This window comes from Buteo buteo, chromosome 2 (assembly GCF_964188355.1).
Source record: "Buteo buteo chromosome 2, bButBut1.hap1.1, whole genome shotgun sequence".
Taxonomy (NCBI): domain Eukaryota; kingdom Metazoa; phylum Chordata; class Aves; order Accipitriformes; family Accipitridae; genus Buteo; species Buteo buteo.
The window spans coordinates 36,713,307-36,785,395 of record NC_134172.1 but is presented as its reverse complement, the minus strand read 5'-3'; the positions used below and the strand labels follow the sequence as shown (position 1 = coordinate 36,785,395).

The following is a 72,089-nucleotide window of genomic DNA, read 5'->3' as shown; positions in this document are numbered from 1 at the left end:
GATTTAGTGTTTAATGAAATGAATGAGAAAGGAGCGATATGGAGCTCAACTGGGAAGAATTGTACAGAGATAATATACAAAATTACACAAAATGAGATGGTACCCTACAATTATGACAATTACTAACAAAGGTAGAGAGAAAAAGTGAGATACACTTTCACTCAAGCAGATGCTGGAAACTGGCACTTTAAAACATAGACATAATGAACATTCGTTATTTGAATTCATCTTTCAAAAGGTCTAAAACATTGCCTTTCTGCGAAGGAAGGCATGTAAAGACAATCTAAAATTCACCCTTCTTTTAAATATCTGGAAGTACAAGGCTTTGAATAAAATCTTATCTGAAGCATCAATACTATTTGCTATGCAATTACACAGTGCTGCACAGAGCCAGTGAGAAGAAGCCCTCCCAAGACGTTTCTGCTTCAAAGCTGCATAACAGGAGTCCTAATCAGAGTCAGCCTGGGGGTTAAATGCCCCATAAGTGATAGCCATTATTTACAGTGCACTGTAGGATGTGAAAACAAAGTCTTAATGTTCATATATGGCTAAGAAACAAATGCCATCCCCAGAGTTCAGAACCAAAAAGACAAAATATTTATCATTTCTGGTTTTTAAATTAAGCCATGATTAAATAAGGCTGTAGCAGATCAAACTGGACTTTGAATCCCCCAGCCCAAGCTCCATGACTTAGCAGCACATCCATCCTTTCACGGGAATGAAAAAGGCGCCCAGCTGGGGAAATACAGGGGATGTGCAGAGATTTAGCTCCAATCTGGCAGCATTTTTCAGAGCGTGATTAACATTAAGAGGTTTGCTTGATGGGGAATACAGTGCTCAGCACTTTCTAAGTTCCAGTCTGTAACTACTACTTTGAAGAAACAAAAAACTAAGGAAGGAAGAAGATTAACAAGTTGTAGGGCTTAACAATTTACAAGCTGAGTTAACAGATGAAACTTTCCATGAAAAGATTTGAGTGTGTTTCAAGGAAAATTTTGGTAATGCCCTGAGAAAATCATCTTCTTGTCTGTGGTTACAGCTCCAAAGCAAACAACCTACCTTGGTGTGCTCAGCCGAGTTCACTCTGTAAAAGTCCCTCAGAGTGAAGGGCTAAAATGCTTGTGTTTGAACAACTCAGTTAAGCTACTAAATCCGTGTTTTGTGACCTTAAGCATGTGTAAGTGTGCCTTAAGTTTCCATGCAATACAGCAGGATTTCTAAAGAAAAGGTCATTAAATGCCATTTTATGCATCTAATTATAAGATAAATAGGCAAGCTTGCAAATTATTACCTTCAGGAGTTTACATAGCATAAGCACAGTCAAGGCAGTGAAAAGCATAAGCCTTGGCATGTGTGTCAAGATTGGTTCTGGTCAAGGAGCTTGTTGTAAGTGGTTGCAGGAGAATCAAGAAAGAATAAGGGCTTAAGTTAATCAAAACTGAGCAAATATCTGAACCATAAATTTTAAAGAAAAATCTGCATTAGCAGGATAAAGATGGCACTGAAGACTTTCATGAATTCTCCTCACTGAATAAAAAAGGCCAAAATATTACACATTGTATTAATTTCAGTTCATTGCTTTGATTAAAAATACCATAAAACATTGGAAAAAGTCTCAATATTTCACAATAATTATTTATATAACAGCGTTTTTATTCAAGGATTGGTATCCTGGCTTCTCTCTTTAAATACAAAGTCATATGTGTGAACAGTGCTTACTGTCAACACAGAAGGAGCCAGTAGTTCTTAGATCAAACATTCAGAGTAAGTATTTTCTTATTTTGTCTAGTGCTTAAGCTTGGCACACATGAAATTTCCAATAGGCTACAAACTCAGTAAGATACCTCTGGAGCCACATGTTACAGGATTGGAACAACAGCGTGATTAATTTTGCAGAGTACTTATTGCACAGGCAAAACCATGCCAGGTGACAAATAGGAAACGCTTTACATATTTCCCTTCCTACAAACTATGTTTCAGGTCCAATCTGCCAGTCCTTCCTTATGACAAATTCCCTGAGAATTCACCATTTTACTTGCAGACTGCACCACTGGAGTTACTAATAGCAGCAATAAAAATAAAAATGCTATAAACCTCACAACTTTCATCTTCAGTTGTCTTCCCAAGCAGCAATTAATCTCCACAAAAAGAAACTATGCTTTCTCCACATTGTTAGGATCCAGGAAGATTTACCATGGCAGAACTAACCTCAGGCATAGCAATGTTGTTTCTGTTACAGATTTCTGTCACGGTCAGGCTAAAAAAACCATGAGGTTTGTTCCAGCGGCCCAGGAAAAAAGCTTTTCAAATCTCCCATGGCAGATAACTGCAATATGTTCATAACACAAAATAATAGGTGGACCATAGAGCACACCTTGGCCCACATGCAAAACACTATATGTGGAAGTATATAGAGTTAATTTAAAACAATGCTGGCTTCAGTAGAGAGGATTGCAAAAACAAATGTTCCTAAATTTGAGGCAAATTGGGTTGCCAAGCAATTATCGCTAAATGTCCATACTACCACTAAATCTATCAGTGAAGCAAGAAGAAACTTGCATTTTTTAAAAACGTACATGCCAGTAAAAATAGAAAGGTAATTTTAAAATATATTCCAGACTCTGTAAGCATTGTTTTTTATTCCAGTAAAATAATCTGGCTTCTTTGACTGTTTATTTTGAGTGTTAAATTTGATCAATAAAAATCTCACTAGACATGAAACAAAAAAACCCTACAAACTGTGCTAGTGTTTGTTTTTGGCATATATTCATGTTGCTGAGTTCTGATATAACTGCAACCATTCAAAAAAAAAACCAAAACAAAACAGTTCTCTCTGTATATTTGTTTTGTAAAGCTTTGTTGTATTTCCAGATGCAAGAGAAGACATGGCTATGGTCATTCAAGATAATCAAAGTCTGAATGAATTTTTAAATTTGCCAGATTAGAAAGGTTTGATATAACATCATTTTGCACAATGAATGACACCTGATTTTGAAGGAAAATGTAATTTTTTTGGAAATACTTCACTTAATGACTGATAAAAGACTCTGAACATGTCTTTTGAAATATGCCTCCCATATTGGATGGAACACAGATGTCACCTTATAGGGGTGAAGTTATCATACTTTCTCATTTTAGCAGTATTTGCAATTATCTCTATGAATTCTCTCCTGTATTACATGGAGAAAACGACTCATGCTCACTACACTGAGGTGGTGACATTGGTTCACATGAGCAGTCCCAGCTCCTGCAGAGGCAACACCTGACTTCTCCCAGAAAATCCTCAGTGCTGCCATGCAATGAATACTCATGTCTGAAGGTAGAGATAAGTTACCTACTAGTTCTCCCTGGGGCAAAATAAGGAGGAACATTTCATTTCTGGCAGGCTGCAACTCCCGAGTCCCACTACACATAAAGACCTCACTTAAGGTTTATGAAGCAACGATGAGACGGCAGGGGAGACAGAAACCTCCCAGGATACTATCATTCACTTCCACACGGACTGTTAATGAAGGGTCATTCAAAGCAAGTATCTATAGAAACGAGGCAGGACAGAAATTCTTTCCAAACCTCCATAATCAATGCAATAGCAGTGTCAATTTAATCTCTCAAAGTAAATTGAATATAGAAAGTTGGTCACACTCCCTGCCTTGAGATCTCTAGCACCATGTCCATCATTTATCTGTCAGGAGGCTTCAAAAACAGAGATCCTGTGTTGCTCTTTAAGTCATGTATTCAGGTTTAATTTAACAGATGATGAGGAGGTCCTATTAAAATATTAGGATTATTATTGCAGCCTGTAGCAGCTGAGCTGTAGAAGTTGAGCAAATGCAAAATATTATCACTTGCATCACCGCAGCACACTGAGGACCCAGCCAAGGGAGTCCCGTTGTGCCAGGCACATCCAGTCCCTGTGTGCACAGCCCGAGCCACACGCTACAGAGCAATTTCTGAAGCAACCTGCCAGCAGGGCCAGAGGGATTTTGGAGCACAGATAGGACCAGTGTCCTAAACTCTATGTTTTTGGGAAACCCCCGTTCTACAGAATAAAGCCAAAAGGGTGGGAGAAAGCAACACCTTTTTACAGCTCTCCTCACCCACAGAGCGGTTTAGGTGAAGAGCAAATCGCTTCATCTTCCACCTGGGGCGTGAGCCCACCACCACGCACAGTCAATGGGAACAGCAGTTACAACATCGCAGCTAAGCACTGCCCATCAAAGGCAGAAATAATACATCATCAAGGTCTCCCCAGTACCTGTAAAGAAAACTGGAATGTGGCAGCAAAGAACAACAGTCGAGCCGAGCTGCTCCTTGCTCTCTTGATAGCAGATGCCACAATGGTCCAAAGCTCAATCTCACTTGCAGGGGACACGTCCCTAAGTGACTTCAGGAAACTCAAAGGATGCCTGTGACAGGAATTCAGCACAGCCTTCAGCCCAGTGAGCAAATGGGGCTTGGGATGTTAAACACAGTTGCCAGTAATGTTTGTCTTTAAATGTCAAATTTCCATTGTTTAGATTTTTTATTTATCACTTTAGTTCCTAAGGAACTTAGAAGCCAATTTTTCCAGCCAATTCCTTATTCAACTTCAAGATTAGCTGCTATTTCATGACTGCTGTTTCTATTGAATGGGTGTCCACAGTTCAATGATTTTTTTTCTTGAGTGGTTACCATTAATTTAGATCCCCATCATCCACATGGGTAATTCAGATCATAGATTTGTCCTGTCTTTATCCAAAATTAATCTTCATCTACCATAAACTTTAACTGTCACTGCAATGCCCAAATCACTCAGCCCTGGTTATGTCTCTAGAATTCCTCATATTCTTTTGTAAATTCTACCTAAGTAATATTACACTCTCCTCAAAATAATGATACATCATCATTTACCCTCTCCTAAATTATAAGAACATGAGGCATCAGCTTTAGTACAGACTGTTGAAGCTTTGGTCATTCTCACTTGTTGAAAAGCTGACTGTTTTTTGTATTTAGTCCTGTTCTTTTACTATTGCCTAGCATACTTCGACTGAGATCCGATGACCACCCAGCGTGGCCTTATCCAGCGACACCAGCCTCCGGAGGGGGAGGACTGCCCCTGTGCACCAGAGCTCTATAGATAGAGAGCTTACTGCATGCTGTAAATACACGTTGTTTGGGATAAACCAGCTGAGCAACTCTAGACTGGTCACCTGGCTGTGAAGAGCAGCACTGAATTGCATGAAGTACCCAGATGTGCTACTTGGTCTTAAGCAAACCACCCCTTTCTTTCATGCTCGGTTCAGAAGTCAACTCTGACTTGGATTCTCCATCTTAAGTTTTGCAAATCTTTTACTTCGTTCACAGGAAGGACTGGGATTTAGCTTGGCTCTGGAAACAAAATAATGGGTGGGTTTTTTCCTGATTTTACATCCACTAGCAGTCATATAACTGTGCTGATTCCTCTCAGCACTGGACTACAAGACACTCCAAACACTCCTTCTCTTTATTGTAGAGGTCCTCTCATTTCAAGAGAGCACTCTACCAGTGAGTTAGTTGTAAATTACCCATTTGTAGCCCAAAAAGCTCCTTTGCAAACCTCTTGCATTGCCCAGCTCTTTGAGTAACTTATTCCCTCTGTGTTTTAAACACTATTATTTCCTGTAGAAGTAGAAGATAAATGGACACTGATAAAAAGCTAAGGTGAAGGATTCTCCATAGAACAGTTTTTTAATGTTTATTGAAAATAATTTGAGATAAGTTGTATATACTCAAGCATACTGTCAGGTGGGAGTCCAATGATGATGTCATTCCTGCCCTAGCTAACAGTACAGAAGCCACTGGTGGTCCTAGCCCACAAAAACATTTCTGTCCCTTTAGGGTTTAATTATTCTTGTACAAAGAGAAAAGTTTCTTTCCTCTTTTCCCCCATTCTGTTCACTGAAAAACTGAATTTAAAAGAAAGTTTACTGTATGTTTCTGAGAACTCTTGGTTTTAAATGTTGGAGGTTCCTTTGGTTTTCCATCAATAAAGGTCAGCCACTCTGTGCCGTCATTGACAGGCCCCTGTTCCACTTGGCTAATACATTCTACTTAGCATCACACACAATCAGACATATTCTTAATGGTAGGAAGTTGCAGAAGAACAAAAGGCATGTGTGTGCTATCTAAGATTTCCTTGGAGTGAATTACACTGGATGAATTATTCGGAATTATTCAGAAAAAGAAATTGTTTACTAGTCTATCATAACAGATGCTCTGGACAAAGAAAAGAGGAAGCTGTTGCAGCCTCTGACTGAACCATAGCTTTTCACAGCTGAACATGGTTGTGCAAATTAGCTGGTAAACTTTATGGAAGAACCCAGAAAGAAGCAATTAGAATTACAGTGCCGGTTAGAGAATCTGTAGTTTGTAATCAACCAAAATTGTGCAGTTTTCCATATTCTCTGCTGATAATGCAAATGTAACCTTTGAAGGAAACTGCTCTGTATGTAGCACATCCTGAAAGCAAGAAAAAACACTGAAATCGAAGCATATAGCTTCAAGGACAGTAGGTTGTATGTCTTGGTCAAGTCATATATGGGCATTACACTGATTGTGAACAAACACTACAAAGCATGTGTTTTGGTCATTGGCACAAGTAACAGGGCAGAACAAGATCCTGAGCAAAACAAGAACCATGAAAAAACATGGACTGGCTTGAAACAGGGGACTAGAGAGCCCTTGGGAAAAAAAGACTATAATCTGCATTGTTTAGTTTAGAGAAGACTCAAGGGGTGCATGGCAACAGCTTTCAAATATGTGAAAGAATGCAAAAAAGTAATTAAGTGAAATAAAAGTAAAAAAGGAATAAAACACACAATGCCTCAGGACTCATTTCTTGTGTAAAACCAGCTGATTACAAGATCCAGTCCAAGGCAAAAAGAAGGAATGGATGGCTGATGGTCATCTGGTTAGTGGAACCAACCTTTTTGGTATCATCTCAGCATGCCATGCAACTACATGCGCAATGACACTGCATCTCAATATTAGCTGGTACACTGCAGGATTACCCATTTGAAAAGCTGTCCAAGGCTACTGAAGTTCACAATCTGCCCATTAAAATATACTGCAGAATTTGGAGACTGGAAGTTCCTACAAGTACAACATAAGTTGTGCAGCATTGCTGCAAACTGGCTAGGATTTCCAAATAACTCCAGTGGAGGAACCACATGGAGGTCTTGGACTGAGTCAGAGCAGTGCAGGGCTCCACTGTATCATTTTAGCCACATAAAAAGTTTTGACCTCTGCTACCTCCAGGGCCCATTCTGGAGCAATCAACATTTGACTTCTACTACTTACCTCACAGAGCTGAGGGCAGATTTAATAAGTGTTGTCACCTGCTTTGAAGCCCATTGCTCAGCACAATGCATAATTACTCCATAAGTAATTATTACATGAAAGCAGTTTATTTGTCCATACTAAATAGCTTTCCAGGTCATTAAATTAATGGTCAGAGTTTTTCAAGATGCCACCTTACATCATTTAGGGGTTTACTTTGCTTTATCGTAAATTAGTGTAATCCAAATTCCTGTCCTTCTTACACCAGGGACAGATCGTACCATAATACTTCTCTGTCTTCCCAAGATTTAGGGTTTGTTTGGGTTTTTTTCTTTTTTATATGATTGTTCTAAACTCCAGTCTCTGGGTTTGGTTTAGGTCCTATTTATTAATTTTTACAAGGTTTGTTCAGTTGCCCAGAGTACCAGTTGGAAACTTATAAAATGAAGTGAACATTCAGCTACATTATATGGCACAGAGATACAAGGTTCATTGATCCCTGAAGCAAATTAAATACAAATAATTGCTTTCTTTTTCACTGCCACTGTTGCAAGCTTTCTCCCCTCCATGTCTTGATGTGCGTTATTGGATGCAACAGAATTTCTCAAGATAAGGAAGGATAAATGTCAAACATATAACGATGAAAACACATAAAGATGTTCCACAGTATTAGTATGCGTCATTGCTTTGGCAAGGAAAGAATATTTGCTATTAAATTATATTGCCAACAATCTGAAAAACTGGCTAGTCACTAAAACTTTTTATTATTTTTGAGAAATCTTCATTAATACTGTGTACAGATAAGTCACAATAGGCAGCATATAACCACAATTCCAGCTCTATGATATAGATCAGAGAAATATTAATAAATAAAATTTTTCTGTAGTCTGGGCCTCCAAAGATTAGAGATGTTAGCATAAACATCAAAGGCTAAGCTGGCAAACAGTAAACACTTTATGTTCGTATGTAATTTTGCTTGCTATACCCTACTACATATAGACCAGTCATTCCCTTAGAAACACAGGTATTTTGTTTATTGTGGTAGGTTTAAGACAATCCTCTAGGGCTTCCTCTCCCATTCTTGCACTGGCTACAAAAGAAAGTCAAAATTATAGGATATGTCCAACAGTTAAGATATTTCAATAGTTCCACCACTTCCAAAGGCAAGCCACTACTGCTTCCCATACCTTGCTCCAGGTTGGGCGTGCTTTCTGAAGAAGTCTTTCGGTAACATCTTTCTTGTTCCTGCTGTTAAAATAGCTACCTCCTATTAAAACTGCACCTGTGGCGTGGCACATGAAGCTGATAATGCTGAGTACCTCTTATACAAATCTCTCCTATTTCCCTGTTCACCCACATTTCAGAAAAGCCTGCCGCTGTTTACAGCGACTGGGCATTAAGATATCAAATGCAAGTAAGGGGAATAATCATCTCCTTCCCCATGCTCTTTAAGCTCTCTTAATTAACAGGTCTATTGTGCTCCTTATTTGGCACATTTCTTCTCTGCCTGGCTTCTCTCATTACAACCTGTACAATGCAGCATTAAAAACATCATAAATCATGCATCTTGGGGAACAATAATTTTGTAATCACCTTACTGCACTTGTAACGTTAATTTTCCTGAGAGCTTAATTTAAAAGCTAACCATGACATAACAGATGTCGAAATTGGATTTAGATGCTTAAATCAAATAAACACAACCTAATGCCCCCACCATGTTTTTCTCATAAACACCGGTTATTTTAGGGTGACCCCATCACACTGATGACACAGAGATAAGATCTTTGTTTGAACTGTCTTCTACACCACTGAATACTTGGCATAAAGGAATGGAAATTAAAATTTTAGTTAGTTTACATCTGATTTAAGGCAACTAGCACAGCCTTATGAATAAATATTGTAAGAAAGAATGTAAAAATCAAGGGTTTCTAAGAATTCTTGGATCACAATGCCTGTTATCTTGTTAGCTTTGAGTTGTAGAGCGGAAAGCTTTAAAAACATGCAATTAATCAATACAAGCACATCTTTTAGCTCAGTTCCAAAAGATCCGGAGGAAATATCATAAGAGACACAAGGAGTCTGCCATGGCAGTGGCTGAAGCTAAACTGGGAAACAGGAAACTTGGACATAGGTTTTGGCCAGGATTGAGGTTTAACCTTTTCCTCTCTCATTCTAGACCAGCAGTTCCCAAGCAAGGAGGTGAATCCACATCTGAGGAGATACCCAAGGAGGAATCAGCAGTACCAGTGACACAGGCAAAAGGCAGGCTCCAGGGATGGACTGCATCGTACAGCTTCTCCGACTCCATCCTCCCTCAGCTAGGAGAGGACCAGCACTGCCACGGGAGGCACACAGGGTCCCAGGAGACCTTGAGGCTCCCCGTCCATGAACACTGTAAGTGTCATTAGCACCAGGCATATGCTGATGGGGGGCTGTCATTAGCACAATGCACATCAGCACATCTCCCACACAAGAGTGTGTGATTCCTGTGACAGTCATGATTATCCTTCCCCCAGCTGTTGGGGGGTGAACCCACCCATATGTGCAGTTATGCCAATTCAGAGGTTGTCTCACAGGTAGCTGTATCCAACCCATGTTTCCTCATGAACTTCCCTTGCAGTTTTATGCACATCATTTGATGGAAAAATCTTAAATCCTAGCCAGAAATTTCCCTGCAGTCACTGAATACCCAGCACAGGAGTATTTCTTAAGACTGCTGCTGCACTCCACAGCAGTTGTGCTGTTGAACAATCTCAGCATGTTGAACAATCACCACATACTTTACAACCTCCCATCCTGGGCTGGGCCCAGCTGGGACAACATCTGTACTGAAGAGAAGCATTTCAGCACTTGCTCCAAGCAATGCAGACAGCACTGTCACTCCTGTTACTGTTATGACCAAACACTTTTCCCATATCCAGTATCACTTTGCATCACCAGCAGTCATATAAAAGCTGGTGTCTCTTCTGGCAGCTTCCTTCAGCCCACCAACACCACCATTGGTATTTTGTCCAGATTGTTCTGCACCTAATAAGCTCAACGCAAGCCATGAGGTGCTGGTTCCTCCCCAGCCCTGTTAGTCTCACAGCTGTGGGGACAGCATTCTCCTCGGTTTGTGGCGACTCATGTCTCTTGATAAACTTTCTATTTGGTCTCACATAACCCCCAATGAATAAAGGAGTAAGAAGACAGAACTCTACAGTCTTCGCATCATGAGAAGAGGAGCAACCACCACCTCCTGCACTCCACAGGGCAACACAGCTCATTGCTTATGGTACCCCAAGTCCAGACAGATGAGCAGGGTGCAGGAAAACTAAGGACTTGAAAAAAAGGTGCTGATGGCCAGGCAGGCATATTGTCAGCATCAAGCACTGTTGGCCCCAGTACTGCTCTCATTACAGTATTCAGAAACCATTGGCACTGGTTCCCTTCCCTCACATATGGAAAAGAAAATAATGTCAATCTATAATAGGTGTACTAGCAAAAAAAATGAGGGTATAGGTCACATATCATTATGTCTTCCCATCATAGAACCACAGCCTCACTGAGAAATGGGCACTGCATAGGTAAAGTACATTCAATTCACCCCTGTAAGTGTATGGGGCTTTTTCCACAAGAGGTGGCAGCTCACCTGCGGCTCAAGCAACTTCATTGGCAGAACAACATGAACTTACTTCACCATAAAGAAACCTTCATTCTGGAAGCGAGCAGGGACAGCGGGAGGTACCAGGCCTTCAACACCTGAAACTATCCTGTTGTGACGGAAGCTATGACAGACACTAAAAGATCTGTTATAATGTGGGATCCACAAAAAAATATATGCACTTCAGAAGCAGTTGGTCTAAGCAAGAGGTTTTTATCTGTGCCTTTCTCTCTGCCTCCCTTTCTCATCTTCCCCGCTGTAGATCATGTGCAAATTGCTGTGACCTGTGAAACAGATCAATGAAGAGGAAATTTAGGGGCCAGCATAAAGGATAAAAGAGGACACAAAATTATGATGATGCCCTACTAAACCATCCAGAAGGGTCAAAGTGAGAAGAACAACTTTATCCTTTGAGGCTGCTTGTAACCGCAGGAAGCTCCATTAACTCCTGACGGTGCATCATAAAGCATTAGCTCTCGCACTGTGGGATGGATGTAGAGCAGGCTCCCGCCAGGAGAGACAGCGGCCATTCTGTGACAACGGCCGCTGTGCAACCGCCTCGGCACTGCCACCGGGGCACAAAGATGCTCAAATCTATCAGCAGAATTTACAGTCACCTGGGACCGCATCAGTTGCAGAGGCAGGCATGAAAGCCGGAGTTAATATCAAAGAACTGCCACGAGCAGCAAAACACCCTGTCCCTTGCAAGCATTAATCTCAGACTATTCACACATGCTGGATATGGCATCATTACTTATCCTTGGTTTGGAGCTCAGAACTGCTGGGGCTGGCTGCTAAGGTCTTCATAACTAACTCACCAAGGCCCCTCATTACAAACCCTTTGGTTTAAATCTAAGACATAAAAGAGACTGTAACAACATCTTTTAGGAAAGGCATCACACAGGCTTCAGCCTGTAGCTGTAACAGTTCACAACATATGATTAAATAAATTCTCATTCTAGGAGAACTGATTATCATAAACTGAACCCTAGCTAAAAATTCACTGAGACAAACACATCCTTGGGTGCCTCTAGGTTTCCATAAAACCCTTCTAGGGATTTTTTGAACCTAAGATCTTCCAATATTTCTGTTTAAAAAATGAACACAAGAAAAATAGTTTGGAACAAACTGCACAAACAGGATACATCTAAATTACATCAATTTGTTTTGATGTTGAGCAACGACAGTTTCACAGAAATCTGTGTTACTGAATGTTAGGCAAGCTCTACAGGAGATGCAGGTATATTCAGACAAATTTCTTTGCAACCACTTCCTGCAAACACATCATCTGCTGGGTTCAGGAAAACCATGGGGCAGCTGTGGTAAAAAACTCATTAAATATACTGTATCACAAATGCCTGAAGATTTTGATCGTGATCACTTTTCAATCACCCTTCTGGTATTTTTCCCTCATAATGTAGCTCTAAAATCATGCAAACTGTCTTGTTAGCAGGCCACAAAAGCAAGACATGTTGCTTTTTTAATGGTGAAGTTTAACTGCAAATTCTATATAGGCCAGCCCTGCCTGTCTTCACAGCGGTGTATTTGCCATGTGCCTTCTTTCAAACATTTCCTGTTGACAATCATCTTTTCCATATACGGGCTCAAGAACTAAAACAGCACTTCAGAAATTAAGAATTGATTTTAGCTCCAAAAATCTGACTGTGCATGAAAAAAAAGAGTAAAAGAAAACATCCCTATCTCTAAAGGCTGCTTTAAACATAAAAAGAGGAGCTTTTTTTGCTCGGTTGTTTTCACATCGCTTATGTCTCTTCGTGTTTCTCAGGATGACGACAGTCACTTTTTGAGATACAATTTGTCTCGCACTGACTGCTGGGACTGGCTGCTAAGGTCTTCATAACTAAGTCCCTGAGACCTCTCATTACAAAACCTTTGGTTTCAATCTAAGACATAAAAGGAAATTAGTTAGGCAGATGCAAGATAGATGTTAGCCATAGCTTATTAGGAAAATATTTTTTAATAGCGTTGATAGGAATAAAGTTCATTATCTTCTAACCCACAGATGGCATTGGCACAAAGCATAAAGGGTTATAGGAGGGTTACAACAGGCTTAGTTTCATGGTTTTAACCAGATTCAGTAAGTCGGGGGGGGGGGGGGGCAGCGGGGTGTCAGAGAAAAATTCAAGTGAGGTTTAACTTATGTATTTATACTGTCTGTATGTTCCCATTATGATTATCAGCAAAATGGATTGGTTGTGCTATAAAAGTTGTTTAAATTAAATTTTATGATATAGCATTAATGAAAAATACACACCAGAAATAGGTCATTTTTTTTTATAATTCAAACAACATTAGAAGCAGGATTTAATTAGCTGTTTTCATTTTTTATTTAAAAAGAAGCACAGTAATATGTTCACTCACTAATCAGGGGGTGAGGTTACTAACCACTCTGGCCTTACACAACTCCAGCTTAGGAGTCCCCAGGCCCCGACTCCACATGAGTCCCTGCCATCCTGCAGCGAGCACTCCCCGCACAGTCAGGTTGTCCCAGTCGCACGCAACCCCGATCTCTTGTCCTTCCATGCTCTCCTTGACAGACAGCCACCAACTTACACGAAAACAGTGATGACAAAAATTTTCAAATGTCCAGTAATTTTTGGAGTCCGCATTTTCTGGGTGCCAGCAAAGCATTTCAGACTGAGCAACTAAAACTGGAGGCACCCAGAATTCCTGGATGCCATCCAAACTGGCAGTCTTACATATCTGGGTCCAAATAATGCAAAACTTTGGAGTTCTCTGCCCTCCCTTCATTTCCAAGGCCTACCCACAGCCTCCACAGGGTTTTACAAAACCCAGTAGGTACTTCCAGGTGTTTCTGCCGGCCGCTGGGCAGGACCTGGCAGCCACGGGAAGAAGAGTGCTGCCTTGGCTGCTCAGGGTGCTACCTGCGGTGTTATCGGAGAGGGGATGCTGAGTTAGAAACACACAGGCATTGCCTCCTCCTGGTAATTAAAGAGACGTCTTCCCCTTGCAAAATCTCACCTTCACCTGCAACGAATCCTCATCCACAAGTATTAATTTCCTCTAATGGTTTCTTTCAAGTTAAGTATTACTTTGCCTTAGAACATTTGTTTTCCTTTTCTTTCCAAAGAAAATGCCTCAGCAACCATGATGTCAGTTGAGGATTTATGGGTTATATACACTCCAACCTATGACACTGAGACAATTATTTTTGCCTTACAGGCATTTTTTGGAAGGTACCTGTCTCCCTGAGGACCATATAAAATCTTGTTAATACTAATGAGGCAGATGCCCTAATGGCAAATGGAGAATAAACAATACTACGTTAGAAGATTAAGGGCAGCTTACTTTCTTTTCACTGAGCCCCTTTGAAGTCCTATTGTTCAAAAAAGTCTGCAAGAAATTCATATATCTCTCCCACGAGAATTAGTCAACAATTATTCTGCTTCCAAGAGAAATTTATTTTGAGTCAATGTTTTTAAAATCTATCTGTTCATCAGGCTTACTCATGCATTAAGAATGATTCTCAGTGTTCAATAGAAACTCCTGAAACAAGGAGCAATTAGAAACATCTGATTTCATGATGCATTTTCCCTCCAGCAAACCGAGCAACTGTTTCCACAAGGAAAATGTAAAGACTTTCCATCTTCCATGCAGTTATTAAGTGTACAGCAGAAAGAGCTAAATTTCAAAAGCTGAAATACAACAATAACTTGGCTTGCAATGAAAGTTGTCAAATGACTGAATTTAGTTGTACGACAGTAAAATAAACATAAACATTAACTCAGCTCAACTCAACTAAGTAAAAAAATGGCTAATACAAGCACCCAGCCAAAGGCACAGGTCAGAAAGTCCTAGCTTTGCCCTGGGATTCTTGCCTAAATTCAGGCAAGCTCTGCAATTGCTTTGCTCCTGTCCTGAAAACCAGCGATGGGGCCCATCCTACAGGCACAGCTTGCAAATTTACTAAATAAGCTCTGAGTAGTGTGAAATGATGTAAAGAGCTGCTGAGTATGATTTAAGAATGAACACTAAGTTAATGGTACCTTTTACAGGTGCTGAAAATTAACCAGATATTTAAGTGTTACAGTGATGCAGGGACTTAGACCTGCTGGAGTCAATGGGCTGCTGTCACAAGCCCACCTTCTGCCTCTGCCCCCCTCCTGCAACATGCGGCCTGAGCGTAGCAGAAAAGGGAGAAACATGCAGGTACGTGAGAGTTCAAACAGCACCCTGTGATATGGAGCTAAACATAGGAAATGCCCAGTCTTGAAGACAGAAAAGCAATTTGTTTGGCCTTTTTCTTTTGCAGACAACAATCACATCACCAGCTTGCCATAGTTTATTAAAGATCAGAGATTAAAGGCAATTTATAAACAGCTTCTATCCCTAGCAAGAAATGTTAAATAGTACTTTCACCAGAGTTTCAGCTGGTAATAGTTAAAAAATAAGCAAAACAGGTCTCAACAATATCCAGTCTTTTGTACATACTGGTTAACGGCTTCTGACACTATAATTTCTTAGACACAGTCTGTAACTAATAGCTATAAAAACACAGCTTTTATGTCAAATTACACAGCACAGATGAAAGGGAGCTGATCCACAAGGCTACACAGATATTATATTGCTCTTTTCATTGAAACCATGAAAGATGGCCTGGCTAGGAACCATGGAAAACTGAACACCATGGCTTGCTTATCTGTTCCTTCTGCTTGCCACAACAAGGGAGAAGATGCACATGTGGCAAAGGAAGCAATCTCTAGTAGGGGCCTTAGAAAAGCAGTTCTTATAACTTCACCTCTTTGGCTCTGCCACAAAAACAGATGCAGAAATGTTATCCCACAAAATATGTCTACTCCTCCTATTTTCTCCTCCTTGCTTTCTTCTGTGATTTCATTTCATTTCTGCCTTCTCCAGATGCAGAGAATTGGCCCTTGTGGACACATTGAGCCAGGTAATGTTCATAGGTGAACAGTCCGTCTTGTAGTAGCATGGACAAGTTTTCTCAAGGGTGAAATGTCAGCATAATTCACCAGCAAGTAAACAAACAGGACTAATGGGCAAGGACTAAATGCAATATGTACTTCCTTCTCACCCTCACTAAGAAAAAAGAGCCAAAGGAAGGTAAAATGGAAGGAGGCAGCAGCCTAGGTAATACTTACAAATAAAGAGACAGAGGGAAAGAGAGGGGGAAAGAGAGAGAAAGAGAGAGTTATTTCAAAAACTAAATTGGAAATAGGATTATCTTTACAGAGAATCCTGAACTGGGATGTGCTCCATCTGAACACAAGAGTGGAGTATTAAGCTTCCTAAATTTAGTCTGGAAATGTTAAACAGCTCCATCAGCGGGGTGTAATTCTGCAACAGTTACTGCAGTGGGAGCCACAGGGACAAACATCCTCATCGTCTGGTAGGCGGAAAATGAGAGGCTTCTCAAAGCCTCCTGTGATACGGCTACCAAGAGCACACATGGACTGGACTCAAGGATCCCTGAGAGCTTTTACATTCCTGCATCCTGGGAGAGCCCAGTGCTCAGCTGTTCTGCATGTGTATTCTGCATCACGGTTGTGCATGTTTGGCATAGCAGCATCCAAAATGAACCAAGGCCTTCCTTACAGGACAAAGAGGAAGAGAGCACCCTCCTGGAGAGTTCACAATCTATACATGTGAGTGGCACTGTGGCTTCCCAGCACCAGCAAGGGAAGAGTCATTCACCACTCCACAGTGAGCATCATCTGCCTTTCCAACTGACATTTGCTGCTATTTCACCATATACTTTATGTTCTGGGAAAGTCTTAACGAGCCTCAGGAGAGCCAATGTGTTGCCCCTTAATTATTGAAAGAGCAGAAAGGACTGTTTTACCACCCAAATAAACTCTCATGTTCTACAAGTAAAACACATTAACATCACCTAGAGTCCTTCCCACTTGCTTGTACTGCTTCATACATCACTGATCAGCTTAGTACCTGGGCGTTTCACAGGAGTTTAATGAATTCACCAGTGAATTAGGGAACCAGAAACATCTCTAAAGAGAACAGGGACACAGAAGTATTAAATGACTGGTTTTAAGATGCATGGAAACATGTGGTGGAAGCCCAAGTCTCCTGAGTTATAGCCTCATGTGGTCACAGCACTACTGCCATGTGACAGCAACTGAGTAATGACATCAGCAATGAGATCGTGATCTTCTAGGGATTTTTTCCATACCCCACATGTGGAGGCTCTCCCCTACTCTAGTCTTCAGCCACTGTACACACCCCCACCAGCAACTCACTCTTATAACAAGTTTCACAGAAAGGGAGTAAACAGCATTGTTAATCATTAAAAAAAAAAGTATGTACATATATATAATAATTTATTCTCACAGTATCACTCTGTTGCTGTCTCGCTTAGACTGGAGGCTCTTCAGAGCTGAACCAGACAGCATTTTCAATCTTATTCAGCACACTGTGGGCACCAGTAGAGATGCTTAAAGCCTGTTGCAGTGTTCAACCAGATAGCAGCCACAGAAATTAAGGGGAGTTGTGCAGCTGAATCCCTTAGTCATCCATTTATGCTTCCCCTTCCTCATAAATCAAAGGACAGGAAAGCAATTTAATCAGAAATAAACACAGAATTAACAGTACAATTCAGCTCCTTATGCTCTTTCGTCATTGCTTTTGATAAGTCAGCAAACAACCAGACAGCAAAAGAGAAAAATAATGAAAAATTAAAACGCCTGCTAGTATCACTGTGCTGCAGATTTCATGAAGTCCTATTCCAGTCTGAAATGGAATATTCTTCTAGTTCAGTGCAGTCTGGTTCAATAACTGGATTTTCAATTTCTTAATAAGGATCTGATACTAGTTGTACTGCAAAACTCTGAAATTGCAGACTATACTTAAATATTTGTTTTATACAAACATGCAGTCCAATCACAATGATGTAGCCAGATCTCTTGTATTCAGCACTCTGTTCTGACGTGATATGTAAATATGCTTGCTAAAGGACGTGGCCAGGAAGTTACTGCAATAACTTAGTAAAAATATAATAGAAATGGGCAACAGCAACAAATGCAAAAAAAAGTAAGCCAACTATAAAGAACATAGTAATTAACACATTACTGAAAGTGTTAAAGACTCCACTGCCTTAGAAAACAGTGCTTCTCTATGGCCCTCCCATCTCATAAAAAATGCAGTCAAAACAGAATCCATCCCATAAGGACAAATAAAACATTTAGGAGCACAGAAAGCTTGTAACAAAGGGTTGGAAAGATAGATTAAAAGTACTCAAAGAATAATTAATGAGAGGATGGACAAGAGATGTGTGAAAACAACAAATGCCATGAAATTAGCCCTTTACCCTCACTGAAAACAGAAACAACAGGATATACAAATAAACTAATAAAAAGTAACATATTCTATGGGGGTGGCAGGAGGTTTCCCATGGGATTATCTTGGTGAAGATGCTGTCAGAAGATACCATAAAGGCTAAATATCTTTAAAGGATTCCCAAAAGACACCATTTTCACAGAAAAACAGAAGCCTTTAAGTAATATTGAGCATGCTAAAATATAGATAAGAGCTTAAAAAAATTATTTTAAAAAGTATTTTACTGGATAAGCCAAATAGTAATTGCTCTGAATTAGGAGGCAACTTCCCCTCTGGGAAGATTATACCATAGTGTCTATCAGTGGGACAAACTTGCCACTTCAGCATCTACCAGCAGTCTCAGCCAAAGAGCGAGCACCACACTGGTCTAAACCCTGCTATTTAATAGCAAGTCTTACTAATTGCCTCTGACAATTGTACTCCTGAGTATGAAAAAATTATGAACGTGCATTGGAGTTTACACCAATGAGATGTAAAAACCAGGCAAATCAATATATATTTCGCAGGAGGCTTGCAAAGAAGAGCACGTGTGCTGTGATTTCAGCTGCAACACCAGCCTGACCAGCCATGGGGGCTGGCTCCAGTGCACGTGGTGTCTCCAGCAAAAATCACTAAGAGCGTTGGTCACTCCTAGAGCAGCTCTTTGCTGTCCCCATGGTCTTGGATGCTGCTCTGCACTCCCTGAGAATCAGTATCCATCGCATCCAACTCCGCAGAGCCCTCTTCTGAAATTATCCTATTACACCTAAACACACTTAAAAATTAATTAATGCTCCTCTGCAGTGAGATGCCATAATTAAACTCTCTCTTTTCATTGAAGACTGAATTTAAATGACAGTTTGATGGCACTGCAGTACAGTAACATTCGCAAAGGCAACGCTGACCTGAGACCTTTGTGATGGGTTTTGGCCGTATAATTGCCAAGGGCTTTCTACCACATCACGATTTTGGCCTTCAGCAATACACATTTATAACCACCCCAGCTTTCGGCAATATTGGCTGAAACACATGCATGAGTGGTGATAGAGATCTCCTCAAGGAGAAAATAGAAGTCTTAGGGATTTTTTCCCCCCAAACTGAGCCCGTCTATGTCTCTCTCACACACACTGAGCAGCCACCCAGCCTTTATGACTGACAATGGAGAAGAATAAGATGACATTTCCTGACCTTTAAGAAGTGTTCACTGATCAGCACTAACTGCACCATTTCACTCATCTTGTTACTTACTAGCTTGGCTATAAAGAAAAAAAAAAGCTGAAATTCAGTGTATTTTGCTCTTTACAGAATGCTACAAGCACTGTCCTGTTCTCAGTGCTGTGACTACGTATCTTCATAAGAAGGGGGAAGCCCTGATCTGCTGTTTCCATTCAGCTCCCACTGGAGACAGGAGGGCTGAAAATATCTGACATCAGATAGGACATTAATGTACATACATTAGAGAAGTGGATTTATTAGCTAGGTTTAAAGAAAAAAGATCAGGTTTTGGTCAGAATGAACAGCACACCTTTTTTTTTTTTTTTTTTTAATTAAAGCCTGAATAAAGCAATAACTAAAAGCAGATAGTCCAAGAGCAAAAACGGTTCAGTTTGACTCCACATATGCAGTGTAAATATATCTATAGAGTCAGCCACACTAAGAAAGTATGTTTTCAGTGCAGTCAGTGCATGGGACTGCAGTTTGCACGCAGGCATAAAGATAGCTCTGAACAACATAGCGTAGGTCCCGATAACGCTGTGGCCAGAGTAAAGTGGACATCAGTACTGACTGGCTTTCCAGGTATTCAGCCAGGACCCTACGCAAGCTTTGCAACTTGCATTAAACCCCACATAATCACAGTTGATCATCTCCACACCGAAACCAACAGCTCTGGGTCACTTGGTGCATGCACTGATTCACTTGGATGTAAAGGACCATCTTGAACTCGGCATCTGAGAGGGCACTAACACGCTGAATCTCATTCAGGGCACTTGTGTGCATGCAACTTATTGCAAAGGAGTTTTTTGGCAGTTCAAGCAAAGAAAAAAGCCTCAGAGAAAGTAAATGACTCATTTCTTTCTCATGAAGACTAACTTCAGCTGAAGATGAAGTTGACTGGAGATTACTCACAGTTGCTCCCAGGAAACATCCATCCTCACAACACTACCCTTGAGCAAATGAGGTCTTGTGATGGGTCTTTTAATGTCACCATGGCATCCACCATGCTCTAGGAGTCCTCTCAGCACTTCTTGATACAAACAAGGGAGAAGGAGTTTGTACAAACCACCAAGCTTTAACCCAAACCTTATCCACACCGCTGCTGCCTGCCGGTATTGTATGATAATCCAGAGCCGTGGAAATGGACTCACCTCAAGGATAGCAATGCTTTCAGCCTGCAGGCCAGAGAATGAGTTAGGGAGAAAAAAGGTCCAGCTGGGCAGGATGGAAGAGGATGACCTCAGTTTTCGATGGGAGATACTGGGGGGTAGGAAAAGGAAGCAGGAAGGTCCTCCAGTCTCCTTGTCTGGGCAGCTACAGGAACGGTGCTTAAGGGAGTTCATTTTGTCTTCTGTCCGCGGCTCTTCTCTGTCATGTGTATATCTAGATTCTGATACGAATAATTAGGAGGTTCTAAGACTTTTGCTTGACCAAAATATTCAGCTCCTTTCCCTCTCTGGTGACCACTACTACCAGTTTTCCATTATAAGCCACTTCTACAGGCAGTGTCATTCACCCACACAGCTCTCACAGGGAGGTTGCAAGAGGTTTGCAGAGACAACAATTTCCGCAGGTCAGGGGTATAGCTAAAATAGGGGTTTCAGCTATACCAGTAAGCATACACTAGCAAGATGTCCCTATTATCAGTTATGATATCAGGATCATTAACTCTAATTTTTTCCATATTTTTAGGCCTTAATTACTCCACATCACACAGTTCCTTCAGTACAGACAGGCTCCTGTCCTTTACTTACATCATAATTTTTACATATCTATACCCTATACACATATACACATTATTTTTTTTAACATCTGTCACATATTGATATATTTTATATATCTACTGTTGTATTTTAACCAAGCAGCATGCCAGGAAAACCAACACTGGTGGATGTTTTAAAGTATAGAAGCAATGTTGTGGAAAAATGAGAAATAAGATTCAACTCCCAAGCAGTGGGCTGGGGATTTACAGTTACTTTTCAGCAGTTTTCTATCCTCTTTTAAAATGTCTGCAGTTCATTCTTACAAGTATCTATTGCTGTTCCTAAGAATGCCCCCTTTATTCACATTCTTAATGAAAACAAATTCTAATGGGATTTATTGCTGAGCAAGGGTGCAAAGTCACTATCCTCAAGGAGCTAAAACCTTTTCTGGCTGTAGCCCTGTCAGAACAGTCTTGCACGTTTTGACTGCCTTTCTAAGCAGATAACTTAGAGAGTTGTACGTGTGGGGCTATGCTAGTCTTCAAAACCCACTGGCTTCCCTGCTGAAGCTGTCAACACAACACCAACAAATAAGCACCATCTGTGAAGGCCATTTCAGTCACTATTCACTGGTTCATTAGGCAACAGATTGATCCAGTGAGGACTTCTCTTACAGGTCTGTAAGAAAATTACATCTATGGATTCATCCTCTTCTCTCGGTATCATCATTACCTTTCTGTTTTCTTCCTCCCTCTAAAAACATATTAAATATCTTTGCCCATCTTTACCCCTTTATCCCATTAAATTCAGATCACCAAAGATTATTCTTACACTTCTCAGATGCACCTAACAGCACTTCATTCACAACATTCCCATTAGCTTGTGTTTTAACAAAATGGTTCACATAGCCAAAAGTGTTTTTAACCAAGAGAACCAAGAAAAAAATATTTGGAAAAAAATCAAGACTTTGCACTACCTGTTCAGTGGATGACTACTGCATTTATGGCTTAGTATTTACCTATGCTGTGCAGCTTTATTGCCTCTTACATGTATTATTGCTGATGAAATAGGTATGCAAAACTGTTACTTTTTACAAAAATCAGTAGAAACTCAGAACCTAAATCAATATGGAACTAAGGGAGAAATTATATTCTACTTCATGGTCATACAGACTGGATAGTAAACAAAAAAATGAGATTTACAACCTTAAAAAAAAAAAGAAGCTAGAAGTACTGTAAGTAGCACAGGTTTCAGATGGACTCTCAGGATCCAGTACATCACCTCTGACTCGTGACACCTCTCATAGTGCAGCGCTCTAGAAACACAACTGATGGGAGAGAGCCGGAGGAGTGCCCTAGAAACATAATGAGGGAAAATTAACAGAGAAGGCAGCAAGGAACACAGGTATATACCCTGTGGAAAGGAAGGGAAATCAAAAATTTATTCCCACTACTGTGACAATTACAAACCATGACCAAGCAACAAACCAAGGCAACATACCTTTGTAGTGTCACTAGCCTGCCAAAAGCATGAAAGCCTAGATAACACATCTTACCTCACTTTAGTGAGTGACTCCTTGGTCAGCTGCCACAATCCATCGGACACCACAGCATCGTGGCTAGAATGAAGTTTCTGAGAAGTTACTGAATTTCAACAGGAGAATTAAAGTTCCTATTTCTCCATTCCTTGATTTCTTATGAAGACAAAGCATTCCAATTTAATTCTGCATTTATTTCCACCCTGCTTGGGGGCTTGTTTTTGTTTTTAAACAGCGACAAAGTAATTGTAACCACCAATATCCTGAGATGAAACCTTTGCATCAAACTTCTCTCCTTTATCTCCTGGCTTAGCTCACTCTGATGGCTTTTTCTCCATCATTAACTATTTTTCCCTCATTTTTTTCTCATTTCCTTCATGTTGCCTGTGCACAAAACTGTAAATTACTGTTTTGAAATAGACTGCATTACTTTTGCAACACAGTTTGATCCCACAACTCCCCTTGAAATCACTAGGTGTACTCATTAAACAATGCACTTCTCAGCCAGAGCAAGCATACCATAGTCTGTCTCATTTGATGAGTCTAATTAAAGTTTGCCAAGTGGGATATGCCAGCTGATTATCTGCTCTACAAACAGAGTTTCATTAGGAGCAGAAGGTGTTTAAATTTCCTGAAATTAGACTTATTTGATCAAATGTCCAAATCATGCTTCATGTATCTTTCATTTCCCTTTTTCAAAAAATAAAAAACACATGGCTTGTATTTTATTTATTTTTCACAAGCAGCTATATTATTTTTTAACTATCTGTTCTATACAAATATTTAAATAGGGTTCTTCATCTTCTTCCCCTTAAAAAAAACCCATTTAAAAAATGGCTTGACCCCTGTGTACCAAGTCAATTCCTACATTCGCTATCAAGGGAGCTTGCCTTGTCATACTATTTTTCAGCAAATTCCTTTTCTTCCAAATTTTCAAGACCTGAATAAAAATAAGAAGCTATTATACAGCACAGAATAAAAAGAGATTGCTCTGTGAATTTTCTTAGAAACGACAATGTTTCATGCAAATCAGCACATTTTATCAAACAGATTTGTTCTTCAGCTTTAGTGTGTATAATTTGATTCCACATCAGCATGTGGACATTTTTCAGATTAATGTCCCATATTCTTTTGGCCACATCATTTAGGTGTACAATAAAGATCACAGTAAAGCTTCAGTGCAGTCTAAGGAGTCCCATGATGTAGGTCATGGCTCTCCCCAAAGAGCATAATCCAGATCTAGTTTCAGAAGAAACCAGGTATGATTTACGTTTCTGAATGTACATATGATAAATCTGGCCATTCAAGAAAAATCCTGCAGACTCTTCCAGCAGTGTTTTGTCCCAGTTGTGCTAAAGCATCTTTACCGCCAAGATACATAAGCAATCAAAAGGAAGGTTTAGGGTTTGGGATTTTTTATTGGGTTTTTTTGTTGGTTTTTTTTTTAAACACATAGTATGTATTCAACCCATTGCACACTTCTAATGCCTTGGGGGAAAAGAAGTTTTTTTTATTCTCTTTGTCTTCTACACCTTTTTTCCTGGAGTTTCTCAAGGAGAAACATTTCCTTTGGTGGAGTAAGGATGGATGCAGTTACTGTCTCAAGAGTGATCCCTGTTTGCATGCATTACTGTAAAAGATAGCAACCCTTAAGGGAGGTAAGACTCAAGGCTATGAATCTGATGCTCTTTAGAGCAGAGGGTATCATGTCTCTGACACACAGCTTGATTTCAGCTACTTTTCCCTGGATAATAGATTAAAAGAAAAACACAGCAAACCACTAGCCTATCAACGACAAATATGTCAATGCCCATAAAACACTTAACTACCACTGCATTTCTCAGCTGCTACATTTCATAGCATTCGTACCATACATATTCCTCCTCCCAGGCTCAGATACATCCCCCGCTACTTCCAGCCCCACATCACAGCAGCTTTTGTTTGCTTTTCAGAGGAAAGCACCAGGTGAGGCAGAGTCAAACTTTTGTCCTTGTTTGATTGTAAATGTTTGAAAACTTTGAGTTTTCCATTTCCTTAACTGTATACTGATGAAATATTTTGACAAGGCCAAATTGAACTACGATTCATAGGTTATGGTAAATTTGATCTTGATTCTATCACTGAACTCTCAAAAATTAATTTTCTTATCTCTAAACCACAGAAATATGAATTAACCAGATTGTGGAGCATTTATCTTATGTCAAGATGAACTAGTGGTCTGAGCAACAGTCTTTCTTCTTTTGCTACTACCACACACAAAGAAAACTGTTGACCTGGTATTTAGAGCATTCTTCATTTTCTACCCACCAGTTGCAGCATTCCTCGGAGACTATTTGTCATTATCATTGAAAAGTGATTTGAAATATCCCTGGAAAAAATGCCTGTGCAGAATCCACATTGATTCAATACACATATGTTTATCACACAAAAGTAAACGTTTTACATAACTGTCATTATTCAGTTTTAATCAAGACTTTTTCAGGAGGCTGAATGAAGCCATTTTCTGTAAAACTGTTTTTGCACCTCCTCTTTAACAAAAGTTTTACATGACAATACATTAAAATACAGCTGCAAATGCTGTATTTTATTAAGATTAGATGTTCAAAGTTATGATTAAGCATAGGCTTCCAGGGAATAGTAGGAGAGGGATGTTAGGCACCTTCATCAACACCTTCCAGTACAACACACCAAGATATATGAAAGTGTGTGACAGCACAGCTGTGCCGGCACATCACTACTGCATAGATAAATTACTCCAGCTAAAAATGTAGAACTCCAGGCACTTAGCCAAATTATACATGCAGTACCCACCTGCTACATATTTGCATGTATGGACACATCTGCATATAACACACTTTAACAAAATCTTTCCCCTAAAGCTTTCCATTAGATTTGCTGCCAGAGAGCTGCAAGGTGACTGCGCTGCAGCCAGCTGCTCACACAGATGCTATCACTCCAACACTGATGGTTTAGTCAGAATCTCTACGGCAGGAAGGTACTTCTTGATCATCTAGACCAACCTCCTGCTCAAAGCAGCATCAGCTACAGTAGGATACTCAGGACTGTGTCCAGTCAGGTTTTGAGTATCTCCAAGGATCTCCTCAGCCTCCCTGGGAGACCTGTTCCACCATTGACCACACTTACAGTAAAAAATGTTTTCCTTACATTTTAGTGGAAACTCGGTGAATTTCCTGTATTTCAATTTGTGCCCATTGTTTCTTGTCCTGTCACAAGACAAGAATGAGAAGAGCCTGGTTTCATCTTCTTTTCACCCTCCCTTCCAGTACTTATACACATTGACAAGATCCTCTCTGAGCCTTCTCTTCTCCAGGCTGCACAGTCCCAGCAATCTCAGCCTCTCCTCATGCCAAATGCTCCAATCCTCTCATAATTTTTGTGGCCATTTGCAGGACCCCCAGGATCTTTTCTACAAGCTGCGTGTTCATTTGTGCAGGTCTCCTGACACCTTTGCTTGATTTCCTGCTTGTCAGGTTGGACCACTCTTAAGCTTGGAGGTGATCCTTGAAACATCAACCAGCTCTCCCGGACTGTATCCCGTGGGTTATTAATGCCAGTGCTACTCCAGATACACCTACTCCTCTGACCAAATCACCTAACACAGTGGCAGCAAAGACTGGCCTGCTATAAATGCTGTCTTAGGAAGAGGTATCAAACTCAAGGTCCTACCCTCTGGGGCTGTCAGCACACTGCTAGAACAAAGTCATTAACCCTCAGGTGTCCTGAGCTATTCTAAGAAAGCCAACAGTAAAGCTGATGTGAAACTATCATGAAATTCACACAACAGAGTATGTTCAAAGCCTAGATAACCTAAAATGAATCATGCATGATGTGAGGCTATCCATTAGCACCACAAAAACAATAATTTCTGTATTGTTTGAGGCATCCCTGCACCTGAACTGTTAATTTTCACATTGGGCACAGCACTAGCTGGACTGATGGCTAGATTTGGTATAAAGACAGCTACACCACATCAGACAAGAAGCCTATTTAGCCCTGTATCTTCTCTTTGGCAGTCAGCAGCAGGTACTGAAAGAACGTGAGAATATTCTGTACATGTCCTGGTTCTTCCTGAAGGTATTCTTCCTATTTCCAGCAGTCAGTACCTCAGGACCTTTGTATAAACAAGTTCTTGAGAAGCAATGAATAATCACTTGCCTTCCCTACCCATTTATTATTCCATAGATTTTTCTCATTTCTTCCTTAGTCTCTTTACAAGCTGAAGCCCTAATCCAGTTAGTCTTCTCTCAAGAAGCAGCTATTACATGCCCTAGGTCATTCCTTTTTCCCTTTCTGCACCTTCCCCTAACTCAGCTTTTTAGATAAAGCAATATTCAAGATATCAGGGCAGTATGTGCTTATACAGTAGCTAAAAGACGCTTCCTTTTCCGTTCTCACCTTCATTCTTAATTAATTTCCAACAGCTTACTTGCCTTTCTGACCACTGGAAAGCACTGAGTTGGTGTTTTAAGAGAGCTGTTTAGTATAATTGCTAGTAATTAGAGCCCATAATTGTCTATGTACAGTGTGGATTTTTTTTTTCCTTGCGTGTATTACTTGGCATTTAGTGACCTGGATCTTCATCGGTCAGCCAGCATTTCTCAACTTTGCCCATGATCTGGTAATCCTGACTGACTATACTCAGCTGTTCTTATAAAAATACCTTATGAGGTGTTTCAAAGTTATTGTAGCTGTATGCTTGATGACCACTAACAACAGGGAACTAACTGTCCATTCTCATCAATTTCCAGATAACAACCGCCTCTTTACTGGAGCTTCTGGTAGCTGGGGGAGACCACCACAGGTTTTGGGATGCTCTGGTTCACCATGGAAATCACTCAATACCCACAGCTGAACAGGAATTACAGGCAGCACAACTTAGCAAAAATCAGTCTGATATGGCCTGTCCCCATCATGATGTGGGAGGTTCCTCAGCCAGCTCTAAGGATCCAGACTGTGTGCCCACTTTTATTTTTTCACTGACTCTGAGCCACTGGAAAGCTAGAGCTGAATTAGATGGAAGAATGTAAATAATACTACTCTGGTACTGCAGCAGCAATTTATTTCCAAAATGTTTTCATATGTCTTGTGTGCTCTTCGCCTTTGTTGTTTTTTTTTAAAGTATTCAATATTTTTTAGAGCACAGCAGACTTTCGTTAATCTCATACTACCTCACCTTTTCCTTCAGATTCCACCAAGTACCTGCCCTGTTTAATCAAGGATTTTCACAAAGAGGCTCTGGGAATACAAGTTCAGCTTCTTTACAGACAGACATTTCAAAACCAGAGATACACCTGCACCCTCACAGACATACATGCACACAGCCATCACTGTATAACTACAGTGCTATATATACATAACTATATAGCAAGTGCTAAGAACTTCAGTATTTAAAACTACATTCTTGTCTGCACGGTTTTTCTGAGTGCACCTTATGGAATGTAATTCTAAATGATCCAAACATGAAGGGAATATCGCCAAGACTTCTTCCACTTTCTCTTTCTCTTCTCCAATTAAGAAACTTCCATTGATGAAGGTATTTTTTTCACAGTCTCTTCAGCAAAACAAAATTGCATGGACTGCTGTTTATTTGAAAATCTGCTAAGGAAACCAGCAAGAAATTTCCCCCTAGAGCTATCATGAAAAAGAATTATCGTCATATGGGGAATTCCATGGTTTTGTGAGCTCATAAAAAAATACAACATTTACTCTTGTACTCCGTAACGTTTAGTCTTACTTTAATTTTTTTGCCCAAGTTTAAAATACTGGTTTTGATGTTTTACCTCAAGACAGTGTTGCTTAGTCTGCCAAAAGTGAACCAACATGAGCTCAGACTTCACTGGGGAGGTGAAATTTTATTGTGCTTCTCCCGCCTTTAAAAAATTCTGTGTTGTAAAATCTGGCATTGAACACATTATTGTATATTCCAAATTCCACATGTACCCAGCAAGTTTATCTAAGACAACACAGACCATGTAGACTTTTAAGCAAAAACTACCCCTGGAGCAAAATCTGACAGGTCTGCACAGCTGGAATAGGTTTAAGCCCTGGCTGTAAAATATTTTGGAGAGCTTTTCTCTCTCCATATGGACTCTAAGAACAGAAGTTCTCTGGAGTTGATGTAAACTTCCAAGACTGGATCCCTGAAATTTCAGCAAAGACGATGAGAGCCAATAGCAAGAATTTTCATCCACAGTGACAGGAGTTCTGTGGGACTCCTTTGGGATACATATAGATACATATCTATATAAATATCTTCCCATATCCATGAGTATGTGAAAAGTATATTCAGAATGGAATTTGTGGCCATTGCTTGTGGTTTGTATCGAGTTGGTTGTCTACAGCCAGAGCCCTAAAATCTATGCCTGTACCTAACCAGCTTTCTTCAGACAAAAGTCTCTCATCATTTACGTGAGCATTCTGCATCAGTTACTGTCTTTTGTAATATATTTGTTTACTCTTCAGTAAACCTTTTACACTGCTTTGCTGCAAAAACAACTAAAGCCCTCCTGATTGTTTTGTGGCTAATGTTCTAAAAACCGCTCTTTTGAAGCTTAGGAGATTCCACAATGTGATTACGCAACCTGTATTAACCCTGCTGGGAGTCTCTTGGTTTTGTCCAAGGTAAAAATCCACCCCCTCATTAATGTACATTATATTGTCTCTGAACGCATCCCACGATGAAATACAAAGCTGTGAAAATCTCTAATCTGTAAAACTGCGGACCCATATTGCTCTCTCTTCTCTTGCACACATTCACTTGGCCTTCCCAGCATGCCATGTTCTGTGCTAACCCTTCTAGCTATCAAGGAGAAAACATAGGGTGGAAAGCCTTTTGTGCTTCACTGTCTCCCCAGATGATACATTACTCCTCCTTAGAAAAACAGCACCTCTAAGGAATATGTTTCTTCAGAGAGCCTTGCAAAAATAATCAGTAGTGTTGGGGTTTATCTGTGCAATCAGCCTGTAACCTGGGTCAAAACTGGCAGTCCTAAATGGTAGGGCTCCTCTTCTCCTATGAAAAATGTTAGCCTTCCAGTCAAGAGTTAGAACATTTCAGAGCTAAAGGGCTTCTGTAAACACTTCTCAAGAACTTCAGTTTGGGTGCCCAATGCTCCTACTCTCCTTTACCAACAGCATCCTCTGGTCAAATTTAACACTCCAGACACACATGAACCTCCCATGAGACCCCATAGCCAAGGTGCACCATGGGAGATAAAGTCCTGTTGGTTACTTCCACCTCCAGAGGAGACCCCAGAGTGCTATAACCAACTGGAAATATCATAGCTTTCAGCCAACACTGGTTTTGACAGAGCATTTTTAACCTATCCTATGGGGAGATCTGGGCCCTGCTGCCTCACTGAGGCAAGCAACTTTGTTGACTCACCCTAAGCAGCAAATATACAAGAAAAACCTTCTTGAGCGATAAATCTAGAGCCTGCAGCTGGGCAGAACCCAACGTGGAACAGCTGGAAAAGCTGTGCTAAGGTGAACACTGGGAACAGGAAACATCCAAGCCAGCCTACACCACAAGGGCACTCACAGTGCCAGCGCTTCAACATTACAAAGTTAATGGAAAGCTTTTATATGCTGCCTCTGTCTCTTTTTTGGCAGTCCCCCAAATTCATAATTAAGAATGATACAAGTGTGATTAGAATATTCAGTAAAATTTGAATAGTTTATGGTTTCTACTAAGTTATTTCCCATGAATCCAAAGAGCTCATAAGATCATTCTGAATAATAAAATAAGTTATTCTTATAGGGATAAGGTATCATTATCTAATATTCATCATGACAGAATATAGTCATCTTACAATTTATGCTGCACTATCCAAGATATTATCTAACATCCATCATCAGCTATGTCTTGAACGGCCTATATTATGTTTATTTAAAGAAATTCAGACAAGGCGAGATGTTCTACAAAGATGCCATTTTCAAACAAGCAAATGGAAAAAAAGGCTTTGACTGCTATAAATGTAATAAACTCCTACTGACATCTCAAACTCGTTACAGTTCACTAACAAGTATAAAGGCTGATTACTATGATAAAAGAAATAGAGAGAAATAGCTTCCTTTCCTTTAAAGGAAAGGAAGTACGATATCTACTCTTCATTGCACCGATCCGCCTGACTGTTACTCTTGGCATCTGCCCAATATGCTTCCCATCCTTTTTGTTAATGGTACATTCATTAAATAACTCTTTTTTTCACCCCTATTTTGTAATGCCAAGCTTTGAACACAATTTAAGATATAAGGGATGCAATTTGCAGAGCTATATTTAATATTTCTAGGGAAGTAATTTAACTGATTATTTCTTTTTCAAGTCCAAAAAGTTAAAGAAATGATACAGCACAGCTGATATGCCAGTTCCTTCCTCTGGCTTACTGATAATAAGATGCCAACAAAATGAAATTTAGCATCATGCAACTAGGCAACTGGGTACCAAACAGGTTTTAAAAGATTTAATCCTGATGAAAACTGTGCCTAGAAATATAAAATCCACTAGGTATGTAATCAGTGGTAGAACAGCTAGATTATTCTAGTGAATCATCCTCTCAACACAAACTAGCACTAGCCAAAAACACTTGGCTTGCTTCCCCTGTGGCAAAAGCTGTTTTGGAATAATAACAGTTAATATCTGTCAGATAAAACAGACAGGATCCTGATGTCAGAATATGTATCTGGAAAAGATTTTTTTTGTGGTGACTTTTCCTATGTTTTGTCCCTTGCACATCATCAGGATTTTAAACTTGCCTGAAATTTTCATAGCCACATTCTTACTGATGATGATGATGTTAAAAAGACAAAGTCAAACTCGGTAGCACGCAAGAGAGGGCAAGGTTCCCCTGGAGCCTGGGAGGAGCTGGGGCAATTCGTCTCTGCCCACAGATGAGCTTCAGCTTCTCTACTGGAGCGGGCAAAGCAGGCAGCGAGGCTGAGCCCTTCCTCCTTTCTCTCCTCTCTACTCCAAAATCCCTCTACTGCCACTATAAAGCTCAATTTGCCAGTGATGCCAAGACGCCTGAAGAGCAAACAGGGCCAGTGTCCCATGCTGAGTGCATTTATTCAGATGAAGTCTTTCTGGTTTTGTTTTTTCAATTATTGAACAACAAAGTGGAGAAAGTGAAAAAGGTCCCTCGAGACACTGCTGTCAGCCATCATTTAATGCTTGTTCTCCTCAAGGCCAAATATATAGCTTGATATAACATAATGCTGCTATAAATTGATTAATAATTTGATACATAAATGATTATTTGCTCATTTAAAGATTAGTTTTCCTCACTTTGATGGTGAGACATGTGCAGCAGGTCCTTCTTAATCTCTAGCCACAGCTATATTAGAAAAAAGTTTTTCTAGCCAGAGAAGATTTTTTTTCTAGGATTTTTCTAAGCCAGAGCAGATGTTGTCAAGGACCCAATACACAGGTGACAGTGCATCTCAGAGTAGCTTCATCTGAAACATTCACCTTTTAGTTTTCCCCACTGAGTCTAAGCAAAGGAAAAGAATAATAAAAAGAAAAAAATTTTTAAAAAATAGTCACAAAAGCAAGAGTACTGTGGTCATTTGAAGCACTTCATCCCGTTAAATTTATCACAATGAAATATGTCCACATGGTTTTATTGATGCATCCTAAATCTGGCAGTAAATGATCCAGAGGAAACATAGGACTGAATTCTTGAAGTAGGTGTGAAAATCTTCACTTGCCTATATTTTCCGCTATGGAAAAACTAGTGTAGTAAAGAAAAGAAAGGGTCTTGCGCAACCGCCCTTTTCTGTTTCCACGTAGAACACTCGGGGCACACGCAGTCGTTTTGCCCACCGGTGTGAGGCTGCCCGGTCAGCGGTGCCCCAAGGGTTCCGCGGGTGGCCTGGCAGCCCGCGCCAGCCCGTCCCCATCTGCGGCAGGTGCCTTTGGAGGCGGCGTGGGTGCTGCCGGCTTGGGGCTGCTGAAGGGTTGGGAGGTCAGAGGCAGACGTCTACGGCTCCTGTCCTGCCTGCAGCCTTCTCGCCTGGTTTCCTGGACAGCCTTACGAACTGCTGCTGGTGCCACGCAGCAAGAGGCAGTTGCTTCAAGACCGCTTGCTCTTGGCAGCCCCCAAAACCGGCACCTGGCCCAACACCCCGGAAAGGCCATGGGGCTGCTGGGCGGCCAGCACCACCTGTGCCGCAAGCGTCCTGAAGTGGGGACAGTCCGTCACTGATTCCGAGAGCCATCACCAGGGGTGGGGAGAAACAAAAATCCTGGTTCTCCTTGGCCATGGGGTGAGGCTTTGGGTATCTCACTGAACCAAAGAGAAAAAACACTACGGGGAGTGCAAAGGAAGGCCCCAGCCCCACAAAGCTTTGCACAGTGGAGGTCCTCTGTGTCCGTAGCACAACTTAAAGGATTGAGGTAAAAAAACATTTAAAGAATCCCTTTCCCCATAAATTCAAGCCTTTTTGGTGCTGTTTGCAATTAAGGGATAATGCATTTAATTGCTAATTGCACCAAGCAGTCTTGACTTCCAAAAAGCCAAGGGACAGTTACTTTCCCTGAATTCCACTCACATAATTGGCATGCACAAGCCAGCGTGCAGACTGAAATAGTAGAAGCAGTGGGTTTATCTGTTCAAGTCTATATTCTTCCTCAATTCCAGGCTGCTTTGATGACAATGATTCTGGCTGGATTTCTGGTCTCTTGTTGCACAGTAGTTCTATATTGCAAAAAAATAAAGACAGAAAACTTTGCAAAGCAAACTTTTCTTTTATGAAGATACCATCCTATCTTTAAAAAAAAAAAAAAAAGAGAAAAGCAAATATGCAAAAAAAAATGCTCAATCTTTTATATACAAGAACAAACACCCAAATCCTAGTTCTGTAAATTGTTTTGAAAATACGTGATATGGTTCAAGTTTGGCTATAGCACAGGAAGCCAGTCACTCTTGAGGAGAGATGCCAATGATTTTGCAGTGAGCAATGTCGTTCAAGTCTTCTGTGTGAGCTGCAAGCCTCACAAAAAAGCCTCATGGTGCTTCTGAGCTGTTGTTATTATTAGGCAATAGCATATGTAAGCATCCTTGACACATTCAGCTTGTCAACACATTTCAATCTCAGGAGGACTCTAAAATCTTTGCCTAGCATGTTCAATAATGGTCTCAAGAGGCAAGAAGGAAAGGGGAGGGCAAGATTACAGCATACAAACTGCGGAGATCTTGGATTTTGAGTCACCCAAAGCAATGAGAATCAGCAGTGGCTTGCTTAATCTTTTGTTTCCCTTCCATAATGAGCCTGCCTCTATGAATACAGTTCTCTTGCCTCTCAGCTGTTATCTGCCACTTCATAAAGCAAACACAGCTTCAAATTTGACAGTTTTCTTTTTGTTAGTCTTTGTTCTGAAACCAGCTCTCCTGTTGATCTAAAAAGCCAGCAGCTCTCAGCCCCATCCTATCCTGATTACAATCTTGTCTCTCCAGTGCAAAGACTTTCTTCAACTTGTTTTTTCAATGCTTTACCTCCCACCCCACAAACCAGAGCATCTCTACTAAACCCTACCACATTTGTGTTTCTCCCTTAACCTTAATAAGGGAAACTAAAGCTAGAAATACTGCAGGAGAGTAACACTGCATCCTATAAACTGTCTGGTCCACAGCTGATCAGAAATTTTTCTGACAAAACTTCAACTGTGAAAAATTTTGCAGGACAAGGACAGCCAGTAACAAATTCTACCAGTCACAGCAGCATTAGAAATGCCCACAATAAAATTGATTGCTTCTTCTATTAAACAGCTTTTGGGGGATGACACATTTTGGGAGTTGACACATTTGGGGAGTTGTCACTTCTTAAAGTCTGCAGCCTATGAGCAATGTGATCTAGGTTTGTAACATCTTGTTGGAACAGCTATATTTAATAAGAACAGCCGCTCTGGATCTGACAGAGGAGCTGTCTACCCCACATCCAGGCTTCCACAGAGATGAGCAGCAGATGCCTCTGATACAGGACAAGAACTGGGCAAATATGCCATAATACGTCCCCCAGTGCAATTTCCTTGTTTCAAACAGCCTGAAGTTTGGGCACATCCTCAAACAAAAATATGATCTACTTCTTAGCAGGCAAAGGATTTTTCTTCTTTTACTTTTTCCATGGTTTTGGGCACAGATAAACCTTTGGGAATAAAGCCTTCTATAACAGTGATTTTTCACTGTTGGCCAGATGCTGTGCAAGGAAGGACCTCTTTTGGTTCACCTGCAACCTTCACAGACCAGTTCAAGACTGCTCATTCTTGTATTATAACAAGTTGTAATGACAAGCATTGCTTTTTCACTATATCACTGCATTGTTTAAATCATGGGATATGCATCATTTCAGAACCTGAGCATTTTTTTCTTTTCAATTAATCTTCAAATTCATACTACTGAGCTCAGTTGAAGGGTCCTAAATTTTCATAAAAATGGCAAACCAAGATGTGCAGTCAGTTTCCAACTTTATCAAATTCATGAATTGTATAATTTTAATCAAATCATTTGTTTTCTTTTCTTTTGGGGGGGGCAATAGATAGGAGGAAGGAGATGAAGATATTTATAACACTTACTGGAAAAATGTTGTCTTTTCTTTAAAAACCTTTTTACTGAAAGAAACGTCTGGATTCATGCCTAGAAGTCAGGCATTCAAGAAGGATCTAAATATAAGTATTTTAGCACTGGTGTCTGACCAACTAGTTTCATATAGATCTGCTCAGGTGCAAAGACCACCATGAGAAAGCTTACTGGCCATTCCCCATTAAACAAGGCAGATGTTGATGTGACCCATCAGCTTTTCCACACATCATCTCTGCAGAACCTCGAACTGCAGTATTGGGCCTGCTCCAGACACAGCCACATGCATTGAAACGAAGGGAACATAAGGACATATGGAAGAGTCACATTTAAAATGTGGAAAAGTAATCAGAGATGCATTTTAGACACTTAAGAAACCTAACAAGTTTGTTTAGGGCACTAGCATATTACATAAAACCCAGAAAAAGTTGCAGTATGTATACTCAAAAGGCTCCAGACTATTCAGGGATGTAGACTGAAGTAGGGAGATGCAAACAGATCAAGACGACAGCCTTAAATACCTGAAAGGCTACAGTCTAAGGATTTTCCTTTATCATCTGTTATTCTTTGCCTGAAGTGAAAACAGGAAGGTGTTGGTTAGATTTAATTAACTGAAAAACATCTGAGTATTCAATGCATGGCACCTCAGCCTTCTTCACTCAACACTAAACACTCCAGCAGACTGCCTTTGCTATCACTGTCCTTGTGCAAAACCTGGAGATTCCAATTAAGTATCCAAAAATATCTGTCAAAGTATAGTTATACTTCCTTGTTGATTCCAGCAGTTACAGTGAGAAACCTTATGTGAACCCAGCACTACAGCAGATCCCAAGTGCAGATGAAATAAGCCACAATGACACAAACACAAGACACAGATTCCATGCAGATTTACTCGTCTACACTTGGGGTTTGCTCTTTACCTTAGGGTAAAGTCCCAGCGAAGGCAGAGCAGAGCCAGTGTCATTCTTCCCTTACTCCACTTCCCAGGTTACTCAGCATACACGTCTCAGTGCACCAGAGTCAAACATCCTTACTCCCTAACACACTTGTCTATTTGGTTGCTTCTAGCTCCAAGCAACTGTCACTAAAGCAAGGTTAAAAATGCATGTAGCCCATTTGTGAATATACACTCTACAAAATGCTTCAAATACATCATCACTTGTTCACTTTTCAGTGAAGTAAGTGGAACCACACAAACTACCCCGTTTGGTCATGCAAGCACACATGGAAAGACAGGAAAAAGATGTTAAGAAGATGCTCCTAATTCAAGGGTCTGATGATGGGACATTTCCCAGCAAATAGCATTTGGACTTCAAAACAGAGAAGCAAAAAAAGCCCCAACCTTAACAGCATTAACTCCAGTAAGCTTTGGTAGAGAAGCATGGCAAAAAACACTGGAGACATTCCAATATTTACAGATGCAACTTTCTCCCTTTGAATTAGCAAGTTAAGAAGAAAGCTAAAACACAAAGTGCAAAACATTATTAAAAATATCACATAATGAGACTAATCAGAGCTTAATCATGACTTGGTTAAATTCACTCATAATCATTAAAACTGTGAAGCTTGTTACGAGAGCAGCCCAGGTCTGGGATTTCCCCCCTGACGACAGTACCCGCAGAAACAGTTAAAAAGCACTCCATAGCAAAGCTAATTGAAAGAAAAAGAGCTTTCCAATGGTATAGGAGTGGTGTTCAGAGAGGGAAAATTACTATTTACAGTCTTAATACGCAAGGGGCTATTTTGAGTGGCACTATCTGTTCCCTCTTTCTCCCACACAAAGCAATTGCTCTCACGATGAGCGGCGCTGCCGAAGTTCACGAGGCAGATCCAAACAAACTTGTTGCTCATTACCCGACAAGCCCCTCGGTCCAGCAGATCAGCCTGTCCCCTCCTGGTGCACGTTCACAGTTAGATGAAGGTGATCTAAACCCACGTTGTCACCAGAAGGGGTAGAGCTGCCCCCAGCCACACGCTCCTGCCCTGTGCCAGTGGCCGTACTCATGCAAACCATCTGGCCAGCCAGATCCACGAGCTGACATGCAGTTGAAAATTAACCCAGAAAAAATAAGGTTGCTGGCTGACTGAAAACAGATTCGATGCCCTGCACAGTTGCCCATAATGCAGTGCAGGCACAGGGAAAGAAGCAGAAGAAACATGCAGGCAGGCGAAGGGCAGCACTAGTCATTTCAGAGGTGGCACAGACTTAGATGAACTTAACCTGTCACCAAACTACACTCTGAAATCAATCCCTGCATCACTCGTGAGGCCCTGTCTCCCAGGCATGGGGGTTTGTGATGTGTTTTGCATCAAAACACTTGGTTTTGGAATAGCCAGGGGCACCTACCCAGGGAAGTGAGGGACAGAGCTCCATCTTCCACCTGACTATCACCTCGAGAAGTCTTATTCAATCTCCTCTGCTCTATGCCCCATCCGTACATTGCGATGACACTTAAAATTACCTGGATCCCTACAGATTAGCACTTGAAATAAATCACTGTTGTAAAACTTCTCAGACTACACAAAAGCACAAATCCTCCTTTTCTTTTGGTGCAGCTTCTCGAGGACATTTCTCTTAGAACTGCATTCAGCAGAATGAATCCAAGTTTTCCTTGCTCTTTCACAGTCTACCTTCTCTGGTTTACCTGGTTTGATCTAACTGGGACATTCACCATGTTACACAAGTACAAGTATGCAAGATTCAAGTCAGGAGATGATAAATGAAATGTGAAAAATTATTATCTGAGTTGCGTTTATTATCAAAAGACTATTGGTTGGTGATCAACTCATGGACTAATGATTACTGTCTTCCACCCCAGAAATCTCTTGAGGTTCTGCCTGAAGATCAGGAGTCCCTTCTGGTTAGCAGACAACTTTTTTAAAACTTAAAGGTACAGACAGAAGACAAATAGCAGAAGTTGGAAGAAAACTGTAGTTGGAATCACAGACACTTCAACCACCTGGCTTCATCACAGTACATAGCAGGTTGACCACAGCAAAACCTCACAGAATCTCACACCAGAGATACAATTACAACATACACAAAATGAGGGACAGTCACTGTGGGACATCTAAACCAGATTATCTACAAAACTGTTTCCTTCAAAGGTCTTTCTCAATGCTCAAGGAACAACCCTGGAAGCAAGTTACATGGGATGAAGTTCACTCCAAGGAAGGGAAGGTCCAAGAACTAGATACTGTAGGAATATAAGCACTTCACAAGCCATTTAAGTCCCACGTAAGCATCATTTTGGAAGCCTGATGAGAATAAGCATTGTGTTGGTCCTTATGTGAATGCAATAGATAGAGAAGATAAAAATATAATCTTAATTTACATCACACTTCAGGGCTGTAAGATCTCCACATAATGAGGTCCACAGGATATGCATAACAGACAATTCAAACAAAAAGCCAGAGAAATATTATACTTTCCAATTTCTGAAAATAAAAATAATCACAGAACAATTATCAAAGTTTGAGCTCTTCTTTTGCTTTGAAAATACAACAAAGCAAGAGTTGATGAGTGAGTTGTAAAAATGAATGATTCAGGCTATAACATGCCTCAGAGGAGGTAAACCTGAATTTAAAACAGTTAAAAAAAAAAAAAAAAAAAAGGCATGAATTTGCCAGCCAGCCAGTAAGGGAGGTTTTGCCTCTTATTTGATTACTGGCATGAAAGTCACTAAATCCCAACTCTCCTGATGAATCACTGAGAGTGGGTTAGCATAAGCCACAATTCTACATTTTTTGTTTCTTCAATGTTATGTATTATGGTCTGATAAACAAAATTTTTCTTGAGTCATCAGGAAGTCAGCTATCAGCATTAGATTTATTCTCATTTGCTGAAAAGCATTAAGGAAGAGCCACTGTCACATAAACCAAAAAACTTAGTTCATTTTTGCTAAAGTAAACAAGAAATCTAACTTGTTCTAACAATGGAAAAGAGCAATTTTTTTAAGATATCGTGCAACACGGCTGCTTGTGGTAAAAAAAATCAGTAAGCCGAGATCCTTTTTGAGTACCTCATTCTCATGGCTTCCAGGAAAACAGTAAGTCATCAGCACATCTGAATATCAGGGTCTGAATCTGAAGGGATCCATTTCCTTGATGATATGATTTATAGCCATTTATTACCACAGCTTGTAATCTATACCTGTTTGTCTATGCCATCCATTGAGGTACATAGTGGACCAGTAACAACTATATAGATTTAGCTCCACAGGAGATTTCTGATAGCTGTCAATATCCTATACGGTAAAAGCGTTTCCAAACAACTAAATCTTAGACAGAAGCTATCACTAGGCCTTTGCTGGGAGGGAGAGAAGCTATTAAATATACATCAAACCAGCTGCCATGCAAGCCTAAAATACAAGGAAAAAAATCTATAAATAGAATTATAGACAATGGGGGGGGGGGTATAAAACAAACAAACCCCAACGACTCAAGGCTAATAGTGACCACAGTTTTTCAAAATACATTCACATGCAATAAACAACTGCCTTCACAACTGACAGCATCTGCTCTCTGGCCTTTCACAGCTTAAAACGAAAGTAGGTCCTTCAGAGTGAATCAAGGCAAAGAGAGCAGAAACATCTCATAAAAGGAATAAAACAGTCTGTAGCTAAAACTCTGTTAATCACTACTACACTTAAGTAGGAAAAGTGAAAAACTAGCCCTTTTGATCCTGATACATAGACTACACTGGAGCCATTTTCACCAGATTTTACCAGAACATACAATTTGACACGAGAAGTATGCAGTTGATGTGGGACTCAGTTCTCAAAGGTGAAGATGCACCTTCATCTTCATGCAAGATGCATGTCGATGGGAAGCAGCTGTGTTCAGCACCTTTCAGGATTGGGAGCCCGACTGCAGTCAGACAAGAAGTACTTCTCTCTCTCCCATTTCTCCTTTCGTGCAATTTACTCTGCAGATGCTTTGCCCGTACTCAGCCTTGGTAGGAAACATGTTCTTTCTCTAAGATGATCAGCTCTTTGCAGATATTACCATTTTTGCATTAGTCTATTCTACCACTGTTCATGGAAAGAAAAGGCTCTTTTCAGAAGCGCTACAAGCGAGGGACGTTGTGCAAGTTTCCCTCCTTGGAGTTATTCAAAAGCCATCTGGACGTGGTCCTGGGCAACTGGCTGCAGGTGGCCCTGCCTGAGCAGGACCAGGTGACCTCCAGAGGTCCCTTCCAACCTCCACCACTCTGTGATTCTGTGATGTGCAACCTCCTCTCAGGCACCTGGAGAGGGATCTGTACTTCTGAATCATAGGGAAACACTCCCAGTACAGAATTAACTTCCGAACAGCAGCCAGAACATTTGAGGGACTCATCTAAGGCACACAGCAAGGAAATTCTGTCTTCAGCCCCAGTCTTTCCCAGGGCTTAAATAGCTGTATCAGTTTGGGATTCACAGGTTTTCTAGATCACACCAGGTTATTTCCAAAGCAGAGTAGGGGCCATTTCAGACCTTACCTGCAAGCAGCAACAGCCTCCAATCTTTGCACAGTAACATCACTGTTCAAGCATCCCAACTGCGCTGCAGACGAAACTTCCACGCACCCAGCAGTCAGAGAGGATTCAAATCCAAACACCTTTGTTCCTAAAACTACTAGAGTTTTGCAGCTATTCAGGGGGAGAAAGATTTTTAGCCTGCCAGAAGCCACACTGGTGGACCAGAGTTGTGCTTGTTCTCATGGGTGAGAGAAACCAGCTATGTTTTTGCATAGCTGGGAAGAGCCATTTCCATTTCAGCATCATTAGAGCAAGGTGCTGAGAAGGAAATGCATGGCCAGTTCATGCCAGGTCTCTCATTTCCCATAGGTAAATGTCATAACCACCAACCAACTCCACATACTTGGGGACAGGATAGCACTGCCCCTCTTTTACCCATCTTTTTGGGCAAGGGTGTCTATGACCACTATTGCCAGCAGACCTTTTATGTACCAGCTGCTGTCCTGCAGACACAGGGACTGACAGATATGATGGAAATTCTACAGCCCACAAGTGCACTCATCATTTAGGTCCCAAAGGAGGCTTGGAAACAACTGAAAATTATCTTTTAGGACTTAGGAACCTAATTTTACTAAATCTTAAATGACTGAGCCTTTTTGTAGTTCTCTGGGATATGACTGCAGGTAGGGAGACAGGAATTAGAAAAGACAAGAATGAGAACAGATTATTAAACAAGCAACAGTAATACAGGAGAATATGAATTATATGATACCTGATCATTTATTAATCACTTTCTTTGGCATTCTGCATTGATAAATCATGAGGAAAGATAACAGACAAGACTATTAGTGTCATTTATGGGCCAAAAGTTTGAACAATTGAACAAGATTTGTCATGCCTTTGGAGAAATGAGCATTTCTGTATGTCACTCTTCAAATTTGCCAACTGAGACAGGTAAACCTACCAAAAAGAGGTATCTAGAGTACTGGATGTTAAATAATGGCATATTTTTGCAATTTATGAACTCCAGATTTGAAATTCACCTAATTGCAAGCAGAATACAATCTCTCCAAATCCTAAGTTTGTCACTAATAATGAACTGTATAAATTTAATCTTGACTCCATAAAAATGTCCTTTCTTTTTCTTAGCAATGGTCATAAAGAAACATCATGCTAATAAAGGTAGCATGATTTATTTTTGAGGACGATAATACAAAGATGTTGCTGTAGAAGCAACTGTAACATTTACCAAAGGCGCTCATAGATTTTTATTTCCAGACAGGAAGATTATGACTATATAGTCTGGGCTGCTATGAAGCACCGATGACAGACAAAACAATTTCTGCATCAAAGCCCATAAATTCCTGTTCAGACACTTCCTCACTTTCAGAGGGCTGTCTTGATTTACAGTTTTTATATCATATCATTATGCCCTTGTGTGACACAACAGCTTTTAGCCCTTTCTGTTAAATATGTACCCCACGTGCATAAACAGTGTGTCTGCATATACACGTATATGGATTGTGAAGACAGCCATAAATTAAGAAATTTTACATCTTTGAGGAGGATCAATTGGGTCTACGCTGAAAGTCTACTTGAAGACTCCTCATCTTCTCCCCACCCCTCCCAAATTGAACCAATCAAACCCAACTGTTTTGTTACCTGATTGCAAGCACCTCATCATCTGGGGCAACATTCTGACTTCATCATCTTGGCAAAAGCTGGATCACAACTTCAGGACATAGGCCCAGCCCAAGTCTTCATAAATACATCTCCATTATGGCACTGCACCCCATAAATCAGCATTTTCATTGCTATTAAGATATCTGTGGGTCCTAATACATCAAAGAAATATAACTGCAAAATCAGTCTTTGCTTCACTATGGCAGGAACTTACACTGAAACCAGCAGTGATTTTATCACAGAGTAGACAAGGTGTAGGCTTAGGGGTCTCTCTAAGTAACATCCTTTGGGTTGGACCATGAGCTGCATTTAAACTCCAGGCTTTCCAGAACTGAAGAGGAGATCAGTCTTCATGAACAGGTGTGGTGGGTTAGCCTTGACTAACAGCCAAACACCCACCCAGCTGCTCATTGACTCCCTGCCCCCACAGCAAGACCTATTTACAGAGAAGTAAATAGGAAGAACAGAAATGAAAAAGCTTGTGGGTTGAGATGAAAACAAGGAGATCGTTTACCATTACAGATTCAACTTGGGGAAAATTAATTTATTGACAATTAAAATAGATATTTAATTACTGATTTGGGTAGTAGGAAACAAAAAGACAAATATTGAAACAACAACTTTCCTCCCCACTTTCCCATACCCAACCTTCTTCCTTCCCTCCTGCCTCCTCTACCTACCCCAAGAGGTGTGGGGGTCAATGGGGATGGGGGATTATGGGCAGCAGTTGCTCTCTGCCACTCCTTCCTCCTGACATCTTTCCTCTGCTCTGGCATGGGCTTTCCAGGGGCTACAGTTCTTGTTAGGAAAGTCTGCTCTGGCATGGGCTCTCCACAGGCTGTGGTACTGTCGTGGTTTAATCCCAGCCAACAACTAAGCACCACGCAGACACTCACTCACTCCCCCGCATCCAGTGGGATGGGGGAGAAAATCAGGAAAAAGAAGCAAAACTCGTGGGTTGAGATAAGAATGGTTTAATTGAACAGAAAAGAAGAAACTAATAATGATAATGATAACACTAATAAAATGACAACAGCAATAATAAAAGGATTGGAATGTACAAATGATGCGCAGTGCAATTGCTCACCACCCGCCAACCGACACCCAGCCAGTCCCCGAGCAGCGATTCCCCACCCCTGCTTCCCAGTTCCTATACTAGACGTGACGTCCCATGGTATGGAATACACCGTTGGCCAGTTGGGGTCAGCTGCCCTGGCTGTGTCCTGTGCCAACTTCTTGTGCCCCTCCAGCTTTCTCACTGGCTGGGGATGAGAAGCTGAAAAATCCTTGACTTTAGTCTAAACACTACTGAGCAACAACTGAAAACATTAGTGTTACCAACATTCTTCACATACTGAACCCAAAACATAGCACTGTACCAGCTACTAGGAAGACAGTTAACTCCATCCCAGCTGAAACCAGGACAGGTACCTGCTCTGGCACCGGGAGCACCTCCTCCTCCTCCTCCAACCTTGCTGTTGAACCCTGTTGTTTCTGTCCTTTTCTTCCATCCTCCTCTGCCCATCCAGTGTTTTCTGCCCTTTCTTGAATACATTTTCCCAGAGGCACCACCGGCTTGGCTGACAGGCTCAGCTGTGTCCTGCAGTGGGTCCACTGGAGCCGGTCATGTCCAGCATGGGGCAGACCCTGGCCTCTTCTCACAGAGGCCACTCCTGCACCCCACCCCACCCCCCACCAACACGCTGCCACAGCCACCCAATACAACAGGAGGCACACCAGCACACGGAGGTGTCCCAAAAGGCATGGGTCACATCTGCACGACATGATCCTGCTCAGCACAGAGAAGCCGGAGAGAGGCAGAGCCAGCAGCACCCTCACAGCAGCATGGGGCAGAGGGAGGCAGCGCAACAGTACCAGCTCCTGCACAAGCTGGAACCTTCCAGTGTCTTCTGTCATAAGGAACGCCGAGCTCCACTGAGGCTTTTGAAGGCATCAGTGCTTCACCAGGTGAAGTTTTGTATATGTACCACTATATATAGCACCTGTTTGATGGGAAACCCCCTCATCTTGATATGATCATATATTCTGCATCACAGCAAAAAAAAAATCTCAAAATCTGAAGAACAAGATTGAGATGGAAGAAACTGATCAAAGGACTGCTCCGTATCCTAGACAATTAGACCACATGTTTATTACAGCATTTTCTTAGTCGTATGAAAATACCACACAAGAAGCTTAAGTTCACCCCATTTTTCAGTATTGGGCAACATTTGGAGATATTTCAGGCAGCAGACTTGTGGAATGAAATCAAAAGGAGGAATTATTGGTCTGGGATAAAATCATTAAAATGTTGCAGCTAGAAACCAACTGATTGTTCTGTTCACTTTGAGCACCTTTGTAGGACTGGTGCAAAAGTCTGGCTACAAAATTCTGCACTTCTGAAGACTGGGCAATTTTCAGAACTATGAAAATATTCAGGGAAAAATAATCTGTTTGTCCACAGGCAAATTAGAGCTTAGATCTGGTAATCTTAAAACAAACAAACAAAAAAAATGAAAAAAAAAAAAGCCAAACAAAAAAGGCCCTCACCGTTTTCTAGCTATAGTCACTTTCTCTCAAGAAAATCCAAATGAAGTATTACTGCACCAGTTGCCCAAAGGTGTCGGGGGATGCAACGAGCCTATGGAATTCCTGACAGTTCGAGAACAGCGCGACCTTGAGCAGCTTGTAGTGTATCCTTGAGAGTCTGGAAAGATCCGAGAAGACCAGTACAAAAACAAGATAGTGATAAGAAGAACCGTCCTAACGAACTCACCAATCATGAATTGTTAGTTACTAACCAAACCAATCATATACTAACACATACTCAAAAGAAGGGTATAAAAAGGTGTGTTAGAACAATAAAGTAGCCATTTTGCATGATCTATTACTTGTCGTGTCCGTCTCTACTGCGACAAATGGTGACCCCGATGCATCTGAGCGAACAGATCATTTAAAGGCAATAAATCCAGCACTAGCAAGAAGTATACCGGCGGCGACGAGCGCTGCGAAAGAGTATACGGGCAGCGAGACAAGCTGCGGAGACGGAGCCCGGTGAAGCTGAGAGCAGTGGAATCTGCCTGGTCCGGACCTGGGCCTAGACACCTAATAAGGTGAGCCACCGGGGACAAAACTGTTAGAATGGGGCAGCAATTAACAAAAGAAAAGGAGACGATTTTGTCTACCTGGAGAGCCCTATTAAAAAGAAAAGGGGTTAAGACCCCAGAACAAAGCTTGAAAAGGATTTTAATATGGTGTAAGATGCAAGGCTTTCAAGCCACAACAGTTACTGCATTCAGTGTGGGTGTGTGGCAAGCAGTGGGATGGAAAATGTTTGGTGAAATCTCTAAAGGACAGAAAGAGCTGTGTATGTTGGCGATCGTATGGCGTCTATTACGCGAGACCCTGAAGGAATGGACAGCAGAATGTGATGCGAAAGATCAGCAAAAGAAAGCTGAGGACTCTGACAATGTTAGCAATGAAAAAGTTTCTGCTCAAGTAACAGCTGCAGCCAATGCTGCAATCTCAGCAGTTGCGGGCAGAAAACCCCTCATGGGCAAAATCAGATCATACCCTTATTCACCTCCTCCTCCTCCTATGCCATTAATTACTCTACCGGGCGATGAGGGGCCCTCCTCACCTACTGGTGCGGCGGCAGAAGGGGTGACTCCATCAGCCCCCGCCGAGGAGAATGATGTGGCGATTAACACCGAGCCGGACAGTGTGGGCCGTACTGAAATTGAGGGCCGAAAGGACGGTGAGAGTCAAACTGAGTGTGAGGGCCGAACGGAAAGTGAGAGCCAAAATGAAACTGAGGCAGAAAAATCTCTAACTGACACTATGCGATCTCTGCAGCTCACAGATAAAACCATACCGAAGGAACCCCTGCTGGGGGCTCTCCCTCCATCCACAATAACTGTGGTCCTGAGATCCCCTGATCAGTTCTGGGAGGGAGTTAGAAAATATGCTGCCGACTCTGGCAACTGGGATCTAGTAGAACGCCTCAGCCCGTGCTCTCTAACACCGGCGTTTCTAAAGCCTCTAGATAAAGCAGCAGAGGCTCCTGTTACATTTCCTGTTTTCAGAGCTGCTCCAGGCACAAACCGGCACGATGAGCACAATCCAATCGGCTGGAGAGTAGTGCAGGATTTGCAGAATAGAGTACAAAAATACAGAATCAATTCTCCTGAGGTGATGCAACTTATTCGTGTAATCAGCACAGATCTGCTGTGTCCATATGACATTACGCATCTAGCACAGGTGCTGTTTCAGCCCGTACAATTGCACATATTTCAATCTACTTGGAGGCAGATGGCACGCACAGCAGCACAGCATAATTTACGACTGCTACAGGGTGACCTGAGATTAGGCCTTGGAGAGGATGCTTTGCTTGGTGAAGGGCAGTATAGTAGCCCTCAGCTGCAGGCTACATGGCCTCCGATGGCTCTCGAACAAGCACAAAATATAGGCCTTATGGCAATGAAGCGAACCATGGACATGGCAGCTCCGAAGCAAAAATATGCCACTATCTGCCAAGGCCCCACAGAACCCTTTTTACAATTTGTAGAAAAAATATCTGCCGCCCTGGAAAAACAGGTAGAAGATGAGGTCTTAAGGCAGATTCTATGCAAACAGTTGGCAAGAGATAATGCTGATGAGGACTGTCAAAAGATCATACAGGCTTTACCAGGAGATCCTTCTGTCCCTGACATGGTAGCTGCATGTTCTAAAGCTGGGACACTGGAACACACGGTGACCACCATAGCCAATGCTATGAGAAATTCTGGAAAGTGCTGTGGGTGTGGCAGTGAAGGGCATATCAATGTAACTTCTCCACACAAAACATCACCAGGTCACATTTGTGCGATGGTTTCGACCCCCTACCCACCAGTGACAATCCCTAAAGGTACTCGTATTGCTCAATTTGTTCCTTTTTCGAGTTCTATTTCAAGAGCAGGACAGCAACTGCGATGCGATGGAGGCTTCGGCTCTACGGGACCCCCTCAGTTCTGCTGGTCTCAGACTGTCTCGTCATCCCGACCATGTATGACGTGCACGCTGTCGAATCACGGAAGATCGCCGACTACAGTAAGGCTTGCAGGGCTCCTGGACACCGGAGCCAATGTGACTATTACTGCCGATTGTCTGTGGCTGTCCACCTGGCCCACAGAGGAGGCTGGTATGGGAGTAGTGGGGCTGGGAGGCTCTGCGCAAGCAAAGACGGCAGACACACCAGTTCTGATTACCGATCCTGAAGGCCAACAAGCAGTTATTAAACCATATGTGACGGCAGCTCCCCGCAATTTATGGGGGAGGGATTGCTTGTCGCAGTGGGGGGTGAGAATTACCACGGATTTTTAACGGGGGCCACTGTGCTGCAGGGTGTTAGACAACCCATGCTTGTTTTAACCTGGTTAACAAATAACCCTGTGTGGGTGGATCAGTGGCCCCTACCAATTGAAGAATTAAAGGCCCTGCAAGAATTGGTAGCAGAACAACTAGCTGCCAGACACATTGAACCATCTCACAGCCCATGGAATACTCCAGTGTTTGTGATAAAACAGAAATCAGGTAAATGGTGATTTTTGCATGACCTGCGGTAAGTCAATGCTGTCATGGCCACGATGGGGGCTCTGCAACCAGGCATGCCTTCACCTGCCATGATCCCTCAAGATTGGGAAATCATTGTCATGAACCTTAAGGATTGTTTTTTTACAATTCCATTAGCTTCTCAAGATGAAAAAAAATTTGCATTTTCTGTGCCTTCTATCAATCATGCGGAACAAGCAAAAAGATATCAATGGAGAGTTCTGCCGCAGGGCATGAAAAATTCACCAACCATTTGTCAATGGTTTGTTGCACAAGCTCTGTCACCTGTAAGGGAAAAATTCCCCACTAGTTATTGTTATCACTATATGGATGACATTCTGTTAGCATCAGACAACAAGGAGCAGTTGAATGACATGAAAAATTTGGCCACAAATTCGCTACGACAATATGGGTTGGTTATTGCCCCTGGAAAAGTGCAAGAAATAGCACCCTGGAAATATTTGGGAATGGCAATTACAAACATGCAGGTTGTGCCCCAACCTGTGAAACTTAATCTTGCGGTTAAGACACTCAATGATGTACAGAAATTAATGGGATCCTTGAACTGGATCAGGCCCTATCTTGGACTGACCAGTTCGCAGTTACAACCTCTCTTGGACTTATTAAAACATTCCAATGATCCAACAGAACCCAGAATATTGACTACGGAAGCGTTAAATGTAATTCACATGGTGGAACAATGTATATACTAGAAATTTGTTTCTCGAATTGATCTGTCTCGATTGGTACAATTCTTTGTGCTAATTGCCAAAACTGTGCCATTTGGTGCTTTGGTGCAGTGGAATTCTGAGTGGGATGACCCATTACGTAATTTAGAATGGATGTTTTTGTCATTCCAGCCATGAAATACTGCTCCTGGCTTGTTTGAACTTATTGCTGATGTAATCATAAAAGCCAGAAAACGCTGTGTAGAACTAATAGGACGTGATCCAGCTACGATTGTTTTACCTGTTCAAAATTGGTACTTTGAATGGTGTCTGGCAAACAATTATGAGCTGCAAGCAGCTATGGCGGGTTTTCAAGGACAGATTTCGTATCATCTACCGTCGCGCCCGCTCCTGAAATTTGCTCGAGAAATACCATTTGGTCAGAAAAACTTAAGCCAGCCGGAACCTGTGAAAGGCCCTACTGTCTTCACAGATGGTTCTGGAATACCGGGTAAAGCAGCAGTAGTATGGTATGAAAACAACAACTGGAACGGCAAAGTAGTACATCAAAATGGTTCTCCACAAGTGGTAGAGCTGCGTGCAATGGCTGTTGCTTTTTCTATTTTTTCTACTCCTGTAAATATTGTAACTGACTCAGCGTATGTAGCTAATTTGGTTTCTCGACTAGACAAAGTGGCTTTGACCACGTCAGACAATCAATTATTATTTGATGTACTTTTAGAACTCTGGAAAAGTATTCACCTACGAATAGAACCTTATTTAATCATGCATATCCGGAGTCATACCACTTCACCAGGTTTTTATACGGAAGGTAATGCTAGAAAAAAAAAACAAAACCAAAAAAACCAAAAATAAAACAAAAAGGGGGAATGGTTGGGGAACCACCATAGGCATGCCTAGATAAAGCAGTTTATGTTCTTACCTTTCTCCGTTACTGGGACAATTCTTCCCTACCTCCTCTTTCTCAACACTTCTCTCTTTTCAACACAGAATTTACAAAAGGGTATCAAAGTACATGTTAAAGATTTAGTTACTGGTCAGTGGAATGGACCATGTGAGCTATTAACCTGGGGGCGAGGTTATGCTTGTGTTTCCACAGATGCAGGCCCACAATGGACTCCCGCTCGATTTGTGCGACCGTCATCATCTGGAACATCCCAGAGGGTGCGGCAATATAAATACCACCTCAACCAAAAAACTAAGTGTAGGTCACCTTGGCCAATATAACAGGTCAAGATTCTCTGTGTATTGCAACCGCACCACAAAGCCCATGAACCAATAGACAGGATGGCTATGACTCGTGCAGCGCGCCTGGCCAGCGAGCGCATGCGTCATAGGTTGCAACTGAGGCGGATTTTGGCACCCGCTGGCCACGTGTGTTGAAATCCGTTCCTCTGCAAATGTATAAATACCGGGATTTTCTGAAGAGCATCAGGCTGGTGTACAGCAAGGCCATCGTCGCCTCCGTGGGGACGCCCACGCAAAGCCGGCACCTACCGATTGCTGGGCTGAGTTCGTGGAGCAAGACAGCACAAGAATGTACAGATGGTTCATCTACCTCACAGTCCTCAGATGGACATAGTCATGGATACCGCCGCAAACCAAAGAAAACATCTGGATGACCCTGGCTGATGTGACCGGACAAGATTGCTTATACCTTAGTACAGTAACACCAAGCAATCCTTTTTTTGCAGGTTTAATAAGGGGTTACACTGACATCAACAGAGTTTAAGAACTTATTGATGGAGACCCCTGTGCAGCAGGTCATGGACTCAATGGATGGGAATGCCTGGTTTCCACGAATTGGGCATTCACCCTCATTGCCACCCCAGGAATCACAAATTCTGGGGTCCCTGAATACAGACTGGTGTAGTATTATCTGATTTACTGCTAGCCTTTGATAGTGTCAGACATGCTACGCTACAAAATAGAGCTGCAATTGATTTCTTGCTTTTAGCACAAGGACATGGTTGTGATGAGTTTGAAGGGATGTGTTGTATGAATTTACCCGATCACTCAGAATCCATTTTCAGTAGTATTCAACAATTAAAGAAGGGAGTCAGGAAGCTGACAGAAAGCGATGAATTAGATTGGCTGACGAAGATGTTCGAGGGTTGGGGATTGTCTGGATGGTTGATATCTCTGCTCAAGACTGTGGGGGTAGTGATCTTGGTTGTGATAACTATGCTCCTGATGTTACCCTGTCTTTTCAGCCTTCTGCAAAGGGCCCTGCAGAGGGCAGCCAGGACAATATCTTTAGCACAAATACAAAAAGGGGGAATTGTCGGGGGATGCAACGAGCCTACGGAATTCCTGACAGTTCGAGAACAGCGCGACCTTGAGCAGCTTGTAGTGTATCCTTGAGAGTCTGGAAAGATCCGAGAAGACCAGTACAAAAACAAGATAGTGATAAGAAGAACCGTCCTAACGAACTCACCAATCATGAATTGTTAGTTACTAACCAAACCAATCATATACTAACACATACTCAAAAGAACGGTATAAAAAGGTGTGTTAGAACAATAAAGTAGCCATTTTGCATGATCTATTACTTGTCGTGTCCGTCTCTACTGCGACACAAAGGCATTATTCTTTGCTCTGCCCTACTTTTTATTTTTTCCCCTCAAGTAATGCCCCCAGGTTTTTCTTCTTTATTCTCATCATGGTTTTGTTCAGCAGCAGAGTTGCTACATCAAAGTCAAATGGCGCTCCTGTTTCTCAGCCAAAACTGAGAAGGTATCTAACCACGTTAAGCTCAAGGAAGACTGTGAATAATCAGTTTTGGTGATGTTCTGGAGAGCACCCAAGTGGCAGGTCATCTAAATCCAATCATACAGAATAAAATCTTTCCAGTCTTCCTCAGTGCAACTCCTTACCGAAACACATGTCTTCTTCCAGTACCGTACAGCCTGATGGGAACCAAAGATACCCAACACTTGGATCACTGACTTGTATCAGCGCTGAATCCCAAGATATAATTTCAAGAATAAACACACAGAACTATAACATTTACTTCTAATACATTTCCTTTATTGCCTGGCTGGGAGTTACAGTGTTTGTACTTTTTCTTCTTCATTTTTAAATCATCAGTAGTATAAGCAAGTAGCTTTACAGCTTTGGGCTGAGCAAGAACAAGGTGAGTATTGGATACAATTTCAGGATCTCTGTGGCATTCATTTAATCCTCGATATGTAGGTTTTGGCATCCAAAGTCAAACAACATTTGTGAGATTAGACCCTGGAGAGAAGGAGCCAAAGAGGAATATAAAACAAGCTGAAGGTTTCATCAGCACAAAGCCAGTGGTGAGTGAAGTTGGGTTTTTGAGCAGTGTGCTGTTTTCTTCTAAATGTCTGCTAAGACTGAGAGTACAGATTGAATACAACTGTGCTTGAACAGCTGCTCTGACTACAGAAATTAGTCCTACAGTTGCTGCATGCAGGTGTTTAATTATCATGGTCTTGGTAGCTACATGTTTTTATTAGATTGGCTTTTTTCTTTTGTGGCCTTTCACTGATGTGTGTTCACACTTGATGGGGATCGAACCCTTGAGACAGCAGATCTTTGATCTTCAGGGTTTATTTCAGCTGTCCAAAGCAAGGGGAGGGAAACACAAGGGGTCACAGGCGTGCACGTGCCCCAGGCTGAGTGTCCCAACGAGAGCAGACTGTGCAAACAAAGGTTACTCACCAAGGCACGTCCTAGGGGAGGCAGGGATCCCTGTTCATTCCTGTCTCCCGGGACACACATCACCTTTAACCAGGCACACCAAGATCGGGAATACAATTTTCCCTCATTCAAGACAGCACCTAAACCATGTGCACTCTGCCAAAGCCATTTTAAAAATTTGGTTGTTATTTCACATTAGATCGAAGCCCCCAGAAGGACAAACTACACCAAAAAGATCTTTGCTAGTTTCCATAAAACAAGCTTAAATGTATAATCCTTTGTTTTACTGCTTTAAACCGTCTCTTAAGTGTCTTTAGAAATCTTGGAGCTCCTCTTTACACAACCATTTGTAGTCAGCTTCGCATTTCTTTCCAGGAAGCACAAAATTACCATTTCAACATTATGAACAAAACAATCTTCATGCTGAGACTGACAACTAAGTGGTTGAAGACTGGCACAACCACCTTCACTTCCACAGCAAAACCAGCCAATTGTTCATGTGGTTTGTTACTCTCTCCTCAGGAAGGCAGGTGATTTGAAAGAAACAGAGCATGGATTTGGGCCAATGGAGTAAGCAATATTCTTAAACATTTGTGCAAATGAAATCCAATGTTCACTAACATCTGTGACCACTCTTTATTTGCTCATTTCTCCTTCCTTCCTTTCTATAAATGCTGCCAGTGACCACAACTGAGCTTCTGAGAGCCTTCCTCAGGGATTTATTCCCAAGACCAGCAGGAGTACCTTTCCCTGAAGACATTCACACCAGAAGTTCCAGCACTAAACCCATCACTTCCATCAGAATTACAACACACATTTTATAAAGACACTTAGCCCTGCTTTAAATCATGGCAGATCCATCACATCCAACAGTAAGTTGTCTCCTTAATTACCTTCACTCTTAATCTTGTGCACCACACACCCCCTCCCTCAAAAATCTATTGCAAGAGATGGCACCTCAGTGTGATGTTATCCCCTGAACCAGCCTCCTCACTGTTACAGCCTGAATGCTAATCTTCAGACCCAGTGCTCTCCTCCTGCACAGATTCGGCAAAACTGAGCACCAGCATGGTAAGAAGCGTTCAAGTTCTTTCACAGTTTGCAAGTTGGCCAAACAGCTATTTCTGCCTTTCCCACGTGAAGGCAACAGATCAGGTGGAAAAGCCCAATGGATCAGCGCTGGCTTATAGATGCTCCTGCTCAACTCCATAAATAAGGGACAGAATAAAGTAGCCATCTTGCTGCTGGAGGTGCCACTGGTGTGACCATTCCCACAGGGGAAACACCATAAGAAGGGAGATCCCCCCCCTCTGAGCACAGCAGACACTAATGGTGACAGCTTGCCCTTCCCCACCTTTAAAATCATTTACAGCAGTTACGAACCCCCCCTCACTGTGTGCACAACATTGGAGGCATTTTTATCAAAGGGAGGCTATCAATCAAGCCCAGCTCTTTATCTAAAGGAATTGATTTAATCAAATGGGCATGAATCCAGGGAAGCCTTAGGAACTGAGCTAGGAGGCCAGACCCAACAACCTGACACCTGTGTCACTGGTGTGAAGTTGGACGCAGAGCTCTGAGCACCTGAAGCCTATGATGGGTGGACACCTAACCTACACCCCATCCCCACCACTGGCAGCTTCAGGGTGCCCTGGGATGCTAGGGACAGAAGGCTCTTCTCCTGGCTGCCATGGCTTGGTGCTCAGAAACCTCAGGAAGATGGTTAATAAAAGCTGGGGTGTAGGTCTCCTCTTGACAGCCATGACATTGTTGTCCGAAAGCTGTTCATTCAAAACCTACTACAAGAACTATCCTAACCATAAAATAAACAAAAACCACAATTGTGTGTATAGTGTTGGCTTTACAAAACTGCAATGGAAGCACTGAAGGCTGCAGCTCTTGTTTTACTCCCAGCAAAACAGAAACATCACCTGGTGCTAGGAAGGGCAGAGTACACAGGCATGACTACTCCCATGAGACTGAAGCATATCCTGCCACAGGTTTGCTCCATCCTCACCACTCAAATTTGTGGATATACACATGAAACGCATTTGTAGAAACATCAGGATTAATTCTGCAGAATGCACAGGGGTAGTGCTCGCTTTACACCTCAGACTAGCCCAGAAGGTGCTCTGTGTCTCCTCTCACTTCAGCACCAGCCTTCACCCATGGAGGGATGTCCAGGTACAGGCTGTGGCCAAAGGAGCCATATTTGCAGAGGCCCCAAACGAGCATCCCTTACACCACACCTGTACCCACAGAGCGTATGCTGTCCACAGACAGGACTGAGAAGAGCGGTATTGGGCACAATTTGCCTGAAAATTCCTTTCCATTGCAATAAGCTGCACCACACAAAGAGATTTGCTGATGGAGTGGCAGTGGGAAATTTCAGCTATCAAAGGGCTGAGCAAGGCTCACCCGGACAACCTCTCATCCACGTATGTGGTCACTTCCTTAACGTAAGGATTTTATGCGACCTCTATCTCTCCAATGAAAACAACATCTCTATCCTCAAAGCAGGACTCTTGTTTTTATTCATCAAGATTTCAGAAACAAAAATACAGATCAGAGCAATTATCCTCAGAGAAAAAGCAACAGCAAAACTGGAATGCATTAGCCATAAATGAGGCAATTAAGTCTAACCTTTGCTAACCTGGCAGGTCAATGGTACAAACAGTATGCCAGGAGTTATTTAGGTCCTATAGATGCCCTTTAAAAAGCCAATTATCTAGAAATGAGTGACTCTGTCAGACGACAATACAGCTGTCGTTCAGAAAGTGCTGGGAGGGCGGTAGGGGGGTCTCTCCGTCTGGCCCACATGCAGCTTTCCAGTATAATTGAACAGTTCTCACTGTTCAGAGGAAGGCAAAGGTTTCTTTCAGAAGAAGGTCTTTGGAATTAATTACACTGCCTCTTACTGGGGAACAGTAGGGCACGTTTGCTTGGATGCTATGTCAACATATGAGTAGGTTTTTAAGAGGTATGGAAAAAAGTACAAAGCAAAACAAAAAAAGAGAGGGGACGCAGCAAGCTTTATAAGAGGGCCAAGTCTTTAAGAAATGCCAGGATGAGATGAAACACAACTAACTGAGCTTGAGTTACTAAAAAAAAAAAGCAAGCACTAAAATGGCTGTCAGGGCATGTATGCAAACCACGGTTACAAAGCAGGTAGGACAGGCATGCCCATGCTAGGACAGGTACAGAGGGGGAAAGGCGGGCCTTGATTTCAGTTAACTTTCAAAACTAAAATACTTGTCCACATGCTATTTCAGAAAGTGCAGCACATCAATCCCACCCCAGGGACTTCTCCAGGTGACACAGCTGGCCTCACAGCAGCCATCTGACTCAAGGGATGGGATTCCAGGTCCCAATATAGATTTGGGCTCAATTATTTTGCCTCAGCCCTGATTATTTTTTAAGTCTATGAAACAAACTAAACCCAGGGAAGTGTTACGAATGATGGTTCAGCTACAGCCCTGACCCAAAACTACACCACCGTTCTCAGACTGGGCAAGAGGGAACCAGGAAAACCTGAAAGGAAGGCAATGAATTACATTGCTATCTTGTACCCTATCTACGGCGCTCTCCTCTCTCTGCTGTCCCACTTACTCCCATCTTGCCCCCATTGCCTTGAGCATCCATCCCATTTGTCCTTCCCTTTCACTTTCCACCATCTTTAAGCAGCAGAGGCTGTAAAAGGGCACCAGAGAGCATGCTCATGAAATGCATCCACCAGCAGAAAAGGAACCGGACAAAAATCACTACCTGCAGCCCCTGCCAACAGGAGATGAGCCAAAGCCTTGCAGAGAGCCTTTTAAAGCTCAGCCCTCAGGGTGGCCTGGCAAACACTCTGGAAGGCAGATCTCTGAATATTACATCTATGAATCAAGATAAGCCCTAGGGCTCACCCAGGCAAGCACTATTTCCACTGAACTGATGAGGCTGCTCACAGTCATAAGCACTACAGTTACTCACACCTTGGCTGGCCACCTTCCGGCACCTTCCCAGCTTCAAAGGGTGAGCAGTCCATAGCCTACAGTCCCCCCCAGGTATTCATCCCTGCTCTTCCGGTTATGTCACTGTGACACATAAAAATCAGCACTATTTTTAACCATTGCAATACAAAAGGGATCTGCAAATTAACAGTATAGATACCACCAGCAGGATATAGGCTACTTTAATGCAATATGCAACACTGCAGGAACAGCAACATGCCTTCTGCATGTGTGCAGTCAGGAACTATGCTGCTCTCACTATCTGCCCTAGCACCGGGATGCAAGCCAGCCAGGCCAGAGCACACATCCATAGAATATTGCTGCTGCTTGTTATGAGACAGGCCCTGACTACCTGCTCTTATGCACTGCTCTTGAGGACTCATCTTCTCCAGACCACTTTTCTTCTCTTTGTGCAGGATGACAGGCTGGTTCACACTGGCTCCAGTGGCACAGAAGACCCATTGCATGTGAAAAGCCTCTAAAGCAGGAAAAGCATGATGCTCTCTGGGTTAGGAAATTGTGTACAAAAGCACTGTTACTAGTGTAGGCTCCTGTCCTTGTGTGTACTTGTCTTCACAGGCCAATGAGAGAGAATACAAAAATCCCTAAAATGTCAGCAGAGAGCAGGGAGCAATTGGAAAGCACGAGATCATAAAACAGTGAAGTACTGCCAAATCATTACATGCTCAACTTTGACACACAGACTGTATGACTACAGCTTCGGAAAACAAGACATGACTCACAGCACCCAATGAAAGTAAAACAAGCAGCAAACCCAACCACACTCATCAGCTCTGTAACTATCCCATACAGCCCCACCCCCCAAAACCCTTTAATAAACATTTATTAGTTTCTCACCCCAAATTCAGATTTACAGCGGTAGACTATTTTCTCCCAGGAGTCCTTTACAGCACACTTCACTCGCCCCCCCGACAGTTACTGGTCTGTAACAGCAGCTGATCTGTATGCCAGTCTGTTACAGAGGTGAGCTGAACAAAAAGCATCTCCTGGGGTGTTGAACATTTAATGAGCTGGGATCTCTTAACAGAAGCAAATTTACAAATTTTATATTTATTAGAGCTCTCAACATAAGCAACTGAAATGCACGGACCATTAGTTAAGCTACTTTTTTGGTTGATTACTCTATGTTATCAGAACTCCCTATGGTGATCTGACTACACATTACCCTATGTTTAATGGCAGTAACTGTTGGTGTACCTCATCTGACAGTCATAGAGCTTTACAGTTTCTTTCCGAAGAAAAAAAAATCTCCAGAAAAGGTGACTCTATGGTCTTTTCTATGAATCGTAAGACAAAGAGCACACTGAGCTCTTCTCAGCAACACCAGCCTCCTCTATTATTAACTTCCCACTCAGTCCACTTAATGCATGCCCCACTGACACTGGACCTAGCAGCTTGTTTCTTACAAGTGCTTAAACAAAGTCCTACCAATTCATCTCTGTTCCCATTGCTTTTTTTTTTGCCATTTCATTAACTGCTTAGGTCTGGTTTTTCCTCCCATTTATGTTATCACGGCAGTAGTTTTCATATACCTCAAGCCACCTCCTGTTCGATAATCACCAAGGTCTTAATGCTGCTACCAGCTCCATGTTGACTCAGTCCTGCTGAGACAGCCCAGGATTGGGTCTGCTCGTACTACAGCCTAGACATGTGCTGCCATCTACTTATAATGGGAAAAGCATTAGTACAGAGGATAAAAAAACCTACAATCTCTGCTTAGCACTTTTGAGATCAATAAGAGCTCTCACTCAGATCTGACCTTTAATCAAGCAACACAGGACAACAACAGAAAAAAACCCCAAGATCCGAAGATTACTAACAAGCAGTGCTAGTAAATCTCAAAAGCTTAAGAAACACTCTTTGGAAAACAACAGAAAATGTGGAGGGTAGACCTAACCTAAGTATTTGGCATCACTATAATGCTGCGCTGCAAGCTCAGCAGAGCAGATTTTCTTACTTGCATATGACGTTGTAAATCAGCTCCTTCTGCCATTTAAGCTTTACCCACTTCAACAAACTGGCAATGAGATGAAAGGAAGAAGGCGCATGGGTTTTCCTTGAAAAATAAAAACTGTGTTTGATTCTACCTCAAACTAGTTGCTTCTTCAGCACCTGGGAACAAATCCTGTCCTCCTGAAGTCATGGCAATGCTTTTACTGATAAGCACCATAAAGATAGCGTTCACAGGCTTGTCTTCACACACATGCCTTCTAGTCTGACATTTCTCCTCCTCCCTCCATGCTGCATTTGGTTCAGCTTCACTTCACGTGGCAAAAGTGATCACAACAGTTTAGACAGACCAGCAGTCTTGTGGCTGCACATCTAGTGTCCAGCCACAGTTCTCACTAGGTACCGTACAGAGCTCAGCTTGACTTCTGCCTCTTCCAAAGACTAACTTTTCAGCCTTCATACCACTAATTCCCAAAATAAATCTTTGCTCACAGCACATGCCTCCACTCCTATTTTTGTGGTGCTTCATGTGATGTTCAGGACCTTGCAGACCCTCAGCATCCTCCCTCTCTGCTGATTCTACCCATGTATGACCGGCACCTGCTGCCGTCTCTTTCAGAGCTTGGAGAAGCCATCCTGCTCAGAGAGGTTTCTTCAGCACCACTGTCCATCCAAACTTACCATCTCATGTTTTACCATCTGAATTCCCCCAAAACATCCTCTATGCTGTTTTATATTACAGTCTACCATAAACGTTTTTCTCCCATTTTGTCCAGTTCCTTAGATATTGCCCACACAGGAACCTGACCAGATCTATGCTGACCAAACAGTCTTTTTCACTAATTTAACCCATTCTTATTGTTCTGTACATATTGTTCTTTCACAGCTCATTTATCCCATTTCTATGTATCTAACTTCTGGTTCCCACCATTATCAAGCCAAATCTTTTTTTTTTTTCCTCTTCCTTTTAAAGGTTTAAAATATTCTTTGTTGATTAATTACATGTTGTTCTTAGTTGCTTTAGGCCAAAGACTCAAGTAACAGGTCAGAATCAGCACACTGTAATATAGTAACCTACCCCTTCTTTCCTAGCTTGTTAACAAGACTTCTCACCACCGCCCTCCCAGTGTACCAACCCCATTCCCCATGGTAATTAATGCCCATTTGTGAAGTACTCCTACCGCTTAAAACTCCAGGAGGACCGTGTGTTAAGTCAGTGCAAATGAATCCTTCAATCCAACTGCACACCACTGCCAGAAGGTGCATGGACACTGGTGCTAAACACTCTCATGAGTGAACACCTTCAACCTCTCCCTGGAAATCCCACAGGTTCAGGAGAACAGGTACCAAGCAGTCCTGTCACCTGGAAGCATTAAACACATCACGGTGAAAGGTAGCAGAAGTTCTGGCAAAGGGGAACAGCACCAAAAATAGAAACCACTTTATCTGAAAGACTCTTAATCAAAAGCAACCCTTAATAGCAATCCCCAGAAATTACAATGCTCCTTCAATATAATGTCCATGGTGACAATAAGACTGAAGGGGAATTCTTGATACAACATTTGAGTTTGGAAATGTAACAAACCTTTGCGTTTAGGTCTATGCAACACCCAGCTTGCCTGCGTTGATTACAGAAAAAGTAATCAAGGAATTACATCTTTTCATCTGTTTGGGTTATTCTTGCCTCACAGTGCTGGAACTGACACTGAACTCCCTATTCATTTTTCCTAACAAAGCCCAATGATTGCCAGTTTGTTTCCACATTCAAACCTGAAATAAAACAAGGATCCCACACAAACCTTGTGCAGCCTTTACCAAGTGACTCTTTTTCTCGGAACAAGTTACAGTAATATGGACCTTCTTAGGCAGAGACTCAGCAAACAAAAAAAGCAAGGATTACAATCTCCTTTTCTATTTTATGTCCTGGAAAGGCAGCCCAAAGGGTTTGTTTTGTTCACTGTAAGACTTCCTTTTGTTAGCACTTTTGTCAACAAAATTCAGGGATGTCGGAAATGTTCCATCTTTTCTCTGAAACAACCCAGAAATACCAGATAGGAAATAGGGTTCTGAACATTTAGCATCAACAGCTTTTTGTCCATTTGCCAGGATTTTAAGATAAATCTATTTTACAGACAACCTACAAAAGAGAACTGCAGATGGTCTTAAAACAAAGAATCATGCTGCCTCAGTTAACCAGATTCATTTGCTTATAATGTATGATCCTACTAGTAACCTATTCTTCCATAAAAAATAGGGTAGGCAAGATAATTTTGTAATACAAAAGCAAACAGAAGCAAAAATTCTAGATGTCATTCTAATACATCTTAGAAGAGTAACAAAAAGTCCAACTCTTTTTACCTTTTGCAAATGATTACATCATTTATTTAGGAGCTGCACCATCATTTCCAAATGCCTTCTCCACCACAGGAAGTTTCAATTAAATCAGTTATTAAACCCAATTAATTAAGGTTGCACAATTTCTATACAGATGCACTTGTTTTTGTTCAAGGGAGTCTTACTTGCTCTCGGTCCTCTTTGTAATCAACCTAAGCAAAATCAATATATGAGAGTTGATACAGCCTGTTAGTAGTTGAAGGATGAATTCCAAGTCATTTAGTTATAGTTAATTTGGAAAAAAACTTTCTCTACTACACAAAGCCTACCCAAATTGCCATTTTCTCTTATCTGAGAATCGATCGTTTGACTTGATGATGGGGAGGGCTGGGGGGATATGTCCCTTCACTCTGCTGTATTAAATGACTAATTGTATTGGGTCTGGCTGAGATGGAGTGAATTCTCCCCATAGCAGCCCTCATAGTGCTGTGCTCTGTATTGGTAGCTAGAAAGGTGTTGGTAACACACCAGTGTTTTGGCTACTGCCGAGCAGTGCTGGCACAGCATCAAGGCTGTCTCTCCAACATTTTTGCCCCCCTCAACGGCAGGCTGGGGCTGGGCAAGATCTTGGGAGGGAACATAGCCAGGACAGCTGACCTAAACTAACCAAACAGATATTCCATACCATATGACATCATCTCAGATACAAAAGCTAAGTAAAGGGAGACGGAAGGGGGGCATTTTTGTCTTCTGGAGCAACCACTACGCGTACTGAAGCCCTGCTTCCCAGGAAGTGGCCAGACATCGCCTGCTGATGGGAAGTGGAGAATAACATCATTTGTTTTTCTTTGCTTTCACTTTAATAAACTGTCCTTATCTTGATCCATGAGCCTTTTATATTTTCTCCCCCTGTCCAGCTGAGGAGGGGGAGTGATAGAGCGGCTTTGGTGGGCACCTGGCGCCCAGCCAGGGTCAACCTACCACACTAATAAATGTTTTCCAGCTAACATCTTAAGTGAGGAAAAGGAGAACTTAGATGATAACAACTTGTTAGAGCTTGAGGAAAACCTCCGGTCACACAAAATGGCCACAGCTGTTTAGCCAACACTATGAGGTCCCACAAGCTGCTCCACAGAAGGCCTAACGTGAAAAGGTTTGCCGTAGTTTTGACTCATCTTCCCTCTCTTCCCACTCACATCCCACTAGCTTTTCTAAGTGTTTTTCTTTTGGTTCTTCCATTCAACAGTTCCTTCAGGTTTTTCTCATGTCTCCTACATTCATTCCTTGTTCCCTTCAAATCCCCTCTTGTCCTTCTTGCCCTTTGTCTCCTGCCTTCTCCCAGCTCACTCCTCCCATTTTTTCCTCTCCAAGTCCATTCCCAGGCAGTTGTAAATGTGACTGCTCAGCAGTCGAGCAGAAAGGGAAAACCCAGGCATCAAGGGAACCTTACTACCTAGGCCTAACCTGAAATAGACTGACATGGGAGCAATTAGAATGCAATTTTATGTAATAAGATGATTTATTCATTAGTACAAGGCAGGGATAAAAGCTTACAGCTGATGAGAGAAGCAGGTTTGTTACAGCTGTCAGTTCCACCAGCAAAATGTATTAGTCATTTAATGTCTTTTTTTTTTTTTAACACCAAAAGCATCCTATAATTATGTGTATGTGCCCTTCCTTATAGAAGGAGGCTTTGCACAGAGTTCTTTATTTTCATAATGAAACAGCAACAATTAAAGTGTCATGAGATGATTGGTCTGTCAGTGAGTTTGATTGACCCATGTATTACCAAAACCCGTATTTAAAAAATATATATATAATAGTAAGATGTTGGACTCAAAATACCCATCTACTTCTCCATAGTAGGAAGGTTAATAAGCATCAGGTACTTCAAGCACACTCTTAGCCAAGAGATCTTTACAAAAATTCTGATGGTTTCTTTTCAAGGACAGCTGCATTAACAGGAGTCAGCTCTCATTTCTTTCCTGCTTTCAAAGCAATTTCAGCATAGAAATCTGAGTACCAACATTTAAAGCACTTCTAAAGTTGGCCTTCCAAACAATACCGGTAAGTCCCAGCAAAAGATCACCGTGAATAACATCTGCACCACTGATGGCATGTGGAAGAGAATGAGAACCTCAAGGCTTTGGTTCATCATCTCACACACTAGCCACAAAATCTGAGACTCTGTAGAAAGTAAAGTACTCTGCTTTATCTCTCAGCGATCATGACAGGAGAGCACAATTCCCCCTTTGCAGAAGCTCCTAGGTAGAATTCACGTTGGATGGGAGCACTCAAAGCCTGTCCCATTCCTATGTGCTGGAGAACAACAGGAACACTTAGACCTCAGCAAAACCATACCTGAACACAGACTCAGCACTTAGTGGGACTGAACTGGCAGGAAAAACAGGCAGAAAAGACCCTTGCCCAGTACCAAGTCTCCTGGGTCATTCCACCCTCCCCTTACTTCCCATCTGCCCTCCAAGGACTTTGTCTTCTTCAGAATATGAAATTATGGACTAAGCACCAAAGAAGGGTGCTTATCACAGAAACGCTGGTGATGGTTCACTTTAAGTAGGATTCTCAACCTGTATGATCCAGACTTTGTTCCTGCTATTCACCACCTAGCAGCGGAGAGCATGAGCACCGTCATTGCAGTATTATGGAGGTTTTCATTTGTTTTTACATGTCAGACCTCAGTAATTGTATTAGCATGCATGGCCCTATTAACAGTTCAGACAGTGAGATTAAATCCCTAAGACCTAACTTGCATAGAAAGGAAGGCAACTGGTGATTTGTGGAATTGACTAAGGCTGGTAGAAAGACATCATGCACTGAACAGAGTGAGGCTTCAGACCAAAAAAAAGTGAAGTGTGACAACAGGAAGGTCACCAGAGAAATGAGGAAAAACAAGGAAGACTACGTTCTGTCCATGGATTTTTCAGTGCAAGGACAACAAGTTGGTAACCCCATCTTGGATAGGTTTTGGACTGCTTTGATGCCTGACCTAGGTAAATTGCTAAGAACACAATCTCATCTTCAGAAGAAGAGTGTAAAGTCTAGCAATCTGCAGAGCAGGTGCCATGTTTGCAAGAAGAGCTGTGGTGGATGGGTTATATCTAAAAAAAAAATAAAATTGTAAAGAACTTAAACACCTCCTTGATTTTGTTCAAAACAACTCAGATTATTAAATTCTGTCATTAGATATGCTTTCTTCATGCTCCTTTTGAGAAAGAAACGTGTCAGAAAAATAAACCCTTTTAAAAAATACACTAACATCTTCCCAGTGTTACAAATCCCATTCATAGCTGCCCTCCCTGCAAGGACACCTCATTCCTCACTGGAAGGAAATAATCCACCACTACAACATACTGACCTTGCGACACTATTCAAGCAGGGGGTACACACAATGGTGGAAGAGGTGTCTGCCTCTATTTAAGCTGCAGAAGTGCTACACAGAAAGAAATAATGAGGTCTAGTCATAAAGCACACAAGACACTTTGTTCTGTACTTTATGAGAAAGCATCAATTGCAGAAGGGAAGGCAGCAGTATAACATGGGAATAGACCGATGCTTTGCACAGACCACAGTGAGCAATGTGACCAATAGCCCAGACGGGCTACAAGGAAGAGATTTATCAGAAAAATTCCCACTCATTTCAGTCTGGATCTACCGTTCATCACAGCTGACTCTACACTCATCACTTAGGACTGCACATCCAATTCATTCTTACAGTGCATTGTACTATTTAGAAATGGAAAAGTGTTCATTCACGTAGCTCACTACAGACTTTGCCCCGAAACAAGTTACACTCCGTAGAGATTCAACCAGGCACATCCTAAAACCTCTTGCCAATGGATGGCTGACATTTCCCTTGCAGCACCTGTGTCAGGTGTCTTCCACTCTACACCAGTCTCCCAGTTACAATGAAAACAGTAAATAGGTGATGAGAATTTAATTTTAGATAGCAGGTCTGCCCTCAGTTTCAACAATACAGCTACTTACTTACACTCTCTAACCAGCTTTAATCTGTCATTTTTCCTCCCTGTTGGCTTGTTTTTCGCTTACAGTGACATACCTTTCTAAACAATTCCCAGATACATTTTCTAGTTCCTACATTCTTCTCCAAAAACTTCTGTTTGACACTAAGTCTCACAGTGCACTGGCCAGGACAGAATACTACCATGCAAAAGTGATTACACAAGACCTATACACAAACATGCCCATAGCCCTCAAATACTAAATGACAGTTTAGTACCTTAATCTCACTTTCAGATCCTCCTTAGTATCCACTCCTGGCCTTCTAAAGAGGAAGGAGCTAGGGATGTGTGCAGGCTGGAAGAATAGAAAGCCTGGGGCTCTCCACCTGAGAACACCAACTGATGGCTGTAAGTAACATACTACAGAAAATCTAAGTGGGAAGGAACTGCTTCACTGTCTCACAGTGCACAGCAAAGAGAGTACTTGGATTCAAGATTAGAACCTCAGAAGTTGTAAAAATGTTTTTCCGTCCAATCCCAGCTTTTACCAAAGGTAACTGAAGCCAGATATAGAACTAGACACAACTTCTAGTGAGCTGAAAACCAGGAATTAAGTGCCTGCTATTTCCACAACTCCTGAATAAGTTTCATTAGGAGGCCATAGGATTCGCATTCCATAAGCAGTTATGACTTCAGGTTTTTTGCTCTTTCCTTTAAGACCAGGGGTCTAGATTCAAGATTTGTCACCCAAGACTTTGAGTGTCTCAACTAGAAGCCAATGTGTTTCCATTGGTTTGGTACAGAAATGAGATAAGCCTTCAAAACAGTCCCTTTGGCAAAAGCATTCTGCTTCTCAAAATATTTCAGAAACAATCATCTGCTCTATGAAGTACAATGCATCTGGCTTCTAAGTCAGCAGGTTCTGTGGCAATAAACTGACAAAACAAGTCATCTCCAGGGTCAGCAGTGCTGGTGCCTTTCTGCACAGATTAGCTGTGCATGCCTGACAGTGTCATAACTAAGGACAATTAGTGAGCTACAGCAGCCTTCAGCATGTTAGCCTGAAGATACAGATACATGAGTCATAAATGGGCTCTTTCAGAAAAACATCAGCACAAACATTCCTTCTCCCTATATAAAAAGCACTCCTGTTTAAAGGTTTAAGGTGCTGATATGCACATTAAGAAGTGATAAAATACTGCACCAAGGGTGTACTTTAAGAAATAGAAAAGATACTCTGCAAACCTTTGTGCCAAAACATCCAAAAATCAAAGGAAAATCCAACAAAAGCAGGATCGTGTCATGCTGGTTCCATAAACAAATTAATAAAGAAAATGAAGTGATATACACCTCTGGAGACACTTGGTTTATTAGAAATCTTTGTTGCAGCCTGAAAAAATTATCTCCACTTCTCTCACAGGTGGTAGGAACTGGCATGAAAGCAAACATTGCTCCTGAAGCAAACAGGTGATACGCTGAATTACACTGAGAATGAACAGCCTCCTCCAGCCAGCAGGCAAGGGTACTGTACAGTTACTGACTCAACTGCACAGAGGTTTTCAGCACCTGTGCAGCAGGCAAGTGACTGCCCGGGCTCAGGCAGCATCCAGAGGCTCCTCTTGGGCTCTGGGCTTTGTTACGCCGCAGAAGTTCACACACAAATACCTTCTGCTCCGATTTTTCTAAACCAGGTGAAATAAATGGGTAACAATAAACAAAGGGAGAAGAAAGACTGAAAAACGAGATATGTGATTAGAGTCTCACTATGTATAAGGCAACAGCAGCTCCAGATTGGACTTAAAATGCACACATGAAGCCCATTATCTGTAGCTGCTGCTCAGTCTGGCTATTAGCCTAATTTCTTATGGATATCACAGAAAAATGTTACTGTAAATCTCTGCATTCACATTCATTACAAGCACCCAAACCTCCCACTGAAATGCCCACGACAGTGCCCATACATCATCCTTTGTCATCCTTTGGTACAGAAATGAGATAGGCCTTCAAAACAGTCCCTTTGGCAAAAGCATTCTGCTTCTCAAAGATTTTTCTTTCCATTTAACTACATCAAGTATTTTCAGACTCACACTTTCCACCATCAGTTACCAAGATCACACCATGTGAACATGCAAATTACTTACACATCCACACAGCTCTGGAGGTGCACAGCAATACATTCAAACACCTTGTCCGAGGCATCTCATGAAGGATCTTCCCCTTATTGTGGCAGGGGGAGAAGGACCTGCCTGTGTCAGCTCACAGACCATTGCCAGCAGGTCGAGGGAGGTGATCTTTCCCATTTACTCAGCACTGGTGAGTCCCCTGGAGCACGAGGTCCAGTTCTGGGCTCCCCAGTACAAAAGGGACATGGACATATTGGAGCAAGTGCAGCAAAGATTCATGAAGATGGCTTCATGAACTGGAGCATTTGCCACATGAGGAGAGGCTGGGAGCTCAGCCTGAAGACCAGAAGACTCAGGGGTGATCTTATCAAAGTGTATAAATATCTGATGAGAGGTGTAAAGAAGATTGAACCAGACTCTTCTCAGTGGTGCCCAGTGAAAGGACAGGAAACAAAGGGCACAAATTGAAATACAGAAAATTCCATTTAAACACAAGAAAAAGCTTTTTTTATTGTAAAGGTGGTCAAAACCTGGAACGGACTACCTGGAGAGGTTTGCAGTCTCCATCCTTGGAGATATTCAACACCCAGTTGGGCATGATCCTGAGCAACCTGCTGTAGCTGAACCTGCTTTGGGCAGGAGGTAGGACTAGACAATCTCCAGATGCCCCTTTCAACCTCTTTCACTCTGTGATTCTGTGATACGCTGGTTCTAAGTGTCTGTTGTCAGCCTAACATTCAAACAAACAAGCAGCACCTAAGTCACGGAGAGTAAGCACATAAACAGATACGTAGGCTAAACCAATTTATCACAAAATATTTTTTTTTTTACACTTTTTTTTTTCTTTTCATAGCATGCATACATCACATATCTGTCTACCCACACACTTGTGAGAGTTGTGAGGTCTGCTTTGGCACGCCCCGAGTTGTTCACATCATCTTGGGGAATATTAAATTAAAATGTCAGCTTTCAGATTAGATACGTTTGAGTGCCTTTCTGTATTTTTGTCAGCAGCGGAGTTAGGAGATGAAGATCTTGGATGCAAACAAGCTTTTCCCTAACATTTACTGACTCCTGGAGAAGAGTAACCGAGTTGAGTCACAGCACAACAAAGAAGTGGATGCAAGTGCATACACACACACACACACGTTTTTTAATCATCACCTCCAGGAGGCTGCACTTATTTCACACAGCAACACTTTGAGAAAGTATGAGGATGCAAACCTCTCCTCCTGCATGAAAATCAACAACTACAAACAATACAGTTTCCAACAGGCATTTTACACACTTGTTATAGAAAAAATTTTAAAGGCATCAGCATCTGGAGAAATTCAATTGCTAACTGTGACTTGATCTCTGCCAAATGGTGCAGATGAACCATGGACCGGAGTGGCAAGCTAAAGGCCCAGTGCTGTAATGACAATATTCTGCATCCTGTAAGTGACCTGTTAAACAAAGTAAGGCTTGAGTAGACACCTGAACGTGAACAGAGAAGCCTTCTGTCCCACTAGCTAGCATATGAAGTGATGCAGCCCTGTAAAGTTGCACTCAAAGGAAAAATACCCAAAGACATGCAGTGGCGGCAAGGGATTCAGTGCAGGGGAAGACAAGATTAAGCAAGACAAGATGCACAGACTGCTGACTGAAAACGAGATTGAGATAAATCATTACATTAATGAAAGTGGAATAACTCCTTTTCCACCCTGCTCCTGCACAGGGCAGAACGTTCCTTGGCATGGAAAAAACTGCATGGCTAATGTGATCTGATCCATTAACTTCATCTGAAGAGGACACTGAAACGTATCCAAAATACGTCCATGGCAACACCATCTCCTTTTGCACCCATAGATGGTCATGGGACACACATCAAATTTAAGTGGTGTTAATGAACCAAACCTAATCTGCAGAAAACACTGACACTGATCCCTAGATGATAATTTTCTATGCCAATACAGAACATTTTTAATGGGAAAAGACCAACCTCAAAATTAAAAAGGTGTCAGTAATACAAAGGAAACTCATTCCAAATAAATTCGCAATGCATTTGGATATTTTGGCATGGTACTGCAGCATGAAACTTGGCATCTGACTCTGGAATTCAGAAAAATTTTCTCCTCACTTCCACATTTAAACCAGCCCAGGAAAACAACACGGAAAGTGTTCAAAAACAAAACAACAACAACAAAAATAACCCAAACACACACGAACCAAACAAAAAACCCCAAACAAACCCACTGTCAAAACATCAGCAACTTTCAAATCTTTATATCATTTTAAGCAATTAAAGGTGAGGGGGTTTTTTTAACTGTTTCTTTTTTTTCTCAGGATTGTCTGGCATATGAGGTGTAAACCATGAGGTGAGATTTCACTCCAGTGCTGGAGAACACCATAAAGCATATATGGACTATACAAAAATTATTTAACAGAAGACTTAAATTTTTACAAATTTTTAGTCATAAGAGAACTAAAAACCATATCTGAAGACCTGACAGTTTTTCATTAAATCTTGTAATAGTTTCAGAAGTCAACATTCCTAGATATTTTCTTCTGATCTTTCCTTAGTCCCATAAAGTGATGAACAGTAAACGTGTGAAAGTAGTTTCAACTAATCAGATGAACAGTGAACTTTAGAAAACAACCTCCAAAACCCCCAAGTATTACCTTGCTTTTTTTAAAAAAAGTCTGCATTTAAATAGGTCTATCCTAAAGTTTTTACAACTCTAAATTAAAATGTATAGAATTGCTTTCAACATTCAAATTGGCATATAAATAGATACATTCCCAGAACAATAAATAAATAAGCAAAACCATACACAGTTTGGTACACCAAAATATTTCATGGTCATGTTTTGGCAATAGAGTTCTTTTAACATGACTGATAGTAAACATCTTTTGAAGCCATTTCTCAGATCTATGCCCTGTCCCTAGCACAACTCAGATTTGTCACAGATAGTCCTAAGTCAATGCTAGCTTAGTAAAAGACATCCTTCTCTCCAACACCTTTAGTGAAAGGCAAAAGGAAAGAATTCATAGGCATGACCGGACAGGTAAGAGCTTCCAGAAAACACAATGTAGAATTACACTGCTGGAGAAATAACAGCTGCTGGTTATAACTGGCATCAGCAAGTCCCCAAAAGACACAGGACAGATGGGGAGAGGGAAAGGACACAACTGAAGGAGGCAACAGGAGGACCTCGAGTGCTTCCCCGGGTACTCACTGCACCATTTCTGGCTTCTGTAGGACAGAAACCCTGGCACAGCTAACAAACTCTGACAGGGAAATCCTTCCACTTTAGTGGCAAACTTCAGAGTCATTTATCATGGTTTGGGGGAGTTCTGCACAAGCAACGGGCTCAATTGCATTGAAGGAAAGAGTTTGGTTTCCAGTAATCATTTGCATTGCACTTTGCTACCTAGAGTTAGCACTTCTTCGCGTTCAGTGATTGTCACAGTTTAGACTTTTACTGTCATACAGCTGGCTCTCAGTACTGCAGAAAGGTAGTCCAATAAAAAGCAAGAAGTTAGATCTTGGCAACTGCGGTTTGCCAGGGCTATTACAAGAACACCAACTCTCAAGAATTTCTCCAGACAGTGAGAAAAATTCTACTTCAGATCCAGGTCCACCACACCTATGTGAAACTCTGAAGAAACCAAAATTGAGTCTACCATAGAGACTCGCTATGGCTTGCCTTGGAAGTGGAGATGACCACTATTGTTCCATAATAGAAATCTCAGTAGTGCATACTTGCAAGGACTGCGCTCCTGTTTCCCTTAACCTTGTGACTGGTCCATTAAGTTCCACTTCCATGAAGAGCAAACTCTCAGAAATCTGTCCCAAATTTAACAAGTAGGTTCATCTTTCCTTTTTCCTTTCGATTTTTTAGAGGCACTTCTTCAAATGTTTGACTTATCTCAAAAGATCTATTTTCATGACATGTAATAATGCAGTCTTCCTCTCCATGCCTGATGCTGTCCTATTTCAACACATACCACACGGTAACAGTTACATCAGTAGTAACTTTAGAGAAGGAGTCTTTCGGTCCTAAACATGATGCCCCCTGCCTCTCACTCCAAACATACACTTTTCCTCCTGTTTTCCATTATTGGCATATAAATTTCCATCACCATTTCAGTTAAACTTTTTTAAAAAGACTACAAGAAACTTTACAAGAATACCATTTCAGCTTTAGCTCCCACCAAGAAACACTGGATGACTCACAAAAAGCCACCAAATTCACATGACACATTGCCCAGATATTGCCTAGATATGTCCATGCTAGACCTACATCTTTCCTATATATTCAGGAGAAATTGATTTTAATATCTTCCAGGAAATGACAGTCTGTCTTGTGCATATGTAATTTGGGAATTACTACAGGAGCCATATGTTAATGCAGTAGTCCAAAAGAAAACGCACATCTTTCATCCATACTGTTCCACTCTGGGTCAGCAACACAACGTGAATGCCATTCCTGTGCAGAAATCAAAACACTCCCAACACCTTTATCCTCAGCCAAACTTACATGTCGTAAGTCAACACATTGATTTAAAAAGCAGAACAGAAGCTACCTAGACATTAGACCTCCTCATCACACAGGAGTTGCAAAGCTTTGAATATACAGCAGGGGAAACAGTGACACTGGTCCAAGTTTACCAAACCACTAAAGACAGATGTTTCAATCCATCTCTACTCAACAAAGCATTTAGGCACAGACTTAAGCACTTTCGTGATGTAAAATCTTTCTGATGAGGTGGGAGAATACTGCACATCCAGAAACAGAGCTGGGAGACGTGGGAGGGATCAGTCTATACCTTGAGTTCACTGCGTGTGGTGGACTTAGAGCAGTGGCACATACTCTAACTAAACTCAGAACGGTTTCTACAGTCACATCAGATGCCTGAAAACTCTTCCAAGATAAACACTACCATGATTGCATGGATGCAGTGAACAGAAGAACACTCATTGCCAAGACTCTCTCAACAAGCAAACCGTGAGAGAAGGGACACTTCAGTTTCTATTTACTCAGTTAATCAGTGCAAAGAGTGAGGTGGGTTTCTTTACCTTCTCCTGGTTCAGGATTCCCCCTCGACCTTTGATTTTCAGGCTTCCTGAGAAAGAGGCTAATAGCAAAAATTCAGTATGAGCTAACGGTCTAAAACATTCTACAAATTATACCTCTTCTGGAACTCTTGGCACATCACTCCCTTTAAAAAAACAGTCTGCTTGCATCATACTCTGTATTACTATTTTTTTAACACTACTCCTACCAGGGACAGCT

At 41.7% G+C, this 72,089-nt stretch overlaps 1 protein-coding gene across 2 annotated transcripts; it reads left to right on the top strand.

The window, feature by feature from the left end:
- Positions 1 to 45,594: 45,594 nt before the first annotated feature.
- On the top strand, positions 45,595 to 51,268 carry LOC142041751 (uncharacterized). Of its 2 annotated transcripts, none has more exons than XM_075050850.1 (2): positions 45,595 to 47,551; positions 50,955 to 51,268. In XM_075050850.1, the coding sequence occupies exons 1-2, from the start codon at positions 45,605 to 45,607 to the stop codon at positions 51,081 to 51,083; spliced, it is 2,076 nt and encodes a 691-aa protein (XP_074906951.1). In that variant the 5' UTR covers positions 45,595 to 45,604; the 3' UTR covers positions 51,084 to 51,268. The 2 variants fall into 2 exon arrangements, 1 of the variants encoding a protein (XP_074906951.1); XR_012653541.1 differs by lacking the exon at positions 45,595 to 47,551 and adding an exon at positions 49,806 to 49,945 and having other exon boundaries at positions 50,955 to 51,075.
- The last annotated feature ends 20,821 nt before the right edge of the window (positions 51,269 to 72,089 follow it).

Bases quoted from the DNA above. Each gene is read 5' to 3' on its own strand.
- LOC142041751 (XM_075050850.1), top strand. From the start codon at position 45,605: ATGGGGCAGCAATTAACAAAAGAAAAGGAGACGATTTTGTCTACCTGG. The intron at 47,552-50,954 runs GTAAGGCTTGCA...CTGTCTTTTCAG, and splicing joins ACGGAAGATCGCCGACTACA to CCTTCTGCAAAGGGCCCTGC.